Raw genomic sequence first — 72,089 nt, 5'->3', positions numbered from 1 at the left:
CTCTGCTGGTTTGCTCGCCGTCTGCTCTCGACACAGCTCTTCGGTTGGAGCCATCACAGTTGGCAGAGACAGATTCACACAATTTACCTGGGCTTTAAACTCCTCCATCTCCTCCTCCGTTAGTCTTCCGCGGCTCGCCAGGTACAGACCGTAGAGATGTCCAGAAATCTCACAGAGAGCAGAGTCTTCTTCACTTGTTGACTCTGTTTGTGCCATAGTAAACAGGATTGTGAGTTCTCTGTCTGCTTACTGGTTACAGACAAGCTGATCTGGCTCACCGTGATCCAGGCAGCATTCCAAAAAAGTGAGGTTAGAGGGTACGTTGAGTTTGTTCAACCTGACAGCCTCCCACACCAAGAGCAAGGCTAATAAATAGCATGAAACTGCAAATAAATATGGGATACTTTAAAAAAAAAAAAAAAAAGAATTTCAGAGATATTTTGGTAATTTCTTTAAAAATGTTCTGAGTTCGTGGGGATTTTGAAGGAAAATTTTTAATGTAACTGTTGTTGATGCTTTGCCTTATCCAGTCCTGGTTGTTGTTTTAAAGCAGATCAGTTCCTGCTGATCCCATATAAGACAGAAACGATATGATATGATAGGTCAACGCCGTAGCTTCACCATGAAGAGCTATGCCACCACGACCACCTCTTACATGTGCATTACTGAGTTCTCTACAACAGGGTTCTCACCCTTTTCAACCCACAACCCCCGAAATAATGGTGCCAGAGACCGGGGACCCCCAAAATAAAGGTGCCAGAGACCGGGGACCCCCAAAACAAAGGTGCCAGAGACCGGGGACCCCAAAACAAAGGTGGCAGAGACCGGGGACCCCATAAATAAAGGTGCCAGAGACCGGGGACCCCCAAAATAAAGGTGCCAGAGACCGGGGACCCCCAAAATAAAGGTGCCAGAGACCGGGGACCCCCAAAACAAAGGTGGCAGAGACCGGGGACCCCATAAATAAAGGTGCCAGAGACCGGGGACCCCCAAAACAAAGGTGCCAGAGACTGGGGACCCCATAAATAAAGGTGCCAGAGACCGGGGACCCCCAAAACAGAGTGTCAGAGACTGGGACCCCAAAACAAAGGTGTAAGAGACCAGGGACCCCAAAACAAAGGTGCCAGAGACCTGGGACCCCAAAATAAAGCAGAGACTGACTCCCAAAAGACAGGTGTGTCAGAGACCGGGGGACCCCAAAACAAAAGGTGCATTACTGAGTTCTCTACAACAGGGTTCTCACCCAAAACAGAGTGAGAGACCGGGACCCCAAAAATAAAGGTGCCAGAGACAGGGGACCCCCAAAACAAAGGTGCCAGAAACGAGGGACCCCAAAAATAAAAGGGGCTGGAGACCGGGGACTCCCAAATAAAGGTGCCAGAGACCGGGGACCCCCAAAATAAAGGTGCCAGAGACCGGGGACCCCCAAAACAAAGGTGGCAGAGACCGGGGACCCCATAAATAAAGGTGCCAGAGACCGGGGACCCCCAAAACAAAGGTGGCAGAGACCGGGGACCCCATAAATAAAGGTGCCAGAGACCGGGGACCCCCAAAACAAAGGTGCCAGAGACTGGGGACCCCATAAATAAAGGTGCCAGAGACCGGGGACCCCCAAAACAGAGGTGTAAGAGACCCGGGACCCCCAAAACAAAGGTGCAAGAGACCAGGGACCCCCAAAACAAAGGTGCCAGAGACCGGGGACCCCCAAAATAAAGGTACCAGAGACTGGGGACTCCCAAAACAGAGGTGTCAGAGACCGGGGACCCCAAAAACAAAAGTGCCAGAGACCGGGGACCCCCAAAACAGAGGTGTCAGAGACCGGAGCCCCCCAAAACAGAGGTGTCAGACTGGGGACCCCTCCAAAATAAAGGTGTCAGAGACCAGGGACCCCCAAAATAAAGGTGCCAGTGACTGAAGACCCCCAAAATAAAGGTTTCAGAGACTGAGGACCCCCAAAATAAAGGTGCCAGAGACCGGAGACCCCCAAAACAAAGGTGCCAGGGACCGGGGACCCCCAAAATAAAGGTGCCAGAGACTGAGGAACCCCAAAATAAAGGTGTCAGAGACTGAGAACCCCCAAAATAAAGGTGCAAGAGACCGGGGACCCCAAAACAAAGGTGTCAGAGACTGAGGACCCCCAAAATAAAAGTGTCAGAGACCGGGGACCCCCGAAACAAAGGTGCCAGAGACCAGGGACCCCCAAAATAAAGGTGCCAGAGACCGGGGACCCCGAAATAAAGGTACCAGAGACCCGGGACCCCCAAAACAAAAGTGCCAGAGACCTGGCACCCCCAAAATAAAGGTGCCAGACACCGGGGACCCCCAAAATAAAGGTGTCAGAGACTGAGAACCCCCAAAATAAAGGTGCAAGAGACCGGGGACCCCAAAACAAAGGTGTCAGAGACTGAGGACCCCCAAAATAAAAGTGTCAGAGACCGGGGACCCCCGAAACAAAGGTGCCAGAGACCAGGGACCCCCAAAATAAAGGTGCCAGAGACCGGGGACCCCGAAATAAAGGTACCAGAGACCCGGGACCCCCAAAACAAAAGTGCCAGAGACCTGGCACCCCCAAAATAAAGGTGCCAGACACCGGGGACCCCCAAAATAAAGGTCCCAGAGACCAGGGACCCCGAAAAATAAAGGTGCTAGAGACTGGGGACCCCCAAAATAAAGGTGCCGGAGACCGGGGACCCCATAAATAAAGGTGCCAGAGACCGGGGACCCCCAAAACAGGGGTGTAAGAGACCTGGGACCCCATAAATAAAGGTGCCAGACACCGGGGACCCCATAAATAAAGGTGCCAGAGACCAGGCACCCCCAAAATAAAGGTGCCAGAGACCAGGGACCCCCAAAATAAAGGTGTCAGAGACCGGGGACCCCCAAAACAAAGGTGCCAGAGACCGGGGACCCCCAAAATAAAGGTACCAGAGACTGGGGACTCCAAAAACAGAGGTGTCAGAGACCAGGGACCCCAAAAATAAAGGTGCCAGAGACCGGGGACCCCAAAATAAAGGTGTCAGAGACTGAGAACCCCCAAAACAAAGGTGCCAGAGACCGGAGACCCCCAAAATAAAGGTACCAGAGACCGGGGACTCCAAAAACAGAGGTGTCAGAGACCGGGGACCCCAAAAATAAAGGTGCCAGAGACCGGGGACCCCAAAATAAAGGTGTCAGAGACTGAGGACCCCCAAAACAAAGGTGCAAGAGACCAGGGACCCCCAAAATAAAGGTGTTAGAGACCGGGGACCCCCAAAACAAAGGTGCAAGAGACCAGGGACCCCCAAAATAAAGGTGCCAGAGACCGGGGACCCCGAAATAAAGGTTTCAGAGACTGAGGACCCCCAAAACAGAGGTGTAAGAGACCGGGGACCCCCAAAACAAAGGTGCAAGAGAGCAGGGACCCCCAAAACAAAGGTGCCAGAGACTGGGGATCCCCAAAATAAAGGTACCAGAGATCAGGGACTCCAAAAACAGAGGTGTCAGAGACCGGGGACCCCCAAAACCAAAAGTGCCAAGGACTGGGGAACCCCAAAACAGAGGTGTCAGAGACCGGGGACCCCCAAAACAAAATTGCCAGAGACCGGGGACCCCCAAAACAGAGGTGTCAGAGACCGGAGCCCTCCAAAACAGAGGTGTCAGACTGGGGACACCCCCAAATTAAAGGTGCCAGAGACTGAAGACCCCCAAAATAAAGGTTTAAGAGACTGAGGACCCCCAAAATAAAGGTGCCAGAGACCAGAGACCCCCAAAATAAAGGTGCCAGAGACTGGGGACCCCCAAAATAAAGGTGCCAGAGACCGGGGACCCCAAAATAAAGGTGTCAGAGACTGAGGACCCCCAAAATAAAAGTGTCAGAGACCGGAGACCCCCAAAACAAAGGTACAAGAGACCGGGGACCCCCAAAACAAAGGTGTCAGAGACTGGGGACCCCCAAAATAAAGGTGCCAGAGACCAGGGATCCCACTGTACCTGAAGGTGGATGAACACAGCAACTTATATTCAAGAATAATGCAGACCGCCAATAAAAGGGGATAAATGGAAGAACTCTCTGGTACCCAGCCAAACTGGGGGCTCATGGAGGTCAGCAAAACCATGGTCTATTTTAAAGTTAAGATGTAATATCTATATTTTATATTTCAAATTGTTTAAAAAGGGCAAAAAAAATGGTGAAGAAGGTGGTGAAATTGGATTTTAAAATTGCAGAAATGGTATCAGTGGCAGAAATTAGACAAAAATGGCCAAAAAAAGGGGCAAAAATGGCTTTAAATCGGCACAAAAGTGTTAACTGAGAAAGCAAAAATAGGCAGATACTTGCAGAAATAGGTTTAACTAGAAAAACTTGGCATATCAGATAGTGAAATGGGGTTGAAATGGGAAAAACTGGGCATAAAAAGTGGTTAAAAGGGGTTAATAATGACAATAATGGGTCAACAGAGGCAACATTAAGCTTAAGTGGTGAAAATTGGTTTAGAAGTGGCAGAAAGAAGTTGTGGAAAGAGTTTAAAACTGACAAAAATAGGTGTTAAATGGCAAAAATTTGTTAAAATTGCGGGGGGGGGATAAAAGGAGTCAAAATTTGGACAAATTGGTGTAAAATGGCAACAGTGTGACTTAAAAATATTCTTAGTTCTTTAGGGAATCTGGAGACCCCCCTCTCAGTGTGTGGCAAACCCCAAGGGGGTCCTGACCCCAAGGTTGGGAACCAGTGCTATATAAAGCATCCAAACACAAGTCAGTGGTGGGATTTCTGTGCCAGTTCCTGGTCCTGCCACCACATTGCTTGTGTTCATGAAACAAGATCAGCTGGAGGTGAGCATACTGTAGTACAGCTTCACCTCCTCCACCCCAGCCTCCTGCTTTATAGACTAAAGCTCCACCTCCTCCACCCCAGCCTCCTCCTTCATAGACTAAAGCTTCACCTCCTCCACCCCAGCCTCCTGCTTTATAGACTAAAGCTCCACCTCCTCCACCCCAGCCTCCTCCTTCATAGACTAAAGCTTCACCTCCTCCACCCCAGCCTCCTCCTTTATAGACTAAAGCTTCACCTCCTCCACCCCAGCCTCCTGCTTTATAGACTAAAGCTACACCTCCTCCACCCCAGCCTCCTCCTTCATAGACTAAAGCTTCACCTCCTCCACCCCAGCCTCCTCCTTTATAGACTAAAGCTCCACCTCCTCCATCCCAGCCTCCTCCTTTATAGACTAATCCTTCAGGAGAGTGGGGAGGGGAAGGGATGCTGAGTACAGGAGCAGCAGCTGGCATGCTATCCAGGGCCTCATCCACCTCACCCAATACTGGGTACCCAGAACCTTGTGGGCTGGTTTAGGGGCCAGGAGGATACCTGGAGAGATGGGGCATGGGCCTGGAGGACGGCCATCGGTAGACCAGAGCAGCCAGAACCAAGGCTGATGTGGCCTAGTACATCCCTAAGCCATACCTGCCCTGACCTAATCTGAAGTGAAGGCTTTCGTTATAGCTGACGTGAGGCAGCACTGTAAAACACACTGGGTTAAAAATGCTCATTGGTTAAAATCAGAGGTCAATGTTATATCTGACAGTTAGCATGGTCGCTAAGCTCTGCTAGTTAAGCTGAAGCGTACCTCTATGTGGAAACCTAACACTGACAACTGAAGCCTAGGGTTTAGAGTGGACAGAGCTGAGGACACTATGCTGCAGGTCCTTAGTGTGAAACCAGCCTTAGACTTCAGTAGTTTAAGTCTTTAAACCAGAGTTACTCAACCCTGCTCAACCAAAGAGCCAAACTGTTGAAAAATACCTTTACAAGAGCCACAATCTAAGTGGTGAAAAGCGGCAAAAATAGCTTTAAGTAACAATAAAATAAGTTAAAGGTGGCAAAAATGGTCCAAAAGTGAAAAAAAAAATAAGAGATAAGTGACTAAAATTGGCAAAAAGCAGTCAAGAGTGGCAAAAACTAGGAAAAAAATTTTATTTAATGGCAAAAAGTGGTGAAAAATGGTGAAAAGGGCAAAAACAAGTCAAGTGGCAAAAATGGGGGGGAAAGTGGTATTTAATGTCAAAAATAGCTTAATTGGGTGAAAAGTGGCAAAAATTGTGTAAAAGGGCAAAAATGGGAAAAATGTGTGAAAAATTAAATAAATGGGACAATTAAGGTTTTTTTATTTTTTATTTAACCTTTATCTAACCAGGAGAACCCCACTGAGATTAAAAACCTCTTTTTCAAGGGAGTCCTGGCCAAGAGGCAGCAAAGTTCAACATACAGTTACAACGTACAGACACAATTAAAACATTACAACATAATGAGGAATCACAGATTATGAAAAACACGTGCACATTACTGAGGCACTCTCCAATGCTTTCAGCTTAGCTTTAAAAGCATGTAAGGTTAAGATCTCAGATCATTTCCAGTCTCTCTGAAACATGTTCCAAGCAAAAGGAGCTGAGTAAACAAAGGCTTCTTTCCCAGTTCTGTGCGGGCGTAAGGAACAGAGAGCAACAGCTGATCATTTGGTCACAAAGAGTAAGAGTCAACTCTTCTCTGAGAGATTAAAGTGCAAATGTAGGGAGGCAGTAATCCAAGCATGGCCTTGTAAATAAAGGTTTACCAATGCTCCTGCCTGAGTGGACAGAGAAGGCCATCCCACCTGGGAGTAAAGTTCACAGTGATGCATCATGGCTCTGCAGTTGGTCATAAACCTCAGAGGAGCATGATAAACAGTGTCCACCATTTGAAGACATGAAGAAGAAGCATTCATATAAAAGAGATCTCCATAATCTAGCGCTGATAAAAATGTGGCAGTGACAAGGCGCTTTTTTACTTCAAAAGAAAAACACAACTAATTACGGAAGAAAAACCCCAATTTAAGTTTTAGTTTCTTCACAAGTTTTTCTATGTGTGGTTTAAAATTGATGGAGTCATCAATCAAGACAGCAAGGTATTTATATTCATGAACCAGCTCTAGGACATTTCCCTCAAGTGTGGACGCTGCTGGGATAGTTTGAGGCACCTTCTTAAAGTTTGAAAACAACATTAGCTTAGTCTTGTCTGCGTTAAGGACTAGTTTTGACTGAAGAAGTGAATGCTGAACCGCAACAAAAGCTTTCTGCAGTGATTCAATGGCCTGACCAAGAGATGATCCATAGCAGTAAATAACTGTGTCAAATTAGCATCAGAGACATTTTGACCCAAGTCATTGATGTACATAATAAATAGGAGGGGCCCCAGTACAGAGCCCTGTGGCACCCCCTTGTGGACAACAACAAATTTAGAATAAAGACCCCCATATTTAATGCATTGAGTCCTGTTATTTAAAGAATTTGAGAACCACGCAACTGCATTTTCTGACAGTCCTAGGCAAAGTAGTCTGATTTTTAAAACAGCATGGTCGACAGTGTCAAAAGCTTTTGACAAATCAATGAAAAGTGAAGCACAGTACTGTTTCTTATCAAGAGCCACAATAATATCATTTATCACCTTCATGGTAGCGGTAATAGTCCTGTGCTTTTTTCTGAAGCCTGATTGAAATTTAGAGAGGATGTTATTAGAGTGTAGAAATGCTTTCAACTGATCACAAACAAGAGATTCCAGGATTTTGGATAAAACACATAGATTTGATATTGGCCTGTAATCGGTTAGAACAGCTGGATCTCCTCCTTTTAGTAAAGGGAGAACAAACGCTGATTTCCAAACTGATGGAGTTTCTTTGTTCTTGATTGAGGAATTAAAGAGAATTGAAAGTGGCTCTGCTACAAAATCCGCTGCCAACTTCAAAAAGTAAGGCTCTATCAAATCTGGTCCAGGGGGTTTTCTGTGATCTAAAGTTTGTAGAGCTTTATGCACTTCCTGGACAGTGAAAGGTACAAAATTAAAAGGGTCTCCAGAAAACACTGGAGGGTCTGAGCAGGGATTCACAAAGGAAGTTCCTGCAGAAGCAAACAAAGAACCAGATGATATAAAATACTCGTTGAAACAATTCAAGACTTCAGTTCTGTCATAAACTGGGACTGAATCTTTGAGAACAAATGTGGGAAGTGCCTGAGGGCTTTTATTCACGGACAGAGACTTTATCACTTTCCAGACTTCCTGTGGATCATTGAGGTTCTCAGTGGGGACAGATAATATTCTGATCTGGCCTTTTTGATGAAGGAAGTGCATTTATTTCTAAGTCGTTTGAAAACAGACCAATCACTGTTAGAGTCAGTTTTTCTTGCCTTGTACCATGCCATATTACGCTCATATATATGTAAAGGGATTTTCTCGTCCCTTCACTCTGTATCTCCTTAAAGGAGCGTGTTTATCTACAATTTGCATAAAACTTTCCTTAAAAAATGTCCAAGCTAGCTCTACATCTGGCAGCAGAACTGTGTTCTCCCATTTAACCATAGAAAAATCATGATGAAAAGCTTGTTGGTTAAAATGTTTCAGATTCCTCTTACAAACAATGCTGGTTTACATTTTGGAATCTTAGTGTTTCTACAAGCAGCAACAACACAATGATCACTAAAGTCATCACAGAAGACACCCAGAGAAGAGAAGTGATGAGGCACATGTGTTAAAATCAAATCAATCAAAGTGGATTTATCTGGTCTTTTAGGATTAGGCCTGGTGTGTAGGTTGACTAACTAGGTGAGATTAATAGAGTCGCAAAACCTTTTGAATTCATCAGAAGATGCATTTAGCCAGTCCCAGTTCAGATCCCCAGCCATAAGTAGTTCAGTATAATTTAACTTAGCCAGAAGATGCTTTAATGAATGCAGCGTCTCCTTTGAAGCAGATGGAGGCCTGTAACATCCAACAATAGCAATACACAGGGACTTTACAATTTCCACATTCAAGGCCAAAAGTTCCATTTGTTGACAGATCGCTTGAGACAGAACAATTGAGGCATTTTTTTTCCTTCTTTATTCACCAATAAGTGCATACAAACAAATATATGTGAACAGACAGATAAACGGGTGGCAAGTTGTAGTGTTGATTTACAAAATTATATACATATGATGAAAATAAATAAGAGACAAATTGATGTAGACAAAAAGAAGGAAAAAGAAGGGAAAAAATCAAGGAGGAAAAGAAAGAGGACAGAAAGCAGGCAAACAGAATAATAATAATAATAATGACAATAAAAAAAATTTAAAAAAGCTAAGAGCAGAAAGACAAAGGAAGAGGGGAAAAAAGGCAAAACAGTGTAGCAACCAAGTGATCTTGCATGAGACAGAGTGGCATTTTGGCAGGTATTTCATGATGTGTTTGTTATGGTCAGTTTCCTTTTAGGTTCAGAAAGATTTCCATTTTCAAATTCTTTTTATTAATTATTTATTTATTTTTATTTATTTATTTATTTAATTATTTTATTTATTTATTTATTTATTTTCCCTTCTCCTCCACGTGATCAAGCCTTTGTATCCTTATGCTGTGGCATTAACTCACCGGTATTGAGATGGCAGTGAGAACTGTGGAGTTTATATTGTCAAATTCTTGTAATTGATTCTTATGAGCTGCTGACTGTTGTTCCATTGATATATAATATCCATTGTGTTATTGTGATGTTTTTTCTGTTCTTCCAGTTGAGCAGTATTGGTTTCTTGGCGATGGTTAGAGCTACAAGAAGGTGTACTGTGATTTGTTTTGAGTTAGTGTTTATTTCTTCTAAGTTTCCAAGTATGCAAACGGAGGGTGACAGTGGGATGTTGTGGCCAAGGAATTGGGATAGGCTGGTGGTTGTTTCCAAAAGCTGTGAATTAATGGGCAGAGCCAGAGTGCGTGGAGGTGGTCGTCGGTGGTGTTGAGTGAGTGCAAATGTCTGTCAGTGAGTCCCATGATGTGCATCTTGTGCTGTGTGAGGTGTGTTCTATGGATGATTTTGTGCTGTATTAGCTGAATTTTTGTGTTGCTGGACATGGAGAATATGTTGGTGCAGACTGTGTTCCAACATTGACTGTTAGTGTGGATGTTGAGGTCTCTTTCCCTTTTGTTTATTGGTATGTGATGTGGGTCGTTGTTGGAGGATGTGACTTTATATAGTTTTGAGAGTATTTTTTTCTTTGACTGTGTTATTTTATCGATGCTGTATAATAGTGGTGGATGTTCTAGGTGGATGTTTGTGATATTTACTTTCGTTTTGATTGACTCTTTGAGTTGGATATATTGGAGGAAGTATTTGTTGTCAATGTTATATCAGTGAGCTGCTGGAATGTTAGCAAGGTGCTGTTGTAGAAGACGTGGTGGAGGTGCGTGATTCCTTTTTCTTTCCATTGAGTTCCTGTTAGGGCTGATTTGTTGGCAGTGAGGTCGGGGTTGTTCCATATGGGTGTTTGGCTTGTGGGTGAGTATGATGTGTTTCTTATTTTGTTGATCTTCCACCAAGCTGTCAGAGTTGTTGATTGCTGGGTTTTTGAAACAGTTGTGTTTTTTGATTGTGGTACTGATAAACGGAGGGTCTCTGAAATGTCTTGGCAGTCTGTCTGTTCTACATCCAGCCAGGGGTGATGGTGATGGGTTGAGTGGATCCCTTTGGTGAGGTATTGTAACTGATTGGTTAGGTAGTAATGATGGAAATTAGGTGCTTCTAGGCCTCCTTGTAGTTTTGACTGTTGTAGTGTGATTAGTTTTATCCTGGGTTTTTTGTTTTTCCCATAGAATGATGTTACTGTTGTGTCCAGTGTGTTAAACCATTTTGATGTGGGTTGGATGGGGATCATTGTGAATAAATCATTAAGTTTTGGCAGTATCATCATTTTTATTGTGGCAATGCGTCCTATAATTGAAATCGGTAGTGTCATCCATCGGTTTAAGTCGTCCTGTATTGTTGTTAAAAGTGGGCTGACTCTGACAGCTTGGTGGAGAACTGCATGCCTGAGTATGTGATATTGCCAGTAGTGGGTGGTGATTGGGGGATGTATCTACATTTATTGTGAGGGTGGTGGATTTGTTCCAGTTTATCATGTAGTCTGAGATGTTGGAGTATGCAGTGATGGTTTTAATAAGTTCTTTGATTGAGTTATTGGGAGTTTGTATGAACAGGAGAATGTCGTCTGCATATAAACTGATTTTGTGAGTTATGTTTTTAGTGTGGATACCAGTGATATTGTTATTTTGACGGATTGCTGCGGCTAGTGGTTCAATGAAAAGTGTGAATAGTGATGGTGATAGTGGACATCCTTGTCTAGTGCCTCTGTGAAGTGTGGTGAGATGAGGTTGTTTGTAATAACTGCTGCTTTTGGTTGGTTGTAGAGTGTTTTTATCCATTGAATAAATGATTGTCTGAAACCAAATTTTTCCAGTGTTTTTATGAGAAATGTCCTGTTAACCTTATCAAATGCTTTTTCTGCATCTAGTGAGAGAATGACTGTTTTATGTTGGTTTTGGTGAGAAGAGTGAATGAGATTGAATAGACGGCGTGTTGTTTGATGAATGTCCTGTTGAGAGATGGAATGACTGATTGGATTGGAGTTGTTAGTGCTTTGCTGATTATTTTGATATCGGTGTTAATGAGTGAAATGGGCCTGTAAGTTGAGCAGTGAGTTGGGTCTTTATTTGGTTTGAGTGATACTGAAATTAGTGCTGTGTTCATGTGGTATGGAATTGAGTGATTGTTCTTAATTTCATCTGCCATTCTAGCAAAAAGTGGTGATATTGTGTTCCAGAAATGTTTATAAAATTCAGTAGGGTATCCGTCAAGTCCAGGGGCGTTATTGTTTGTCATGGTCTGCAGTGCTTTTTGGTATTCTGTGGGAGTAAGTGGAGCGTCTAGGATGCCTGACTGTTCTTTTGTTAATGATGGTAGTGTGATATTATTTAGAAAACTGTCTATTTCTTTTGGATCCTTTCCTTTACTGTTGCTTTATAAGTCGTGGTAATATCGTCTGAATGTGTTTTACTTATGCTTTGTGGCTCATTGCTGATGTTTCCTGTTGAGTCTGTAATAGTTGTGATAAGCGATTTTTCTTTGTTGCGTTTGAGTTGTTGGCTAGATATTTTCCAGATTTGTCATTGTGTTCAAAATGTTTATATCGGAGTCTGTGTAGCATGAATTGTGTCTTTTTATGAATAATGTTGTCAATTTTATTTTTTGTGTTTCTAATTTCTGTAAGTATATGTTCTGTGGGATTAGTTGCATATGAGTTATGTAGTTGTTTAATTTTTTCCTCCAAATTTTGTTCTATTTCTAGTTCTTTCTTCTTTTTAAATGTTGAGTACGACATCATTTTTCCTCTTAGTACTGCTTTGGCTGTCTCCCAGATGAGAGTTGATGAAGTGTTTATTTGTTTCCATGAATAGTGTCCGTTGTTTCTTGAAATATGAATCAAATTCGCTGTCTTGTAGTAGTGATGTGTTGAATGGCCATCTTGAGCTGGTTTTTGTTTCAGTTGTATTGTGCAGTGTGAAGCTGATGGGAGCGTGGTCAGATATGATGATTGGATGAATGGTGGGGTTGGAGATCTCTGCCATTGAAGAGTTGTTTGTAAGAAAATAGTCAATTCGTGAAAAGGAGTTATGGACTGAGGAAAAGTAGGTGAACTCTCGGGATGAGGGGTTTTGTAGCCTCCAACTATCGCCAAGACCAATACCTGTCATTTATTGTTTGATGACTTGTGTTGAATGCCAGGTTTTGGTGTGGTGTGTGTTTGTTGAGCTGTCTATTGTTGGGTTGCTGACTGTGTTGAGGTCTCCACCTATGATTATGGTTGATGTTGAGAAGTCCTGTAGTGATTTAAAGAAGCTGTGGTAGATGCTGGATCATCTGTGTTTGGACCATAAATACTTGTGCTTGTAATGCTGATGTTATTAATTGTTCCATTGATAATGATGTATCGTCCTTCTGAGGCAGTTATGGTGTGCTTGTGAATGAGTGCTGTATCTTTGTGAATGAGAACAGAAACACCTCTTTTTTTGGAGCTGTATGTAGAGAAAAATATTTGATTAAAATGTTGTGTTTTTAGTTTATTGTGTTCATTGTCTGATAATTTGGTTTCTTGTAATAAACATGTATCTGCCTTTAATTCTTTTAGATGATTCATGATTTTAGTTCTTTTTGCCGGTGAGTTAATGCCACGCACATTCCAGCTGACAAATTTTAATGTTGTGGACATTCGGTTAGTTTAAGGGAAAGATATATTGTGGAACTGCCAGGTTTTGTTACACTGTATAATCTTCCAGGTAGTGAAGGTGTGATGTTGAGGAGGAGGAGGGAAAACAAACAAATGGGACAAACAATGAAAGAAGTAAACCAGAGGAGACAAACAAAAATATGTAAAAAGGACATTATTCACAAAATTTAAGCCTAATGGCAGGTAAGTTCAGAGACAGCTGGGTATAAACTAGGTGTTCTCTTTGAGTGTTAAATTATATTGAGAGGAATGTTTATGGTAAAATAAAACAGGATAGTAAAGATACTCCCAAACTGATAATAATGATAATAATAATAATGAAAAGAGGGAAGACAGACCAAATTAAGAATGAAACAAAACTAATAATAATAAGAAGAATGAAAATAATAATAATAATGAGAGGACTACCCCACCCCCCTAAGCCTGCAGTCTCAGGTGGTACACCTAAGCTGTTGGTAAACCCCTCACCCCATGTCCCACCCCTACCCACTGCTCCACGCACACTTACGCACAAGCACACATACATCTACGAACGTTCGTATACTCACACACGCACACAGGCAGCCACACATACACACACTGACCAGAAGTGCCAAAGGAGCCTTGTTGGACAGGCAGACACTCCGAGATTCACACATTGACAAAGGGTATTATAGAGCCATGTTAGACGAACACACAGATGGAGACTCACATACACACGCACATACAGACACAAACGGGCCAAAAGTATTATAAAGCCATGTTAGACAGGCAAACACACATACGAAGACATACGGACGTGAGCAGGTAAGAGAGAGAGAGAGGTAGAACGAGAGAGAGAGAGAGAATTGAGGCATTAAATCTTGATTTAACGTAAATAGCTACACCTCCTCCTTTTTTTGGCCTGTACGATAAACATTGTACCCAAGTATGTTAATTTCTTCATTAGTAATCGATTTAGTCAGCCAAGTTTCAGAAATTATAACAACATCTGCACCTGTTGATTTAACCCAAATTCTGACCAAGTCCATCTTTGAGAGTAGGCTGCACACATTAAGATGAACATATTTTAAACCAGACAACGATTTAAAATCAGAGGGAGTTTGGACACATTTCAGCTCAGGGCCAGGGTTTGGTTGCACATTGCCAGACAAAAGTAGAAGTAAGACAATCAACAATCTCTGTTCCACATTAGATTTTGATTCAATTCTTTGATATATTGAAGCATGACAGAGCTCTCCATCGAGAGAACAAGTGAGATAATTATACAAAACAAAAAACCACTGAAGTTTAAGTAAGTCTCTGGGTAGAGCTGGCAACAAGTTTATATCGCAGTCCAACTGAATTGGTGGCTGCTCTGGATATGGGACAGCTGTAGAGCAAGTTCCTCTGTAGCAAACGCTCTTCAAATTGAGGTGATTGTCACAAGCACTCCCCCTATGTGTCCAGGAACAACTGCTTCCCCGAACCAAAAGGGCTAATAAGCAAATAAAAGTAGTGAATGATGCCATTCTCCACAACTTTTAGCTTTTATCAGCAGTGAACAGTACTGACCTCAGAGTGGGAAAAACCCTGGTAGACTGCACAAGCTTGGGCCAGATAGCTCCAGAAGGGTACAGCAGGCTCAGACCAGTTAGCTCCAGGAGAGATAGCAGGCTCAGACCAGTTAGCTCCAGGAGTGATAGCAGGCTCAGACCAGTTAGCTCCAGGAGTGATAGCAGGCTCAGACCAGTTAGCTCCAGGAGAGATAGCAGGCTCAGACCAGTTAGCTCAGGAGAGATAGCAGGCTCAGACCAGTTAGCTCCAGGAGAGATAGCAGGCTCAGACCAGTTAGCTCCAGGAGAGATAGCAGGCTCAGACCAGTTAGCTCAGGAGAGATAGCAGGCTCAGACCAGTTAGCTCCAGGAGTGATAGCAGGCTCAGACCAGTTAGCTCCAGGAGTGATAGCAGGCTCAGACCAGTTAGCTCAGGAGAGATAGCAGGCTCAGACCAGTTAGCTCCAGGAGAGATAGCAGGCTCAGACCAGTTAGCTCCAGGAGTGATAGCAGGCTCAGACCAGTTAGCTCCAGGAGTGATAGCAGGCTCAGACCAGTTAGCTCAGGAGAGATAGCAGGCTCAGACCAGTTAGCTCCAGGAGAATGTAGTCCTCAATTTCCAAGAACTACCACAATCCTCATAAGTTTGTAAAATATTCCATCAACAGAATTGACTGTTTCAAAAGGATAAAAAATTCTATAAAATAGATTAAAAACAGCAAATCACAGACAAACATTTAACAGACAAAGGACTGCTGCCATCTTGGTTTAGAGGCGTGTTTGACAATTAAAGCCTTCTATGGAAGTCTGGGAAACAAACTGATTAATGTCGAGGTCAAAATCCCCTTTCTTAAGGTTTTCTTGGGGAAAAATGTTTTAAATTTAGACATTAAGAGCCACATGTTGAGTATCACTGGTCTAAACGTTTTATTTTACGCCCTGGATCTGAGACAAAAAGAAGGAAGTCGACTGTTTTGTTCCTCTGAGTAGAGTTTGATCAGTTTTAATCTGATTTATTGTTCATGACTTTTTGAGAGAAACATTTTAAAAACATGTCATTCAGATCTTCTCCAGGTGGGTAGAAACAGGAACAGGTCTGGACTATGTCAGCCTGGCTCAGCCTAAAGACATGAAGCAGAGGGAAAGTGTTGGCCTAGTACCAGCCACAGATTCAGTTAACTTTTTTAACTCAGTGTTACTCAACCATGAGCCACAATCTAAGTGGCAAGAAGGGTTAAAGCGGCAATAAAATTTAAGGTGGTGAAATGGTCAAAAAGCAGCAAAGAAGTGGCAAAAAAGGGTGAAAGTTGTCAAAAATAGGGAGAAAAAGTGGCAAAAATTGATTAAAAAAGAAGTTACAGGTGGCAAAAATGGCCAAAAACAGTAAAATGTGGCAAAAAAAATGAGTAACTAAAATTTGCAAGAAGGGGCAACATATGGCAAAAAGGGGGAAAATGACAATAGCAAAAAGGAAGATAAACGAGGCAAAAACTGGGGAAAAATGGCATTCAGTGAAAAAAGGCAACTTAAATGGGTGAGAAGGGGCAAAACATTAACCTTGAAAGCAGATGGATACGCCCGTTCCCTTGTTTCTCACTGGTGAATCCATCTTGCAAAGCTCCCATCTGAACTGTTCGGGCCCGGTTAGAAAGTGACAGGACCAATCAGCGACGAGGGGCGGTACTTTCAGATGTGGCAGAGTCGTGACGTAAACAACCAGCAACAAGAGGCCGGTGCAGTTATTGAGGAAGAGATTAGCGTGGATGCTGCTAAAGCGCCAGTTTGATCAGAACTTGACGACATTTCTTGGTTAAAGGAAGAACAAAGAACAGCAGTGAGTTGTTTTCTTTTCAAAAACGACAAAAGTCGAGTACTGACATGTCTGCAGTCGCCATGGTTACCGTTATGGAGTCCTCTGTGGAGTTGAACTAATAAAATAATAAGAAAAGAACTGCCCAACTTTAAATTGAAATAATGAAGAAACCCCGTTACCACTCACTCATTCCCCCTTAGAGTGATAGTTGGAGACCCCTCAATATATCTGTCGCAGTAAGAAGGCAATCTGATGTAAGATTTCAGAATAAAAGCCTTCTCAAATATGCCATATTCAATGTGCAACTGCCCAACTTTCAAAATGAAATCATTCAGAAAATAACTGCACGTGTTCTGTTGCTCTGATTGGCACGTAAAGATGAGACAGAATTTTCCTCCAATCACCCTCCGCGTTTTTGTCAAATCCTCTGCCCTTTCCCAAACACTTAGTAAGGTTTTCAAGATGGATGTGTGAAACGAATCCATCTGACGTGTCAGGTTAGCAAAACATGGAAAAAAGTGGAAAGATATTACAAATTGCAAAAAGCAAGACAAAAAAGGAAAAAAAAAAGGTGAAAAGGGGCAAAAGAAGTGGGAAACTTGGGCTAACTAAGCTGTAAAAATAGATTAAAAGTGGCAACAAAAAAGGGGAAAATTGCAAATAATGGAACTATACAAACAAAAAATAAAGGTTGACAGTTTAAGCCAACTGTACAAGAGTGGGAAACAAACTGATTCATGTGACCCTCAACAGTTTCTCAGCAGCTCTGCTTCCGGAAATCAAACTCTCCTTTCACATCCTGAAAGATTTCACTACATCCTCATTACTACACCTTTAACCCATGACCCAAACCCAGCAGGTATCTGAACACTCACCTTTAACCCATGAACCAACCCAGCAGGTATCTGAACACTCACCTTTGACCCATGACCCAACCCAGCAGGTATCTGAACACTCACCTTTAACCCATGACCCAACCCAGCAGGTATCTGAACACTCACCTTTGACCCATGAACCAACCCAGCAGGTATCTGAACACTCACCTTTAACCCATGAACCAACCCAGCAGGTATCTGAACACTCACCTTTAACCCATGAACCAAACCCAGCAGGTATCTGAACACTCACCTTTAACCCATGAACCAAACCCAGCAGGTATCTGAACACTCACCTTTGACCCATGACCCAACCCAGCAGGTATCTGAACACTCACCTTTAACCCATGAACCAACCCAGCAGGTATCTCAACACTCACCTTTGACCCATGACCCAACCCAGCAGGTATCTCAACACTCACCTTTGACCCATGACCCAACCCAGCAGGTATCTGAACACTCACCTTTAACCCATGACCCAACCCAGCAGGTATCTGAACACTCACCTTTAACCCATGACCCAACCCAGCAGGTATCTGAACACTCACCTTTAACCCATGAACCAAACCCAGCAGGTATCTGAACACTCACCTTTGACCCATGACCCAACCCAGCAGGTATCTGAACACTCACCTTTAACCCATGAACCAACCCAGCAGGTATCTGAACACTCACCTTTAACCCATGAACCAAACCCAGCAGGTATCTGAACACTCACCTTTAACCCATGAACCAACCCAGCAGGTATCTGAACACTCACCTTTAACCCATGAACCAACCCAGCAGGTATCTGAACACTCACCTTTAACCCATGACCCAACCCAGCAGGTATCTGAACACTCACCTTTAACCCATGAACCAACCCAGCAGGTATCTGAACACTCACCTTTAACCCATGAACCAACCCAGCAGGTATCTGAACACTCACCTTTAACCCATGACCCAACCCAGCAGGTATCTGAACACTCACCTTTAACCCATGACCCAACCCAGCAGGTATCTGAACACTCACCTTTAACCCATGAACCAACCCAGCAGGTATCTGAACACTCACCTTTAACCCATGAACCAAACCCAGCAGGTATCTGAACACTCACCTTTGACCCATGAACCAAACCCAGCAGGTATCTGAACACTCACCTTTGACCCATGAACCAACCCAGCAGGTATCTGAACACTCACCTTTGACCCATGAACCAACCCAGCAGGTATCTGAACACTCACCTTTGACCCATGAACCAACCCAGCAGGTATCTGAACACTCACCTTTAACCCATGAACCAAACCCAGCAGGTATCTGAACACTCACCTTTGACCCATGACCCAACCCAGCAGGTATCTGAACACTCACCTTTAACCCATGAACCAACCCAGCAGGTATCTGAACACTCACCTTTAACCCATGAACCAAACCCAGCAGGTATCTGAACACTCACCTTTAACCCATGAACCAACCCAGCAGGTATCTGAACACTCACCTTTAACCCATGAACCAACCCAGCAGGTATCTGAACACTCACCTTTAACCCATGACCCAACCCAGCAGGTATCTGAACACTCACCTTTAACCCATGAACCAAACCCAGCAGGTATCTGAACACTCACCTTTGACCCATGAACCAACCCAGCAGGTATCTGAACACTCACCTTTGACCCATGAACCAACCCAGCAGGTATCTGAACACTCACCTTTGACCCATGAACCAACCCAGCAGGTATCTGAACACTCCTCACCTAGAACCTTTGATTCTTCATCAAAAACAGAGAATAAAGGGACAAGACTGCTGACAGGTTTCACTACCAGGATTCAGTTATGTGTTGTTCTGTTTGGTCAACAGTCTCCATTCACAGGTGTGGCAGTTATGTCACAGGAGACTCAACCAATCAGAGATGTCGCTGTAACTGGTCTCGAAGACGGTGAGTCTAACTTTGATATTCTGACTTTAGAGCTCCTAATCAGGGATGGATAAATGAAGGGGGTTCCTCACTGCTGAGATCGAATAAACAGATGGGACAGAAATGTCATCAAGGTGGCCCCCACCAGGCTCCGCCTCAACTACAGCGGGTAGAAACAGAAAGATGATGGGGAAAGAATATTGATTTTAAGTTTTCAGTATTTAGATTTTCATTATTACAAATCAAGATCTTCATTCTTTAGTATCTAGTTCTTCATTTTTTATACAGTTCAAACCAGAAGTTTACATACACTATATAAAAAGGCACATAAACTTTTTTTTCTCACCGTCTAACTTTAAATCAGATTAAACTTTTCCTGTTTTTGGTCAATTAGGATTACCAAAATTATTTCTATTTGCTAAATGCCAGAATAATGAGAGAGATCATTTTTTAGACATTTTTTTATTATTTTCTTGAGAGTCAGAAGTTTACATACATTTCATAAGTATTTGGTAGCATTGCCTTTAAACTGTATGACTTGGGTCAAACGTTTTGGATATGCTTCCACAAGCTTCTCACAATAGTTTGCAGGAATTTTGGCCCATTCCTCCTGGCAGATCTGGTGTAACTGAGCCAAGTTTGTAGGCCGCCTTGCTCACACATGCCTTTTCAGCTCTGCCCATAAATTTTCAATGGGATTGAGATCAGGGCTTTGTGATGGCCACTCCAAAACATTGACTTTGTTATCCTTAAGCCACTTTGTAACCAGTTTGGCAGTATGCTTAGGGTCATTGTCCATTTGGAAAACCCATTTGCGCCCAAGCTTTAACTTCCTGGCTGATGTCTTGAGATGTTGCTTCAGTATTTCCACATAATGTTCTTTCCTCATGATGCCATCTATTTTGTGAAGTGCACCAGTCCCTCCTGCAGCAAAACAACCCCACAACATGATGCTGCCACCCCCATGTTTCACAGTTGGGATGGTGTTCTCAGGCTTGCAAGCTTCCTCCTTTTTTCTCCAAATGTAACGATGGTCATTATGGCCAAAAAGTTCAATTTTAGTTTGGTCAGACCACAGAACATGTCTCCAAAAATTAAGGTCTTTGTCCCTGTATGCATTTGCAAACTGTAATCTGGCTTTTTTCTGTTTCTTTTGGAGTAATGGCTTCTTCCTGGGAGAGTGGCCTTTCAGCCCATGTGGGTACAGGACTCGTTTGACTGTTGATAATGACACACTCTTACCAGCTTAGGCCAGCATCTTCACAAGGTCTTTAGCTTTTGTTCTTGGGTTGAGATGTGTACAAAAGGCTCCCTGTGTGTGTGTGATGTCACAGCCCCTCCCTTCCTGTGTTTATCCCTGCTGTACTCAGAGCAGATGCAACTGTGAGAGGAGCAGAGTTAGATGTTGTTTCCCATCACTCCCTGATTCTGTGGCTGAAACACTCATTCGTGCTTTCATAACCTCCCGTCTGGACTACTGTAATGGAGTCCTGTCTGGAGTTCCCAGCAAAACCCTGGACAGGCTCCAGTACGTCCAAAACTCTGCAGCTAGAGTTCTCACCCGCACTAGACCCTGGCAACACATCACTCCGACCCTCATCCACCTCCACTGGCTCCCTATCAAGACCCGTATCAACTACAAAGTCCTCCTCCTCACATACAAATCTCTCCATGCTCTGGCTCCCCAGTACCTTTCTGATCTCCTCCATCCATACACACCATCCCGCAACCTTTGATCTTCAGACACCGGCCTACTTTCCATGCCCAAAACCAAACTCCGAACCTATGGAGACAGAGCCTTCAGTGCTGCAGCTCCCACCCTCTGGAACACTCTTCCTGCAGACATTCGTAGCGCTCCATCTCTGGACGTTTTCAAAAAACGTCTCAAGCACCACCTGTTCACCACAGCCTACAGTCTTCACTAAACCACCCCTTAGACTCATCCTACCCCTCACATAGTTAGTCCATGTCTATGTGTTCCTGTAAAGCGTCCTTGGGTTTCTTGAAAGGCGCTATATAAATTCAAGATATTATTATTATTATTATTAACTGTGAAGTGGAATAAAAGGGGTGAAATCAAGAAGGAAACTGCTCAAGAGTGTTCTTACCGACACACCCTTATCAACACCCATCACCTTAAAAGCAGCACTACAGTCCTTGCCTGGTCCTCACCAACAAGATGCACTTTTCGGACCAAAGCACGTTCATCTCTGGGACACAGAACCCGTCTCCTTCCTGAGCGGTATGATGGCTGGACATTCCCATGGTGTTTATACTTGCGTATAATTGTTTGAACAGATGAACGTGGCACCTTCAGGCATCTGGAAATTGCACCCAAGGATGAACCAGACTTGTGCAAGTCCACAATTCTCTTCCTGATATCTTGGCTGATTTCTTTTGATTTTCCCATGATGTTACACAAAGAAGCAGTGTGTTTCAGGTGTGCCTTAAAATACATCCACAGGTGTGCCTCTAATTAACTCAAATGTTGTCAATAAACCTATCAGAGGCTTCCAAAGACATGACATCATCATCTGGGCTTTCCCAAATTGTTTAAAGGCATAGTAATCTTAGTGTATGTAAACTTCTGACTTTGAAGAAAGTCATAAAAAGTGTCTAAAAAAATCCTTTTCTCATTATTCTGCCATTTAGCAAATAGAAATAATTTTGGTCATCCTAATTGACCAAAAACAGGAAAAGTTTAATCTGATTTAATGTTAGACGGTGAGAAAAAAAATCTCTGTGCCTTTTTATATAGTGTATGTAAACTTCTGGTTTCAACTGTATGTAGATTTGGTTTTCCAGGTAGGGAGTGAGTCTTCGCCCCAAGTGAAGGAGTTTAGGTATCTAGGGGTCTGGTTCACAAGTGAGGGTCAAAGGGAGCGTGAGATTGACAGGCAGACTGACGCAGCATCGGCAGTACTGCAGGCGTTGTGGTGAAGAAGGAGCTGAGCTGAGAGGCAGAGCTGGATCTACCTCCCAACCCTGGTCAGGAACTCTGGGTAATGACCGAAAGAATGAGATCACGGATACAAGCGGCCAAAATGAGCTTCCTCTGGAGGCCATCTGGGCTCAGCCTTAGAGATAGGTGTTGTGTCTGCCACTAGGTGGCGTAGTTATCACAGAAACAGACAGGTGAAGAAGAGAATTATACTGAGACCTTGAAAGAGAACTGCTAATGTTGTTGGCAATAACAATAAAGCCGGTGGAACTAAGCTACTGCCTCCGCCACTTCTTCTATTCACCCCCACAAAATACAACAATATTGTGAGGAGTTCAGACACCTGGAGGGAGCTGGGGGTAGAGCTGCTGCTCTTTGCATCAAAAGGAGCCAGCTGAGGTGTTCCGGGCACATCCGGCTGGCAGGAGACCTTGGGAAGACCCAGAACTCGCTAGAGGGATTACGTATCCTGTCTGGTCTGGGAACGCTTCGGGATCCCCCAGCAGGAGTTGGAAAGTGCCGCTGAGGAAAGGGACGTCTGGTGGACTTGCTTAGCCTGTTACACCCGTGACCCAGCTCCGAATAAGCCACTCAAGATGGATGGATGGTTTTTAATAGCTAGATTTTCATTTATAATATCTCAATTTTCATTATTTTTATTCAGACGTTCAAATTTCAAAATTTTCCAATTTTCAGTCATTTAAATTTCAATTTTTCAAAATCCAGATTTCTGTTCATTAAATATCTAGATTTTCATTTCTCAGAATCATGATTTTCACCTTTTTTTAAAATGTAGATTTTAATTTTTCAAAATCCGAATTCTAAATTTTCATTTTTTTCTTTTAGATTTCCATTTTAAAAAATTCACATTCTTTAAAATTGTCAAATTTGAAATGTAGATTTTCATTTCTCAAAATAAATATCTAGACTTAATTTTTTTACATCCAGATTTTTTTGTTTCTAGATTTTAATTTAACTAAATGTACATGTTAATTTTTAAAAATCTGGATTTTCCACAAGTATGGCTAAGTGATAAACTGATTTATCCTGCAAGTCTAGCAAAGTACCTGGTTTGGTTTGGTTCACAGGTGGCAAACTCAAGGCCCGGGGGCCAAATCCGGCCCGTGGAATGATTATATCCGGCCTGCGAGATCAGATCATGTCTTTATTCTACCTGGCCCACCAGTCTGAGGTCTGCAGATTTACTCCAGTATAAAATGTAAACTTTAACTTGATTATTTAAAATCTCCTTGTTAAGCCATAAAAATCTGAAAAAGTAAAGAGAAAGATTTCATAAAAAGTCAAGAATGTGGGGGAAACATTAATTTGTGTTTTATTTCATATTTTCATTTTGTATCTCAAGATTATGACTAAAACTTGTGATTTTGACTTTTCATTTTATACTTTGACCTTTTCAGCTCACAATTTGGACTTTATATGTCACATTTTTATCTTTTAAATCCCCAATTTTAAACTTTAAGTCACATGACTGTTTTTTGACTGTTTCAACTCCTTACTTTGGCTTTTTAATCCCATATTGTGACTATCAAACACATGATTTCATTTTTTTTCCTATGTTAACATTTTAAATTCATAATTTTTACTTTTTATACCATATTTTGACCTTTTACGCTCCCAATTTTGAATTTAAGTCATAGTTTTAAACTTTTGAAGTCAGCATTTTGAATTCTAGCTCATATTTTAATATTTTCAACTCCTAATTTTGGCTTTTTAATCCAATATTTTGAACTACCAGACCCACAATTTAAAATTTTAAGTCATATTTTGACTTTTAAACTCATGATTCACAATTGATCTCATTTTAACCTTTCAAATGTATAATGTCAACTTCTTCCTCGTATATTTGCTCTTTAAAAACATTCTTTTTTCTGTTTTTAATATCGTGTTCTGATCTTTTGAACTAAAAAGTTGAAATTTTTATCTCAGATTTGAGCCTTTAAACTTAGTTTTTACTTTTTGAATTTCCAAATGATTTATCATCAGTGTTGTTTTTTCATATTTTATTACTTGTGAAAATGAGGCTGACAGTTCTGGTTAAATGTTGACCCTGTTAGGCCCTAAGGTTAGAACTAAATCCAGAATCCGGCCCCTCCTGTGATGAAGTTTGACACTCCTGTGCTAGAATAAATCCATTATCTCGGTGTGTTATTCCAGTTTGGATTAATTCAACCAACAAACCAGAAACCGCCTGAACTGGTGGAAAAACTGCAGTAAAAACACGTCCTAAACTTTGGGTACAGCTAGCTTTTATTCACGTCTCTGCTCATCGTCATGGTTACAAATTAATCATGCCCAACAGAACTTCAACTAGGAGAGATGGAACGGCAGGCGGGGCGGGGCTTCTGCTGTCAGCGCCGTCTCCTTAGAGCGAGAAGTCCACATCCAGAAGGGAGCGTCTGCCTGCGACGGTCCAAACCCTCTCCTGGCGAGGTGGACTCACACCGCCCTGTGTCGGCCTTGTTTTACAGGCGTCATGTCCGGGTGAGCCCGTCTGCCGCCGCCGTGTCTCTGCTGTATAATCGATGATGTGTTTAAAGAGGCAACAGCTGAGTAAATATTAGCTCACACTCTGTGTTAGGGAGCGAACTTTAAAAGTCAAGTGATTCTTCAGTCATTTCAATCAAATTTGGCAGAAATAAATCCATTAACGATCCCGCCTACTTCCTTCCCACAAGCGCTCTGGAACAAACGGACGTCAGAGAAACAAAGATAAAGCGACAGAAAAGAAAAGAAGATATGAATGGACCTGATGATTTCAGTCGAACTCCAACCATCACCGTCCGCTGAGAGCGCTTATTTTTAGCAAAGTGACCACAGACATGGCACAACGGGGCGACACGAAGAGAATGAGCAATCAGGAAGGAAAGAAAAAGAGAAAGACGGAGGACAGCTCGTTTGAAAAGTCCAAACATGGCGTTAAGTCCAGCCACCATGTCTGTCCGAGTCCCTCCGCAGCGTTCAATGCCACTGTAAAGTCAAACCGCCATCTTCATCGCAGGCGCCGGCCTCATTTGGTGAAGGCGGCCACCACGGCCCACAGCAGCTCGTTGGCGTTGGCCTTCATGCTCTCGCCCTCGGGCTCCAGCTCCAGCAGCAGTCTCACTCTCTTCATGGCGAGGTCGTACTGGTCGTCCAGCAGCGGGGCGAAGGCGTTCTCCAGCACGTCGGAGGAATGGGCTAAGAAGATGAGCGCCAGCAGACGCTTGTCTATCCGGTGGGGGTCGTTCACCCACTTGTCCAGCACGGCCTCCTGGACCTTCTTGATGAGCCGCTGCTTGATGTTGTTGTTGGTCAGAGGATGCGTGGTCATGTCGAAGAGCAGGAAGTTCTGCTTCTCGGTGGTGAGGACGCCCTTTTCCACCAGGTTCTTCGCCAGACGCTCACGCACGTTCCTCAGCTGGTAGTGAAGCTTCAGAGGGTTCCACGTCTCTCCTGAAAACAAAACGACACAAGAGATGGTTAACGGCGCCGCTCAGAGGACACAGCAATCGCTATAGGTTGTTTACAGTCATGTGATCAGATGAAGCTGAAGGTCAGACTGAGGCAGAATGTGAAGAACAGCGGCTGAGTGCAGTACAGGTGATCTGTTAAAGCTCTGGGTCAGTGTGGCTCAACCAAAGAGCCAAATTATTAAGAAACACCTCTGAGAGAGCCAGGATCTAACCGGTGAAAAGTGGCGAAAACAGGTGAAAGGGGTAGGAAAAATAAGTTAAAGGTGGCATAGAAATGGTCCAAAAGTGGCAAAAACATGGCAAAAAAGTAACAATAGTCACTAAAATGGGCAAAAAGAAGTCAAGAGTGGCAAAACTGGGCAAAAAAGAAGAAACAAGTGGTATCTAATGGCAAAGACAGCTAAAATGGATGAAAACAGGGAAGGGAAAAGGGTAAACATGGGATAAAAGTTGCAAAAAAAAGTTGCAAAAATGGGCATAAAAAGAGGGATAAAGTGCTATTTATTGGTAAAAGGTAGCTTAAATGGGCAAAAAGCTGAAAAAAGAAATGGTGAAAAAGGGCAAAAAAGGGACAAAAGTGTCAAAAATTGTAAACAAGTGGCAAAAAGAAGTGGCTAAAATGGCCAAAAAAAAACAGGAGAAAGTGGTGTTTAATGGCAAAGTTAGCTTAAATGGGGGAAAAGTGGCAAAAAAAAGGTGAAAAAGGCAAAAAAGTTTCCCTTTTTAAGGTTTTCTGGGAGAATAATATTTAAATTTAGACATAAAGAGCCTTGATGAGCGTGACTGCTCTAGGTTAACGTAAAGTTAACGTACTCAGGGTGTGAATCTCTCCTTAAGATGATTCGACTCAAACCTCGATTCCCAGACTACAATTTGATTCACTGACGAGTCACTAAAATACAGAACGACTGGTTCAAATCAATCCGGTACAAACTGATTTTGGAAACAAGATAACATTTTGCTCTATAAAAAAGGAGGAAACAAGATCATTTCATAATAATCTAAACTTAACGTTAAGATCGGTTCACTGATCCATATGGGATTATCTTTACACCACTAAAACGTACCGCCCTCATTAAACACTGTGGAATTATTTAATATGGAAATTTATATCATGTGTAAATATTTAATAACATTCAAAACAAAATTACACTGATTTTGCAGTAACGGTCAGTTACTTAGAAGATCAGCAGACGGGACAGATGATCCTCCATCTCCTTTTTTCCTTCCTGTTTCTTTGAACAGAAAAGCCCCTATGACCCCCAACCCCTCCGTTTAGAGGAAATATGAGAAATAATAATCCACAACTTTTATTAGACAGGATCTCAGAATGTGAAGCAACGTTCTGTGTGTTTTTATACACATTAAGATCAGCCTTAGACTTTCACATTGACAGTTCCCCTGACATGAAGCTTGGAAAAAGTTAGATCCTAAAATAACCTACGAGCAGCGATTGACCCCCGTTAAATTCATCTAGATTTAACAAAGAACATTTTAAAAACTGTTCCTGATCTACCCACAGAAAGAAGAATAAAACCAGTGATAGTCAATGTGTGGCTCTTTTATGTCTTTATTTTAAATATTATTCCCCCAGAAAACCTTAAAAAGGGAAACTTTTTTTGCCCTTTTCCACCCATTGAAGCTACTCTTTGCCATTAAATACCCCTCGTTTCCTGTTATTTTTGCCACTCCTGACTGCTTTTTGCCCATTCAATTCACTTTTCACTCATTTTTTGCCACCTGTAACTCAATTTTTTTGTCACTTCTCACCCATTTTTGCTACTTTCTGACCCCTTTTCCACATTTTCTCCCCTTTTTCACCTCTTTTGACCCATTTTTTGCTGCTTTTTGACCATTTTTGCCACCTTTAACATATTTTTATTGCTACTTCAAGCTGTTTTAGATTGTGGCTCTTGCAAAGGTATTTTTCAACAATTTGTCTCTTTGGTTGAGTGACACTGAATTAAAGCATTCTTAAACTCCTGTGGATCTCATTACAATCTGCAGTGCACATTTAAAGGGATACTTCAACATTTTGGCAAATTCGCCCATTGCCATAATTCCTATAGTCTTAGTAATAGGTTCGTTACCTTCAGTTGTCGGTGCAAGCTATTTTTAGATCGGCGCTGCCGAGTTCGGACCTGCTGTGCCAAACCAATGTAAGCAGACGGTATTCCGGCTTTCCCTCATCAAACTCATCAAATACAAGATCCAACAACTCCAAAACGCTCTCGTGGACAAGTAACCTGCACATTCACCACCTTGGTCTTTCTTAGAGCCACACTGTTGAAAAATACCTCTGCTAGCAGCATCCAGGAGTGGGGGTACAAGTTTAAAATTCATTTCTATGTTTAAGATGTATTGTGAATGTAAATAAGCTTCCAAGGGTGAATGAACAGCATCAATAGAATCTTTATTAACCCTGAAGAGGACCATCAGCCCTTACAGCACTATCCACATCCCTGAAAACCCCAGAACTTCATCATACCAAGCTAAGGATAGAGAGGAGGATCTACAGATAAATTATAACCATGAACTGGTGGATTAATATGGTATTAAAAATTTCTGATTTATGGCTGAAGTTTCATAAACTAGCTAAACAACAGCTCCTTTTGAAGCTCTACTAATCTAATCTGTAGATTCAGTGGAAATGCTAAACTGGAGAGAGAGCCCTGCAGGTTTTTATTTCCCACTAAAGGCTCTCTGATGTTAAATTCACTCAGAAACAAACAGCCTCATTGTTGTCAGTGAACGTGCCGACACTGACACAGATTCCTGATGTAAAGCCAGCCTCATTAACGCTCAGATTCTACAGAAGCTGCTGAATGCTGGAGGGATGGTGGATCAGGGGTGTTCTTTAAATCTGACTTTAGTCAAAAAGGACGAGGACATTTGAGCCTGTGAGGGTGGTTAGAGCTCACCTTAATATCCATTCAGAGAGTTCAGATACCAAGCTGAATCACTAAATATATATGAATGAGTCCATTCTCATGCATTAATCATCAGAGCTGTCCTGGTCCTGAACTCTGTCCCTCCTCTGATTCCAACAGCCCAGCCCTACTGTGCCCTGGTACCCCCACATGCTGACCAGAATGAATGGACCAATCAGAAATGAGCAGCTGCAACGGTTTGACATTGGTGTCAGCCCATACTGGCCTCTTAGACCAGTGGTTCTCAACCTTGGGGTCAGGACCCCCATGGGGGTCTGAGACACAGAGGGGGTCTCCAGTTGCCCTTAAAAAAACTAAGAATATATTTTTTTAATGACACTTTTGCCACTTTACACAAACTTTGTCCAAAGTTTAACCCCTTTTCATCATTTTCCCCACCAATTTTAACACATATTTTTGTCAGTTTTAAACTCCTTCCACCACTTTTTTTCTGTTTTTGACACTTCTAAGCCAAATCTTGCCACTGTAGCTTAATGTTGCCTCTGTTGACCCATTAATGCTACTATTAACCCCTTTAAACCACTTTTTACACCCATTTTAAACCCATTTGACCATTGGATATGCACATTTTTGCTGGTATAATCAATTTCTGCCAATATCTGCCTATTTTTTCATTCTCAGTTAACCCTTTTTTGCCAATTCATATGAATTTTTCATACCATTTCACCAAATTTCCATCCATTTTTGCAAATTTAGAGCAATCCCATCTACATTTTAACTCATTTTTACCACTATTTCTGCCCATTTTTACAATGTTAACCCATTTTTACCTTTCTTGCCATTTTAATCTAATTTTTTGCCACTACTAACCCATATCTGCTACTTTAAAATCCAATTTCACCACCTTTTCCACCTTTTTTCTATTATTAACCCCTTTTAAGTCATTTTTAAACCATTTTAATCCTTTTTTTAACAAAAGGGATTCACATTTTTAAGAGGGCTTTTTACTACACAAATGATTTAAAAAGAGATTTGTTTCTTTGAGAAGAGTGGTTATTTTTCAGGTCAAATATAAATTGTGGTTATCACAGCTTAACTTTACAACGGACCATGGATTTGCTGACCTCCATGGGCCCCCAGTTTGGCTGGGCGCCAGAAACCCCTCCCATTTATCCCCCGTATAGATGGCCTTGTCTCCACATGACTATTCTTAATTGTGCTCGGCTGTTTAACCACCTTCAGGTCCAGTGGGGTCCTCGGTCTCTGGAACCTTTATGCTGGGGGTCGTGGGCTTGGTTGAGAACCACTCTCTTAAAAAAACATCAGCATCTGTCAATGAATGCAACAGTGTTGTAAGCAGATGTTCTTCAGTGTGTTGTATTGGTTACAGTCATGGACAAAAGTATTGGCACCCCTGGAATTTTTCCAGAAAATACACCATTTCTCCCAAAAATTGTTACAGATGTTTTTGGTATACATGTGTTTATTTCCTTTATTTGCATTGGAACAACACAAAAAATTAGAAGAAAAAACAGGAGAAAAAAGCCAAAACTGACATAGTTTTACACAAAACTCAAGGAATGGACTGGATAAGAAGGTTGTCCCCCTTTTAAAACTGTGGATAAATCATTTTATTTCCAGCATGTGATGCTCATTTAAACTTACCTGTGGCAGTAACAGGTGCTGTAATCTCGAAATCACACCTGAAGCCAGTTAGAATGTCTAAAAGTTGACTCAACCTTTCTGTTGTGTGTCTGTGTGTGACACACCAAGCATGGAGGAGAGAAAGAAGAGCCCAGAACTGTCTGAGGACTTAAGAAGCAAAACTGTGGAAAAATATGAACAATCTCAAGGTTAGAGACCATCTCCAGAGATCCTGAAATTCCTTTGTCCACTGTGTGTAATATAATCAAGAAGTTTATAACCATGGAGCTGTGGCTAATCTCCCTGGACGTGGACAGAAAAGAAAAACAGACAAAAGAATGCAACGCAGGATAGTTGGAATGGTGGATAAACATCCTCAGTCAACTTCCACACAGATTCAGGCTGTCCTGCAGACTCAGGGTGCAAAAGTGTCAGCTGGGACCATACGTGGTCATCTGAATGAGATGAAGCGCTATGGCAGGAGACCCAGGAGAACCCCACTGCTGACAAAGAGACAGAAAAAAGCCAGACTGGAGTTTGCAAAAATGTACCTGAGTAAGCCTCAATCCTTCTGGGAGAACATTTAGTGGACAGATGAGACTAAGGTAGAGCTTTTTGGAAAAGCACGTCATTCTACTGTTTACAGAAAACAGAATGAGGCCTACAAAGAAAAGAACACAGTACCTACAGTCAAACATGGAGGAGCTTCAAGGATGTTTGGGGTTGTTTTGCTGCCTCTGGCACTGGGTGCCTTGACTGTCTGCAAGGAATCATGAAATCATGAAAAATGTAGGGCCTAGTGTCAGAAAGCTGGGTCTGGGTCAGAGGTCATGGGTGTTCCAGCAGGACAATGACCCCAAACATACCTCAGAAAGCACCAAGAAATGGTTGGAGACAAAGCTGGAGAGTTCTGAAGTGGCCAGCAATGAGTCCAGATCTAAATCCCATTGAACACCTATGGAGAGATCTCAGAACTGCTGTTGAAGAAGCACCCTTCAAATCTGAGAGACCTGGAGCAGTTTGCAAAAGAAGAGTGGTCCAAAATTCCAGCTGAGAGGTGTAAGAAGCTTGTTGATGGTTATAGGAAGTGATTGGTTTCAGTTATTTTTTCCCAAGGGTGTGCAACCAAACATTAAGTTGAGGGTGCCAACAATTTTGTCTGGCCCATTTTGGGGGTTTTGTGTAAAATTATGTCAAGGTTGGCTTTTTTCTTCAGATTTTTTTGTGTTGTTCCAATGCAGATAAATGAAATAAACATGTGTATACCAAAAACATTTCTAACTGCAACAATTTCTGGGAGAAATGTGACCAAAGCTGGTAAAAACTCCTGCAAGTCGTCCAAGGTCATTTTTGAGTTTTTTACACATCATGAAAGTGTAGATTCCAAGCTTTCAAATGGTGTATCACACACCTTAATCTGAGGATATTTCACAAAGATATGCTCATTTGAATGTTAACTTCTAGTTCCTGTTTGTTCTGAGAAAACCATGCTCAAAGTTTCAGGACTTCTCCTTCCTTCAGGCAGTCCGGGTGATGGGCATGAACAATAGAGCCACAATTACATAAAGTCCACCCAAACCAAGCTTCTGAATCGGACTGGTGACGCTCATCAAAATATTCCCGTAGGAAATCCACCTTCATCAAACTTTCACTGTCGAGTGATCCTGAAGTTTTCCCAAGTCTGTTGATAATTCTTGCTGCTTCTTCATCGTCTCTTCTACTTTTCTTGGCTGCAGGGTGCATCTTGAGGCTTGCTGATAAAGGTGATAACTAGAAACAGCTGTAGTTACATGCCGACGGGGGTTGGAGTTTGAGACATGCGGTGTTTGTTATTGTCGATCTCAATGGACGAAAATGGGAACAATGGCAGACTGAGTGGCCAATTATCACCCAGCAGTTTGCTGCCTTACCCAGCAGTTGAAAAGAGGGCATTTTTAAACATAAAATTAACGCTTTTAAATATCACATTTGCGTTACTTAACCAGCAGAACACAGCAGATCATGTCGGCTGACAGGGCGGTCTTTAACGTGTGCCACAACCAATCCAGTCCAGGTGAAGACATCCCAGACCATCTGAGAATGCAGTCTGAGCCGCAAGTTATCAGCCCGTTTTAAGACCACCCTGAGGGGGGGTGCGCGATAAGACCATCTCAGATCGTGAAGAAATAGAATGCATTTGTGATCTGCTAATGCTGTTTTATCGTGGAATCGGCTCTGTTTCTTCTTTTCGCTTTTTGCTCCCTCTCCCCCTCCCCTTCTGCCTCCCAATGCAGTGGAGACTAAGCCAAACTTATCATATCAACTTATATCATGTATTTCTTCAGCCTACATTTATATATGCTGCAGCACCTAATCTTGCCTTTCCTCCTCCTGTCTCCTTCATTGTGAGCAGCAGGCAGGTACGTGTGACACGTTTAGGTCACCGCTCATCACACCCTAATTCACCACTGTGAATTAATGTATGCGCGTGCATTTTTCCTTTTTTTTTTTTTTTTTAGATTTATTTTTGGGCATTTTTGTGCCTTTATTAGATAGAGGAGGACAGTGGATAGAGTCAGAAACAGGGTCAAGAGTGGGGGAGAGACATGTGGTAAAGCGCCTCAGGCTAGATTCAAACCCGGGCCGCCTGTGTACATGGGGAGCGCCTTTAACCACTAGGCCACCTGCTCCCCGCGCGTGCATTTTTCAAATAAAAATCAAGATTTCGTTAAAGAAAGCATACAGTCACTACTCTACAGCATAACCAAACCACGTGCCTCAAATATTGATCAAATACTTTGTCATATTTGTATTTTCTTTCTTTGGCAGTCTGAAAACAAGGCTGAAGTAAATATGATATTAAATTGCATGTGAACACTCTGCTTGTTTAAAGCTTCAGCTGTAGAGATTCTATTTAAAGTCCACATGCTTTAAAATGAAAATCAAAGTGTTAAAACCTTAAAGCCTGTTGTAGCATATTTGATGCATACTTGTATGATACCTCTATCTAATCAATATGATCATAAATTACTAAAAAAAACTTCTGAATACAATCTGATAAATGATAAAAATGCCCTCAGGTGGATTATCAGTTACCAAAAACACCTAAAGTATCAAATGAGATACAAAAAACATATATGTTACATTTTATGGAAATCAGGATTTTTTTGGATTTCAGTTCCAAGAAATGAGAATTTTCTGGCTATAATTTGTGTATTCAGGCTTTAAGGGTTAAAATGTTCCCAATAAACACTAAAGTAGATTTAAAAACACAGCAGAGGACACATAATAATTCTAAAGTGGTGCAGAAATGCAGAAATTGGTTCCAAAAAATAGATCAGAAAGCAGGAAAATAAATGTTTGGAACTTAAATATATTGTGGGATAAGACCTCCATATTCAGGGGGTATATTTCAATTTTATATGAATGTATTTAGATTTAATGCATTGGCCAATAGGTTTTTGCAGAAGAAAAAGAGAAAAACCTGACTTGTTGACACAGTATTTGAAAAACAAATATCCAGAGAAAAAGGTTGTTTTTTTGTCAATAACTTACAGATTTGTCTTAAAATTTAATGAAAAGGTCATGATAAAATCAAGATCGTGATCTGGCCATAAAGAAATCGTGATATGACTTCTTGTCCATATCGCCCACCCCTACCCTGAGGTGTGTCCTCACGAAGCTTTGAGGATTACCACTTGGTATCTGAATGACCAAAGCAGACGTTAATGGGAGGGTACAGACGGGTCTGGCTCCCTCCTGTGAGTCAGCAGGACGATGAAGACGATGAACTCACCGCTGAGCAGTTCGATCCAGCTCTGCACCGTCTCTGGAGGCTGCGTGTCTTTGATATGTTTCAGAGCTTCATCCAGGAGAACGTCACCTGTCGGAGCATCCGACTTACAGATCACCTAGAGGAAATCCACAACAAATACTCGGGGTTACATGAGGAAGATTCATCCGGCACATCGCTCTCTGACATCAACGCCACAAACAACCGACAGCTGGTTGGGACTCCTCAGCTCACTTTCATTGCATTGCTTTATTGCAGGCTGATTTTTCAAACCTGGAGTAATAACCTCCCAAAGCTGATGGACTGTCCAGATTTCATGTCAGTGGTCAGGAGGATCCATCTGCCAAAGCCTCTAGAGCAGTGATTCTCTATGTGGGGCTGTTCTGTGATGGTTTTTGACTCTTTTATGTCTAAATTTGAAACATCATTCCTGCAGAAAACCTTAAAAAAGGGAAACTTTGGGGAACCCTGACCCTAACCTCAGAAATGATTCACTGCATGTCACATTAATCAGTTTGTTTCCCACGCTTACACAGTAGGCTCTGACTGTCACCCTTATTTTTTGTTAGTATATTTCAATTGCCCTTATTGCAATGTTTTGCCCTTTTTTCCATTTTGGCCACTTTAATCAATTTTTACTGCTTTAGGCCACTTTTGCCACTTTTTTTTGCAACTTTTATCCCATTTTTGCCATTTTCACCAGGTTTTACCACTTTTATCCTGCTTATTGCTATTTTCCCCCCTTTCTTGCCATTTTTGCCCGTTTGAGATGCCTTTTACCATTAGATGCCACCGTTTCCCCTTTTTTGCCACCCTTTGCTGCTTTTTGCCAACTGATTCCATCTTTTTACTGCTTTAGCACGTTTTACTCATTTTTGACCACGTTGTTGCCCCTTTTTGGCCAATTTTATCACCCTTTACTCAATTTTTGTCACTTCTCATCAATTTTTCACACTTTTCTCTCAGTTTTTTTCATTTCATGTTTACATTTTACCCATTTTCGCCACTTCTCTCCCAGTTTTTGACCATTTTTGCCACCTGTAACAAATTCTTAGTGTCATTTTCACCCATTTTTGCCTCTTTTCCCCTCTTAGATTGTGGCTCCTGCTAAGGTACTTTTCAGTACCAGTCTGGCTTTTTGGCCGAGCAGGGTTGAGGATCACTGGTCTAGCTGGTACACTTGTTCCTGGTCAGAGAATAACCGGACCAATCAGCATCAGATAAGAAGAAAAAGGCAGTAGTGACAAAGGCTAAGCAATTCATTGAGATTAAGATTCAACTGCAATATTTCCTACTGCAACTTTCAAATCACAGACATGCAATTTTTCTAAATCAGTGTCTCATTTTTCAGTTAATATTTGATTGATAATTGAATAACAGATAAATGAAAAATGGCTCGTTTCTCATTTATCTGTTTTAAAACCAACTTAAATAATGAAAACGGCTCATTTTATCATTCTGAAACCAAATCATAAATATCATTTTTGATATTTATTTTGAATGGAACATGAAAATACATCACAGGCAGTCCAGTTGATTTCATTATTTCATTTGCATAACCTCCGTGCAGGTGTTGTGCTCAGAAAAGCACCCTGGGAATCACGTGCCCATCACTACGGAGATCACACTTCCTGTAATGATTTATGGAGCACAAACGCCGGCGCCGTCATCATCCTGATCTGATCCCTGCTGCTGTTTCTACCAGATGTGGGTCAAAGATTGTGTGCTTTTATACATTTTTTTAAACTAGATATTTACAGCTACATTAAAACTTTTCCCTACATTTGACTGTGTTAGGCTAAGTGCAGCACAATTAGAACCAACGACAATAACTAGAATAAACCGAGTAACTGGACACAGCAGTAATCAGATCAGGATGATGATGCAAACATACAACTGTCAACTTGTTTTCTAGAATAGTTAAAAAAAAATCCTACCTGCCCTATTCAATGTTTTTTAATCAAAATAAAGATGGAATAAAAATGGTGATTCCTTTTAATAAAACAATGTGAATACTGAATTTGCAATCTGAGTCTGAATAATCACAAAAAGAGTTCTTAATTTAACCGTTCAGCCCTAATATCACCATGTGGGATTTAGTTGAAGTGACTTCAAGCCTGAGACGCAGAGGTTCCGACCTTTTATTTTTCTGGAGGCCCCTGTAGCCGTATTTAAGAGTGCTTTCACATTAGGCCCGATTGATTTAAACCGCTCCGTGGTGCAGGACCCCCACCCCCTGCTTTCACACTGGCAGCATTGGTCCATGCCTGGGCCCACCTGTGTATGTACTCAGCCTGATACAGCAGGTGGCGCTATGCACGTGGCTCATTTCTAAACCAATCAGTTTTGGTTCATTTTCAAAACTTGAGAGCAGACGGAGACCTTGTCTGAGACTAACTATAAAAACTTAATCTGTCACAAAATCAGTAAAAATCCTCCAGTGTGCCACTGTTAGGTCTTAAAGCAGTGTTACTCCACCCTGCTCAACCAAAGAGACAAATGGTTGGAAAATACCTTTGAGACAGCCACAATCTGAGCGGTAAAAAGTGGCAAAAACAGCTCTAAGTAACAATAAAAATAAGTTAATGGTGGCAAAAATGGTCAAAAAGCAGCAAAAATGGGTAAAAAAAGGTGAAAATGGGGAGGAAAAAAATGAATAAAGGGTCAGAAAGAAGCAAAATGGGTGAGGAGTGACAAAACAATAAGTTACAGGTGGCAAAAATGGTCCAAAAGGGGAAAAACATGGCAAAAAAAATGGGCAAATATAGGAAACAAGTGATATTTGATGGCAAAGAGTAGCCTAAATGGGCAAAAGAGGCCAAAAAATTATGAAAAATTGCAAAAATGGGATAAAAATGGCAAAAAAAGTGGCAAAAATGGGCAAAAAATGGGGAACAAGTGGTATTCAATGGCAAAAGGTAGCTCAAATGAGCAAAACATTGTGAAAAAGGGCAAACATTTTCCCTTTTTTAAGGTTATCTGGGTGAATTAAATTTAAAATGAAGACATAAAAGAGCCAGATGTTGAGTATGACTGTAAGTCTGAAACATGTTAGCTTTTTAAATGGTTCTGCAATAGCTAATTAATCACTCGTTCTGTGTACAGACTGTTTTCCCAGAGCAGCCAGCATGTTTTGACTTTTTTTCTATCTATTTTGATTAAAACCAGCCCTCTCCCGGTCTCTACATTCAAATCAGAGATGTGTATCCCACCTTTCTGGCCAGCAGACCTTTCCTCCTCATGCCACAGGCCTCCAGCTGCAGACGTCCTCTCAGAGCGAGCTCAATCAGCATGCAGCCGCGCAGACCCGAGGAAATGCAGTCGTTCCAGAAGGAGGTGTAACCCTACAGCATGGAAGCACACACCACAGCCCTGGTTCATTAAAAACAGTCTGCATGAAAGTTCAGGATTTTATGACCACTGCGCTAACTGGACTAGGACTGAACAAAGGACAAGCAGAGACTGGTACAGCATAGTCCCCTGCTGCCGGATTGACAAGTTCTCAAAGTCAGGTGTGAGAACAGTACACACTATCATGGCTTCATTCATGATTTGGATTATTTAGATTGACACTGAGATGTCATGAGGAACAATCTGAAGCTACAGAACACGGTCCACGCTCTGAGAGGAACACAGTTAAAACCAGTATGTGCTGAAGCAGATTCACCTTCTGCATCCTTTCTGCCAAAACGTCACTGGTAAGAATGTAAGCTAAAATACACTTCCTGGGGGCTTTTCAGAGTAAAGGCATGATCAGTTCTTTCTATGATATGCTTTCAAACAATGCTTTTAGTCTGAAGGTGTTTCTAGGGCCGATGTTTCATTATTGAAGTCACTTTTCAAAGATGTCTGGCCTTTCTCCAGGTCTCTGTCAAATTTTCTTGATTCATAAATCACAAAGTCCATTCAGACACGCTGTTTAAATGATTTAAATGATCAGGTTCTTTTAAAGCCTCACTCTCTACGTCCCTCTCTGACTCTTGGAGTGCATGCAGTATTTGTTCCTTTATCTCCACAGCAACCTAACCCCTGGTAAGTGGAAGAAAATAGACGTTGGATGGATGGTTGGATGCTCCTTTATCCCAAGGGGTGTAACGACGAATTCGTCCTCTCTGAACAATTATAAAAGAAAAAATCAACCATTGTGACCTGCCGGTCTTTGTGGCAGTGATGCTGCTACGTGTTTGCTAACAGCAAACAGTAGTCGGCCTATCAGAAAACACTTCCATTTAACAGGCAAATCCTCAGACACAGGTTGTTTCTTTTCTCTTGTTAGAAAGTGGACATGAGCATTATTTAAACAAATGAAGACTTTTATTTAGGAAGTTTTTATCTGTTTTACAGTGGCTGTGTTCCTGCTCACCAGTGACTGGAAAGAAATGATTTTATCCGTATCAGAGAGATCTACAAAGCATTTCACCATGAAGTTCAGCTGGATTAAATGGATGATAAATAGTGCTACAGTCTGTTTTCATCACTTCATTTTAAAGGATTACTATTACCACAGTTATCATGATTATCCCTCCTGACTAGGGCTGGGCAAGTAATCGAAAGTTAGATAAAAATCACAATATTGCCTGCTGCAATTTTCAAATCGCAAAAGGTGCAATATTTCTTTGACCTAAAATTTGTGTTAAAATTGTGTTTTAAACTTATTTTTGCTGCAGAGATGTTATGCATGACATATGCAATCATTCAAGTGCCATTTTTTAGAATAGTCAACAAAAAATCCTGCCTTCCTAATTTTTGGTATTTTTTCTTATAATATCTAATCTATCCAATATGAGAATGACAAAACCCCTAAATGCAACAATTCATATCCATTTGGACATACGATTCAAAATCATCAGAAGGCAATATTTTTAAAGAATTGTTTTGCCCTAGTTTAGGATAAAAAGAAAGTTAAGGAATCATCGCGTATCAAATCGCAATATTGGGGAAAAAATCTGCAATTAGATTATTTTCCAAAATCGTCCAGCCCTACTCCTAACATCTGAGAACCTGCAAATCCAGGGACACAAGTTTTTGGACAATCTACGTGACTTTTAAATAACACATTTCAATAACATTTGCTCATTTCAAAGATTTAAACCATAAAATCATACAGTATTCTAATTTAAATCAGTCACAATGAAATGACATGTGAACAGGGTCAATGATCTGTTCATTTACTCAGATGGTCCCATCACCTAACATTTTAGAGAGACGCCAAAATATGAAATTAATACTCTTATTCAACTATGCTGAAATGCATTCAAACAAAGCAGGTTATGTAGAACGGCTTGTTTTAAGTCATGAAGGGATTATTTATTTTCAAAAGGAAATAACACATGGACCAACACGTGGCTCTTTTCTGATGATTTGTGGCTCTTTTATGTCTAAATCTAAAATATTACTCCCCCAGAAAGTCTAAAAAAGGGAAACTTTGACTTCAGAAATTAAAGCACTTATTGTCAAACTTGATTGTCAACATGTATTTTCTCTGTATATTTCCATTGCCCTTATTTGCAATTTTTGCCCCTTTTTCCCTTTTGTTTTTACGAGTTTTACTCATTTACAGCTTTTAGCCCATTTCCACCTCCTCTTTTAGTCACTTTTCACCAATTTTTGCCACTTTTACCCTTTTTTTAACCTGCTTTTGCAATGTTTTGCGTCTTTATTGAATTTTTTCACTCATTTTAAGCTGCCTTGTTCCATTAAATGCCACTTTTGTTTTTAGGCTTGCAACGATCTGATCGGCTATATCGGATCGATCAATATTTTACATTTTAAGCAATTTGTGTGATCGGCTGTAACGTTTTAATTTGCTGATCCGATCAATCATGTCATTGTCGTGTTGAAACTTTTTGCAGATGCTCCCGTTGCATTGTTTTATCCGTCTCATTTACTCTGAAGAAGTTCCATACACCCACATGTTTGTTTGAATCCGACAGCTAGTTTTATTTTTGAGCCCTGTCACTATGTGACGTGGCGAACAATAAAGTTTTTTCAATCTTGAATCACTGGCTGTCGGATTCAAACAAACATGTCGGTGTGTGGGACTTCCTCAAAGTGTCTGAGACACATAAAACTAAAGCTATGTGCAAACTGTGCAACACTACAGTACCTCGGGGGGAGCATCTGCAGAATGTTACAACTAGGGCTGTCAATAGATTAAAAATTTTAATCGCGATTAATCTCACAAATTCCATAGTTAACTTACGATTAATCGCAAATTAATCACACTTTTTTGTCTGTTCTAAATGTACCTTACAGTACTATTTCTCACGAGTTAAATACCCTTTTCAACATGAGTGGACAAAACGGTTTTGTTTATGCAAATGTTTGTTCAACAAACCAAAACAACAACAGATAAAGTCCAGAACATTCTCTAGTCTGAGCTCAAAGATACTGAACGCTGCAAAAATCTGCTGAGAGCATAACATGGTAAACTCAAGACCAACAGATGGAGATACTGACCTTAATGTAACATTACTGAATAATACCACAATGTAGAGTCAAACTTTAGACTTCTAGAAGTTACCTCCTCTGTTCTCAGCAGCTGAACACAGAACAACAGATCTCATCATCACACATGGACATAAAGAAGTCAAGTCTCTGCTGAGAGCTCAGCAGTAAGGCACAGACACATCTAATGGCGTTTCACTGTTCTGATGTGAGTAAGGTGGACACATCTGCCCTGCTCAAGACAAAAAGCAAGTCATTACTTAAAAATGTCTGCTATTATTTATCAGATTTTTACTTTCAAACTAAAAAATGTAGTCCAAATGTAAAATAAATGCTGACAGTCAGAAATGACTGTCATCAGTCCAGTAGATTTACTGGAATGATGTCAATAAACACACACGTGAAGCTGCTTTTCAAAACTCATGAACACACAAAGTCAAAGAAGTCTGAGTGAGAACTTTGAAGGTGTAGTAAGAGGACTGAACCATCTCTTCATTCTTCAGATCATAGAAGAGCTACAGATTTAATCTAAAACCATGTTTTCTTCCTAAATAAAGGAGAGCCACAGTCTAATAATGCTTTCAGCTTCTATTCTGATACTCTACAGAGCTCATTCACTAACCTCTGCTCTCCTGTCACACACCAGCCTCTGCTGCTCTGTCTCCTCCTCCTCATGATGCAGCTGTACATTCACCAGCATCAGACAATCTCCTACAGGGACTGCAGAGGCTTTGACACTTTTGCAGCATCTTGATTGACTGTTATTTAAATTTGGCGTTTATTTACAGTTCCAGTTGATCGTTTTAGTAAGTTTTGTTTTTTTCTGAATACTTTCACTTTCAAGCAGGAGCTGCGTGGGGATGAGAGCGGTGGGTAAACGGACCTTTAGGAGACGTGATCGGACCAATCAACAGTCAATAGCGCAGCTGTGGTGCCGGTTCATGGCAGATATAACAGCCTAAATAAATGAATAAATCATACTGGCCTAAAAGAGCGTCAGCACACCGGGAAATGCCCGGTATGCAGGATAGCGAGTCCATCCCTGCAGAGTTGTCTGAGTGTCTCCACTGTAAACAAATCCAGCATGGCGAGGGGGGCGGTGTGCATGGCTAGCGAGTGGTGCGAACTATATAAGACTCTACGAACTTCCTGTAACTCTGTTCATGTCCACAGTAGGAGAAAATAACTTCAGTCTCATCTGACATGATCTGAAAGCTGAACCTGTCATTCAAAAGTCTCTGTCCTTTATCCATTTCTGCTCGCTTGTACTGCATCACGATGGCACCGCTTCCTGGTCTGGCAAACTACGGGATGGGTCGAGGGTCATACAGAACGTGCATGCGTTAATCGTGCGACAAACAAATTAGCGCCGCTAAAAGTAATTTGAGTTAACGTGATATTAACATGTTAACTTTGACAGCCCTAGTTACAACACAACTTATTTAATCAGGCGCCTGGATAAGGAACACAAGGAGGAGCATGCCGAGTTCAAGAAACGGCGCGTGGAAAAAGAAAAACAGATACTGAAACAGATGCTAAAGCAGACTACTTTAGACAGTAAGGACATTACTGCCCTTTAATTGCAGGTGTATGACTGTTAACTTCATGGAGTAGTGTATGAATGTTCTGAGGCAGCATTACTAATACTACCCTTCATTTGCACTGGTGTGGCTTTTAATGTCATGGAGTTATTTTTACCTCTGCCAAGGAGGTCGTGTGATCGGCAGGGTTAGTTAGTTAGGTTGTTAGCAACATAACTCAAAAAGTTATGGATGGATTTTGATGAAATTTTCAGGAAATGTCAGAAATAGCATAAGGAAGAACTGATTAGATTTTGGGAGTGATCCGGATCTCCGTCTGGATCCAGGATTGTTTCTTAAGGATTCTGTACTATTGGGAGATAGGGCTAATGGCAGAGGTCTGCGCTCTCCGGGTGCTTTTCTAATATATATATGAATGTTTTGAGGGGCAACATTACTGCCTTTTATTTGCACTGGTGTGACTGTTAATTTCATGGAGTTAAAAAAAAAAAAAAAAAAAAAAAATATAAATATATATATATATATATATATATATATATATATACATATATATATATATATATATATATAAAAAACCCAACTTTATATGAATGTTTGAGGCAACATACCATACCCTTGCATCTCTGCCAGTTTGGGACATGGCAAAGATTGCTAAACATTGGCTAAAAATGCTTGAGAATACTTTTGTTGATACTCAGTAAACAGTACCTAAGTATATACAGTCAAAAAACAAGTTATTAAAATAGACATATTGCTCCCTCATGTGATCAGATCAGTGATCGGTTTATTTAAACTCACTAGTTGGTGATTGGTTTATCTAAACTCACTAATCATTGACCGGTTTATTTAAACGCACTAATCAGTGATCGGTTTATTTAAACTCACTAGTTGGTGATTGGTTTATCTAAACTCACTAATCATTGACCGGTTTATTTAAACGCACTAATCAGTGATTGGTTTATTTAAACGCACTAATCAGTGATTGGTTTATTTAAATGCACTAATCGGTGATCGGTTTATTTAAACGCACTAATCATTGACCGGTTTATTTAAACTCACTAATCGGTGATCGGTTTATTTAAACGCACTAATCAGTGATCGGTTTATTTAAACGCACTAATCGGTGATCGGTTTATTTAAACTCACTAATCGTTGACCAGTTTATTTAAACGCACTAATCAGTGATTGGTTTATTTAAACGCACTAATCGGTGACCGGTTTATTTAAACGCACTAATCGGTGATCGGTTTATTTAAACGCACTAATCGGTGATTGGTTTATTTAAACGCACTAATCGGTGATTGGCCCAAAAAATCCTGATTGTGTAAAGCCTACTTTTTTTTTTTTTTTTTTACATTTAATGACTGTTAACAGTTTTTTCCTGGCATTTGTGATGACTTTTGCCCATTCCAGTCACTTTTCACTATTTGCCACTTTTTTGTTGCTTTTTGACCATTTTGCCACCTGTAACTCATTTTAAATAACTTTCTCCTCATTTTTGCTACTTTCTGCAACTTCCTTTTTACCTTTTTCTCCCCATCTTTGCCACTTTTTACCCCGTTAGTGAAACTTCATGCCTATTTTGCCCCTTTTCACCTGTTCTTGCTACTTTCTGACCATTTTTGCCACCTTTAACCACTCAAACTGTGGCTCTTGCAAATGTATTTTTTCAACAATTTGGCTGTGTGAGGAGGGCTGGGTATGACTGGATTAGACACAAAATGCTGGGACTTCAGTCCTCCAGCTCTGCTTACAAGCTCGTAATAAGCTCCTGGATGGTTTTAGTTATTTTAGTATTAATGGTAATTTACGTGTTTATTCCGGTCTCTAAATCATTAAAATGGCCCTTCTAGCATAGCATACAACAAGTAAGAAAAACCTAACGGATTAGGCCTTTATGAATATCTCCTGACTTTAAGAGCAGGTTGAAGAACAGGATTCCTGTAAGCCTGTGTTATAGCTCCAGTTAGCTACAGATCATTAACCCATCCTGATTATTTTACGAGTTTTCTGAGTCCTGTCAGCTGAAATTCTCCTGTAATGATTAACGTAGGAAACACTCAGTGTCACAAGACGGAACATAAGATAAGTCCCTGACATTAACTGCCGATTAGATGCTAAAAATCTATGTATTTACTGGAGATAAAGGCCCTTTATTGTTGTTAGCCTGCTAGCCGTAAAGCTAACAGAGATGCTGTGTTTATAAAGCAAACAGAGCTAGCTAACGTTAGCTCAGGCTAGTCCAATGTTTATCTTTATTTACAGTTCTTCTTCGGGGGTTTTCTGATGTTACCTCTCGGTCCTTCAGTCCTAACAACAGCACTTCTTCCATCAGAGTCAGACGGGTTTCTTTGGAGTCTCCGCTGTCGTCGTCGTCCTGGTCCTCCCCCCGCCGGCTCTCGCTCTCCTCCTGGCCGCTCGGACGGTCCTTATCCGCGGCGAGGCGCGAGGCTTCAGTCCGCCGCTGCACCAGGCCCGAGGTCCGCTGGCTGAGGGAAGTCATGTCTGCCGGCGAGTCAGCTCAACAACGACCGAAACAACCCGCCTCAGACCGAACTGCCGGGGATGTGTTACCGTGATAGTGTTCGGAAACCATACAGCATTAACCGGAAGTGTTTATCCAGGTCAGCACGGAGGTGTGAGCGCACTGTCAGTCGAGTAAATGCCCTCTTTCCTCCGCTCTGTCCTCGGCATGTACCGCTGGATGAATCCGTCTAATATGGCGCCGTGTGGAGACTGTCATACCAAAGTTATCCAGCAGGTAGGAGCCGAGATAACCTGAGACGGATCTGAGGAACTGGGAGCCGGAGAGATGCCACATCAGCACATTTCATCAGCAGAGACGGCACAGAGGCATGAAGGGGCTCTCTGAGAGCTTTAATGAGGAACTTTAATGAGGACCAGAACCAGACTAAAGGTAAACCTGGACCAGAACCGCACTAAAGATGAACCTGGACCAGAACCACACTGAAGATGAACCTGGACCAGAACCAGACTAAAGGTAAACCTGGACCAGAACCAGTCTAAAGATAAACCTGGACCAGAACCACACTGAAGGTAAACCTGGACCAGAACCACACTGAAGATGAACCTGGACCAGAACCAGACTAAAGGTAAACCTGGACCAGAACCACACTAAAGATAAACCTGGACCAGAACCACACTGAAGATGAACCTGGACCAGAACCAGACTAAAGGTAAACCTGGACCAGAACCAGACTAAAGATAAACCTGGACCAGAGCCACACTGAAGGTAAACCTGGACCAGAACCACACTAAAGATAAACCTGGACCAGAACCACACTAAAGATAAACCTGGACCAGAACCAGACTAAAGATAAACCTGGACCAGAGCCACACTGAAGGTAAACCTGGACCAGAACCACACTAAAGATAAACCTGGACCAGAACCACACTAAAGATAAACCTGCACAAGAACCAGACTAAAGGTAAACCTGGACCAGAACCAGACTAAAGATGAACCTGGACCAGAGCCACACTGAAGGTAAACCTGGACCAGAACCACACTAAAGATAAACCTGGACCAGAACCACACTAAAGATGAACCTGGACCAGAACCACACTAAAGATGAACCTGGACCAGAACCACACTAAAGATAAACCTGGACCAGAACCACACTAAAGGTAAACCTGGACCAGAACCACACTAAAAATAAACCTGGACCAGAACCACACTAAAGATGAACCTGGACCAGAACCACACTAAAGATAAACCTGGACCAGAACCACACTAAAGATGAACCTGGACCAGAGCCACACTGAAGGTAAACCTGGACAAGAACCGCACTAAAGATAAACCTGGACCAGAACCACACCTAAGACAAACCTGGACCAGAACCACACTTAAAATAAACCTGGAACAGAACCACACTAAAGATGAACCTGGACCAGAACCACACTAAAGATAAACCTGGACCAGAACCACTCTAAAGGTAAACCTGGACCAGAACCACACTAAAGATAAACCTGGACCAGAACCACACTAAAGATAAACCTGGACCAGAACCAGTCTAAAGATAAACCTGGACCAGAACCACACTGAAGGTAAACCTGGACCAGAACCAGACTAAAGGAAAACCTGGACCAGAACCGCACTGAAGGAAAACCTGGACCAGAACCACACTAAAGATAAACCTGGACCAGAACCACACTAAAGATAAACCTGGACCAGAACCACACTGAAGGAAAACCTGGACCAGAACCACACTAAAGGTAAACCTGGACCAGAACCAGACTGATGTCAGTACTGTGATCCAGACTAAAGATAAACCTGGACCAGAACCACACTAAAGATGAACCTGGACCAGAACCACACTAAAGATAAATCTGGACCAGAACCACACTAAAGATGAACCTGGACCAGAACCACACTAAAGGTAAACCTGGACCAGAACCACACTAAAGGTAAACCTGGACCAGAACCACACCTAAAGGAAAATCTTGACCAGAAAAAGACTGATGTCAGTGTTCTGTTCCAGTCTATAGATAAACCTGGACCAGAACCACACTTAAAATAAACCTGGAACAGAACCACACTAACGGAAAACCTGGACCAGAGCCACACTTAAGGTAAACCTGGACCAGGACCACACTAAAAATAAACCTGGACCAGAACCAGACTAAAGGTAAACCTGGACCAGAACCACACTAAAGATAAACCTGGACCAGAACCAGACTAAAGATAAACCTGGACCAGAACCACACCTAAGACAAACCTGGACCAGAACCAGACTAAAGATAAACCTGGACCAGAACCACACTAAAGGAAAACCTGGACCACAACCAGACTAAAGATAAACCTGGACCAGAACCGCACTAAAGACAAACCTGGACCAGAACCAGACTAAAGATAAACCTGGACCAGAACCACACTAAAGGAAAACCTGGACCACAACCAGACTAAAGATAAACCTGGACCAGAACCACACTTAAAATAAACCTGGACCAGAGCCACACTAAAGGTAATCCTGGACCAGAGCCACACTAAAAATAAACCTGGACCAGAACCACACTAAAGGTAAACCTGGACCAGAACCACACTAAAGGTAAACCTGGACCAGAACCACACTAGAAGAAAACCTGGACCAGAACCAGACTAAAGGTAAACCTGGACCAGAACCACACTAAAGGAAAACCTGGACCAGAACCAGACTAAAGGTAAACCTGGACCAGAACCACACTAAAGGAAAACCTGGACCAGAACCAGACTTAAAATAAACCTGGACCAGAACCACACTAAAGGTAAACCTGGACCAGAACCACACTAAAGGACCAGAACCATACTAAAGATAAAGCTGGACCAGAACCACACCAAAGATAAACCTGGACCAGAACCACACTAAAGGTGAACCTAGACCAGAACCACACTAAAGATAAACCTGGACCAGAACCACACTTAAAATGAACCTGGACCAGAACAAGACTAAAGGTAAACCTGGACCAGAACCGCACTAAAGGTAAACCGGGACCAGAACAAGACTGATGTCAGTGTTCTGATCCAGTCTAAAGATAAACCTGGACCAGAACCACACTAAAAATAAACCTGGACCAGAACCACATTAAAGGTAAACCTGGACCAGAACCACACTAAAGGAAAACCTGGACCAGAACCACACTAAAGGTAAACCTGGACCACAACCACACTAAAGGTAAACCTGGACCAGAACCAGACTAAAGATAAACCTGGACCAGAACGAGACTGATGTCAGTGTTCTGATCCAGTCAAAAGATAAACCTGGACCAGAACCACACTAAAGGAAAACCTGGACCAGAACCACACTAAAGGTAAACCTGGACCAGAGCCACACTAAAAATAAACCTGGACCAGAACCACACTAAAGGTAAACCTGGACCAGAACCACACTAAAGGAAAACCTGGACCAGAACCAGACTAAAGGTAAACCTGGACCAGAACCAGACTAAAGATGAACCTGGACCAGAACCACACTAAAGGTAAACCTGGACCAGAACCACACTAAAGATAAACCTGGACCAGAACCAGACTAAAGGAAAACCTGGACCAGAACCACACTAAAGGTAAACCTGGACCAGAGCCACACTAAAGATAAACCTGGACCAGAACCATACTAAAGATGAACCTGGACCAGAACCACACTAAAGGAAAACCTGGACCAGAACAAGACTGATCTCAGTGTTCTGATCCAGTCTAAAGTTAAACCTGGACCAGAACCACACTTAAAATAAACCTGGACCAGAACCACACTAAAGGTAAACCTGGACCAGAACCACACTAAAGATAAACCTGGACCAGAACCACACTAAAGATAAACCTGGACCAGCACCACACTAAAGATGAACCTGGACCAGAACCAGACTGATGTCAGTACTGTGATCCAGACTAAAGATAAACCTGGACCAGAACCAGACCAAAGATAAACCTGGACCAGAACCACACTAAAGATAAACCTGGACCAGAACCGCACTTAAAATAAACCTGGACCAGAACCACACTAAAGAGAAACCTGGACCAGAACCACACTAAAGATAAACCTGGACCAGAACAAGACTGATGTCAGTGTTCTGATCCAGTCAAAAGATAAACCTGGACCAGAACCACATCAAAAATAAACCTGGACCACAACCACACTAGAGGAAAACCTGGACCAAAACCAGACTAAAGGTAAACCTTGACCAGAGCCACACTAAAGGAAAACCTGGACCAGAACCAGACTAAAGATAAACCTGGACCAGAACCACACCAAAGGAAAACCTGGACCAGAACCAGACTAAAGGTAAACCTGGACCAGAGCCACACTAAAGGTAAACCTGGACCAGAACAAGACTGATGTCAGTGTTCTGATCCAGTCTAAAGTTAAACCTGGACCAGAACCACACTTAAAATAAACCTGGACCAGAACCACACTTAAGGTAAACCTGGACCAGAACCACACTAAAGATAAACCTGGACCAGAACCACACTAAAGATAAACCTTGACCAGAACCACACTTAAGAAATACCTGGACCAGCACCACACTAAAGATGAACCTGGACCAGAACCAGACCGATGTTAGTACTGTGATCCAGACTAAAGATAAACCTGGACCAGAACCAGACCAAAGATAAACCTGGACCAGAACCACACTAAAGATAAACCTGGACCAGAACCACACTTAAAATAAACCTGGACCAGAACCACACTAAAGAGAAACCTGGACCAGAACTAGACTGATGTCAGTGTTCTGATCCAGTCAAAAGATAAACCTGGACCAGAACCACACTAAAGGTAAACCTGGACCACAACCACACTAAAGGAAAACCTGGACCAGAACCAGACTAAAGATAAACCTGGACCAGAACCACACTAAAGATAAACCTGGACCAGAACCACACTTAAAATGAACCTGGACCAGAACCAGACTAAAGGTAAACCTGGACCAGAACCGCACTAAAGATAAACCTGGACCAGAACAAGACTGATGTCAGTGTTCTGATCCAGTCTAAAGATAAACCTGGACCAGAACCACACTTAAAATGAACCTGGACCAGAACCAGACTAAAGGTAAACCTGGACCAGAACCGCACTAAAGGTAAACCTGGACCAGAACAAGACTGATGTCAGTGTTCTGATCCAGTCTAAAGATAAACCTGGACCAGAACCACACTAAAAATAAACCTGGACCAGAACCACATTAAAGGTAAACCTGGACCAGAACCACACTAAAGGAAAACCTGGACCAGAACCAGACTAAAGGTAAACCTGGACCAGAGCCACACTAAAGGAAAACCTGGACCAGAACCAGACTAAAGATAAACCTGGACCAGAACCAGACTAAAGATAAACCTGGACCAAAACCGCACTAAAGGTAAACCTGGACCAGAACAAGACTGATGTCAGTGTTCTGATCCAGTCTAAAGATAAACCTGGACCAGAACCACACTAAAGGTAATCCTGGACCAGAGCCACACTAAAAATAATCCTGGACCAGAACCACACTAAAGGAAAACCTGGACCAGAACCACACTAAAGGTAAACCTGGACCACAACCACACTAGAGGAAAACCTGGACCAAAACCAGACTAAAGGTAAACCTGGACCAGAGCCACACTAAAGGAAAACCTGGACCAGAGCCACACTAAAGATAAACCTGGACCAAAACCGCACTAAAGGTAAACCTGGACCAGAACAAGACTGATGTCAGTGTTCTGATCCAGTCTAAAGATAAACCTGGACCAGAACCACACTAAAGGTAATCCTGGACCAGAGCCACACTAAAGATAAACCTGGACCAAAACCGCACTAAAGGTAAACCTGGACCAGAACAAGACTGATGTCAGTGTTCTGATCCAGTCTAAAGATAAACCTGGACCAGAACCACACTAAAGGTAATCCTGGACCAGAGCCACACTAAAGATAAACCTGGACCAGAACCAGACTGATGTCAGTACTGTGATCCAGACTAAAGATAAACCTGGACCAGAACCAGACTGATGTCAGTACTGTGATCCAGACTAAAGATAAATCTGGACCAGAACCAGAAAAAAGATAATCCTGGACCAGAACCACACTACGGTCAGTTTTCTGATCCAGACTAAAGATAAACCTGGACCAGAACCAGAATAAAGATGAACCTGGACCAGAACCAGACTGACGATAGACCTGGAGCAGATCCAGAGTGATGATAAACCTAGACCAGATTCAGACTGATGTTAAACATAGACCAGATTCAGACTGATGATAAACCTGGAGCAGATCCAGACTGATGATAGACCTGGACCAGAACCAGACTGATGGTAGACCTGAACTAGAACCAGACTGATGATAGACCTGGAGCAGATCCAGACTGATGATAGACCTGGACCAGATCCAGACTGATGATAGACCTGTCCTGAGCTGCTGCTGGCAGAGGACCTTCATCATCAGGGACAGACTGTTGGTCTGTGTTCTCATGATGACAGAGAGAACGTCAGCTGAACTCCTTTCATGGAGATGCTTTTAAATGTTCTGTTCTCTCTATAGTAATGCTTCCAGCCCTCTGATGGAGGGCCTCACATTGGTCTTTGCCCTCTGGTGTAGGGCCTCACATTGGTCTTTGCCCTCTGGTGTAGGGCCTCTCATTGGTCTTTGCCCCCTGGTGGAGGGTCTCACATTGGTCTTTGCCCCCTGGTGGAGGGCCTCACATTGGTCTTGCCCCCTGTTGGAGGGCCTCACATTGGTCTTTGCCCCATGGTGGAGGGCCTCACATTGGTCTTGCCCCCTGGTGGAGGGCCTCACATTGGTCTTTGCCCCCTGGTGGAGGGCCTCTCATTGGTCTTTGCCCCCCTGGTGGGGGGCCTCACATTGGTCTTTGCCCCCTCGTGGAGGGCCTCACATTGGTCTTGCCCCCTGGTGGAGGGCCTCACATTGGTCTTTGCCCCCTGGTGGAGGGCCTAACATTGGTCTTGCCCCCTGGTGGAGGGCCTCACATTGGTCTTTGCCCCCTGGTGGAGGGCCTCTCATTGGTCTTTGCCCCCCTGTTGGAGGGCCTCTCATTCGTCTTTGCCCCTGGTGGAGGGCCTCTCATTCGTCTTTGCCCCCTGGTGGAGGGCCTCTCATTGGTCTTTTCCCCCCTGGTGGAGGGCCTCTCATTGGTCTTTCCCCCCCCCCCGTCGGAGGGCCTCACATTGGTCTTGCCCCCTGGTGGAGGGCCTCTCATTGGTCTTTGCCCCCTGGTGGAGGGCCTCTCATTGTCTTTCCCCGTTGGAGGGCCTCACATTGGTCTTGCCCCCTGGTGGAGGGCCTCACATTGGTCTTTGCCCCCTGGTGGAGGGCCTCTCATTGGTCTTTGCCCCCCTGGTGGAGGGCCTCTCATTGGTCTTTCCCCCCCCCGTTGGAGGGCCTCTCATTGGTCTTTCCCCCCCCGTTGGAGGGCCTCTCATTGGTCTTTCCCCCCTCGTGGAGGGCCTCTCATTGGTCTTTCCCCCCCGTTGGAGGGCCTCACCTTGGTCTTGCCCCCTGGGGGGGGGCCTCTCATTGGTCTTTGCCCCCCTGGTGGAGGGCCTCTCATTGGTCTTTCCCCCCCCGTTGGAGGGCATCACATTGGTCTTGCCCCCTGGTGGAGGGCCTCACATTGGTCTTTGCCCCTGGTGGAGGGCCTCTCATTGGTCTTTGCTCCCTGGTGGAGGGCCTCTCATTGGTCTTTCCCCCCCCGTTGGAGGGCCTCTCATTGGTCTTTCCCCCCCCATTGGAGGGCCTCTCATTGGTCTTTGCCCCCTGGTGGAGGGCCTCTCATTGGTCTTTCCCCCCCGTTGGAGGGCCTCTCATTGGTCTTTCCCCCCCCGTTGGAGGGCCTCTCATTGGTCTTCCCCCCCCCCCGTTGGAGGGCCTCTCATTGGTCTTTCCCCCCTCGTGGAGGGCCTCTCATTGGTCTTTCCCCCCCCGTTGGAGGGCCTCACATTGGTCTTGCCCCCTGGTGGAGGGCCTCTCATTGGTCTTTGCCCCCCTGGTGGAGGGCCTCTCATTGGTCTTTCCCCCCCCGTTGGAGGGCCTCACATTGGTCTTGCCCCCTGGTGGAGGGCCTCACATTGGTCTTTGCCCCCTGGTGGAGGGCCTCTCATTGGTCTTTGCTCCCTGGTGGAGGGCCTCTCATTCGTCTTTGCCCCTGGTGGAGGGCCTCTCATTGGTCTTTCCCCCCTCGTGGAGGGCCTCTCATTGGTCTTGCCCCCTGGTGGAGGGCCTCACATTGGTCTTTGCCCCCTGGTGGAGGGCCTCTCATTGGTCTTTGCACCCCTGTTGGAGGGCCTCTCATTCGTCTTTGCCCCTGGTGGAGGGCCTCTCATTCGTCTTTGCGCCCTGGTGGAGGGCCTCTCATTGGTCTTTTCCCCCCTGGTGGAGGGCCTCTCATTGGTCTTTGCCCCCCTGGTGGACGGCCTCTCATTGGTCTTTCCCCCCCCGTTGGAGGGCCTCTCATTGGTCTTTCCCCCCCCGTTGGAGGGCCTCTCATTGGTCTTTCCACCCTCGTGGAGGGCCTCTCATTGGTCTTTCCCCCCCGTTGGAGGGCCTCTCATTGGTCTTTCCCCCCCCGTTGGAGGGCCTCTCATTGGTCTTTCCCCCCACGTTGGAGGGCCTCTCATTGGTCTTTCCCCCCCGTTGGTTGGGCCTAAAATTGTTGTTTGCCCCCTGTTGGAGGGCCTCTCATTGGTCTTTCCCCCCCGTTGGAGGGCCTCTCATTGGTCTTTCCCCCCCCGTTGGAGGGCCTCACATTGGTCTTGCCCCCTGGTGGAGGGCCTCTCATTGGTCTTTGCCCCCCTGGTGGAGGGCCTCTCATTGGTCTTTCCCCCCCCGTTGGAGGGCCTCACATTGGTCTTGCCCCCTGGTGGAGGGCCTCACATTGGTCTTTGCCCCCTGGTGGAGGGCCTCTCATTGGTCTTTGCTCCCTGGTGGAGGGCCTCTCATTCGTCTTTGCCCCTGGTGGAGGGCCTCTCATTGGTCTTTGCCCCCCTGGTGGAGGGCCTCTCATTGGTCTTTCCCCCCCCGTTGGAGGGCCTCACATTGGTCTTGCCCCCTGGTGGAGGGCCTCACATTGGTCTTTGCCCCCTGGTGGAGGGCCTCTCATTGGTCTTTGCTCCCTGGTGGAGGGCCTCTCATTCGTCTTTGCCCCTGGTGGAGGGCCTCTCATTGGTCTTTCCCCCCTGGTGGAGGGCCTCTCATTGGTCTTTGCTCCCTGGTGGAGGGCCTCTCATTCGTCTTTGCCCCTGGTGGAGGGCCTCTCATTGGTCTTTCCCCCCTGGTGGAGGGCCTCTCATTGGTCTTTGCCCCCCTGGTAGAGGGCCTCTCATTGGTCTTTTCCCCCCTGGTGGAGGGCCTCTCATTGGTCTTTCCCCCCTGGTGGAGGGCCTCTCATTGGTCTTTGCTCCCTGGTGGAGGGCCTCTCATTCGTCTTTGCCCCTGGTGGAGGGCCTCTCATTGGTCTTTCACCCCACGTGGAGGGCCTCTCATTGGTCTTTCCACCCTCGTGGAGGGCCTCTCATTGGTCTTTGCTCCCTGGTGGAGGGCCTCTCATTGGTCTTTGCCCCCCTGGTGGAGGGCCTCTCATTGGTCTTTTCCCCTGGTGGAGGGCCTCTCATTGGTCTTTCCCCCCTGGTGGAGGGCCTCTCATTGGTCTTTGCTCCCTGGTGGAGGGCCTCTCATTGGTCTTTGCCCCTGGTGGAGGGCCTCTCATTGGTCTTTCCCCCCTGGTGGAGGGCCTCTCATTGGTCTTTCCCCCCTCGTGGAGGGCCTCTCATTGGTCTTTGCTCCCTGGTGGAGGGCCTCTCATTGGTCTTTGCCCCCCTGGTGGAGGGCCTCTCATTGGTCTTTCCCCCCCCGTTGGAGGGCCTCACATTGGTCTTGCCCTCTGGTGGAGGGCCTCACATTGGTCTTTGCCCCCTGGTGGAGGGCCTCTCATTGGTCTTTGCTCCCTGGTGGAGGGCCTCTCATTGGTCTTTGCCCCCCTGGTAGAGGGCCTCTCATTGGTCTTTTCCCCCCTGGTGGAGGGCCTCTCATTGGTCTTTCCCCCCTGGTGGAGGGCCTCTCATTGGTCTTTGCTCCCTGGTGGAGGGCCTCTCATTCGTCTTTGCCCCTGGTGGAGGGCCTCTCATTGGTCTTTCTCCCCTGGTGGAGGGCCTCTCATTGGTCTTTCCCCCCTCGTGGAGGGCCTCTCATTGGTCTTTGCTCCCTGGTGGAGGGCCTCTCATTGGTCTTTGCCCCCCTGGTGGAGGGCCTCTCATTGGTCTTTTCCCCCCTGGTGGACGGCCTCTCATTGGTCTTTCCCCCCTGGTGGAGGGCCTCTCATTGGTCTTTGCTCCCTGGTGGAGGGCCTCTCATTCGTCTTTGCCCCTGGTGGAGGGCCTCTCATTGGTCTTTCCCCCCTGGTGGAGGGCCTCTCATTGGTCTTTCTCGTGGAGGGCCGCACAGTGGTCTTTGGACCCCGGTGGAGGGCCTCTCATTGGTCTTTGCCCCCCTGGTGGAGGGCCTCTCATTGGTCTTTCCCCCCCCGTTGGAGGGCCTCACATTGGTCTTGCCCTCTGGTGGAGGGCCTCACATTGGTCTTTGCCCCCTGGTGGAGGGCCTCTCATTGGTCTTTGCTCCCTGGTGGAGGGCCTCTCATTCGTCTTTGCCCCTGGTGGAGGGCCTCTCATTGGTCTTTCCCCCCTGGTGGAGGGCCTCTCATTGGTCTTTGCTCCCTGGTGGAGGGCCTCTCATTCGTCTTTGCCCCTGGTGGAGGGCCTCTCATTGGTCTTTCCCCCCTGGTGGAGGGCCTCTCATTGGTCTTTCCCCCCTCGTGGAGGGCCTCTCATTGGTCTTTGCTCCCTGGTGGAGGGCCTCTCATTGGTCTTTGCCCCCCTGGTGGAGGGCCTCTCATTGGTCTTTTCCCCCCTGGTGGAGGGCCTCTCATTGGTCTTTCCCCCCTGGTGGAGGGCCTCTCATTGGTCTTTGCCCGGGCCCCCACCCCTATGGGGCCCCTGGGTGCAGCTCTTTAAACCGCTCACATGTTGATGATGTTTCTTTGTTCACTGTTGTTTACAGAGGAAGAGTCTGTTTTTGTCCTGTGGTGGCTGACCACAGTGTGAGTCTACTTTTGTCCACTAGGTGGCGTCTCCACTCAGTCATTGTACCACAGCATGTGAAGGACAAGTCCATCTGAGGATGATGGGATGAACGTGAACAGGATAGATGTGAGTTTGATTTAGTCTGCAGGGAGAGAGGAGAGGGGCTGCAGGAATAAACGTGCTGCCTGCATGAACCTTTGTCAGCTTTACTTAGAAACAGTTCTTGTTGGGTAAACATCCCCCAGTTAAATAAATGTTTGTTTGTGTATCTTTGCCTTCATCCTGTGAAAATACCGATTAGGTCAGTGAAACTCAACATGTGGCTCTTATGTGATTATTTAAATGTATTAATTTGAAATAACTGTTTTGCCCTTTTTCACCATTTTTGCCACTTTTCACCCATTTAAGCTACCATTTGTCATTAAACACCACTTTTACCCTATTTTTTTGCCCATTTTCAACATTTTTTCTCCTCATTTTCACCCCTTTAAGCTCCCATTTGTCATTAATGGAGTTGTGATAGAAAAGGTGTCAGAAATTCATTTTTGGGTGTACTAGTGGATGAAAATTCAACATGGAAACTACATACTGCTTATATTGGAAATAAGGTGTCAAAAATATTTCTGTTTTAAGAAAAGCAAAATGTGTATTAGATTATAAATCAGTGAGGATTTTGTATTGTTGGCTTATTTTGCCATATTTGAGTTACTGTATTGAAGTTTGGGGAAACACCTGCATTAGCAGCACAAAGCCATTGTTTTGTTCCAGAAAGCTCTAAGAATAATGTACAGTGTTGATTTCAGGGAACACAGGAGTTGTCTGCAAAGTCAGGTTTGTTGAAGTTTGAAGAGACGGTTGAATTAGGGACGTTATTGGTTTTGTTCAGAGCAGGAAGTGGACTGCAGAGGTTATTTGTTTTAGCTTCACAGGACAACAAGCACAGAAGAAAATTTAATTTCAAACACCAAATGATGAGGACTAACACAAACCAAATGTGTATTTCTGTTGCTGGTGTGAAAATGTGGAATTCACTGACAGTAGAAGAAAAGAGCTGTAAGAACGTGTGTCAGTTTAAGAGGATGTATGTAGAGAACAGGGGATTTTATAAAAGCATGTTGTTATGGATTTTTCAATTTTGTTGAATTTATTTGGACTCATGTACACAGGTTTATAATAATGTCAGCGGTTATTTGTTTCAAGAAAAGTGCAGGTATTAAAAGTTCGCTTCATCCTGCTCCTTTCCAATCACACTATTGGAATAAAGAAAGGAAACAAAATAAATACCACTTTTTACAACTTTTTACCCATTCTAGCCACTGCCATCCCAATTTTGCCCCTTTTCACCGTTTTTTTGCCACTTTTTGCCCCTCTAATCTACCTTTTGCCACTAAATACCACTTGTGTCCTCTTGTTTCACCTGTTTTGCCACTGCTTTCTGCCACTTTTATCCCATTTTTGCCCTTTCTTACCACTTTTCACCCATTTCATCTACCTTTTGCTATTACATACCACTTGTTTACACTCATTTTTGCTACTCTCTGATCCTTTTTCCCTTTCCTTCCCCTTTTCACCCATGTTTGTTGCTTTTTGACCCTTTTTGCCACCTCTAACTTATTGTTATGGCCACTTTAACCCGTTTTTGCCAGTCTCCCCTCTCAGATTGTGGCTCTTGTGAAGGTTTTTTCAACAGTTTGGCTCTTTGGTTGAGTAACACAGGTTTACGTTATGGGTCTGAACCCCCCAGTCCTGACAGCAGGTTTAAACCCAGTTATGTAACACACAGTTATTATTCACTATCAGACTAACCAGTCTTTCACTCTTCATCTTTAATCAGGATTTTTAGCAGATTTAGTGTGAAGCTTCTTTTGTCACTGATAATATTTGACTCATAATGTAATTTTCACTACAGTATGATGATAGTATAAGATTCTGGACCATACAGTCTGGTTTAACACAATCCTTATTTCAGTTAGTTTTTATTGTTATCTTTAAATCATTTTTGACATGATTATTCTTGTATTTTCACTTGTTTTTTGTTAAATTCTTGCTGTGAGCTGATATAAAAATGGACACACCCCTGATGGATAAAGTCATTTGTGTTGTCCTATCATATCCTGTTTAATTTTGTTTATGTTTTTATACTTTATTGTGTTAATTAGTAGTGTTAGTTACACAGAAGCACGTCTTATTCTCACAGATATACACTGACACATTTTCACATTTTCACCCTTGTTCACCCACACAGATAAATTTAAACACACATACACACATATACATACATATGTACTCATAATAATAATAAAATAAGATAATGAAGTCCACTTCTGTCCACAGATGAACAGAATTTTAAAGCTAACCCTGTTATGAATTCAGCAAACATTCAGATCTATGCAACCATCCTTCATGCATTTCCTTTCACTAAATACATTTCTCCACTGACCTGCATGAGAGAGAAAAAGAAGGTTTATTATTTCATTGTGTAGAGCACAGGTGTCAAACTCAAGGCCCGGGGGCCAAACCCGGCCGGTGGAACGATTACATCCGGCCGGCGAGATCATCTCATATTAGTTTTCTAACTGGCCCACCAGTCTGAGGTCTGCAGGTTTACTCCAGTTTAATCATGTAAACTTCAATTTGATTATTTAAGATGTCCTTGTTAAGCCATAAAAATCAGAATAGTTTGTGTTTTATTTCAGATTTTCAATTTTGCATCTTAAGATTATGACTCAAACTTATGATTTTGACTTTTTATTTCATACTTTGACCTTTTCAACTCTGAATTTGGTCTTTATATGTCACATTTTTTACTTTTAGATTCACAATTTTGAATTTTAAGTCACATTTTGACCTTTTCAGCTCCTGACTTTGGCTTTTTAATCCCATATTTTGACTTTTAAAAACATGATTTCATTTTTTTCTTGTATTTTGGCATTTTGAATAATAGTTTTTACTTCTTTTTTTTTTTTTTTATCATATTTTGACCTTTTACACTCCCAATTTTGAATTTAAGTCACATTTTAACTCTGTAAGTCCACATTTTGAATTCTAGCTCATATACTGACATTTTTGAATCCTTTTTTTTTTTTGGCTTTTTATCCCATATTTTGACCTATAAGACTCACAATTTAAAATTTTAAGTCATATTTTGTCTTTTAAACTCATGATTTCAAATGTAATCTTATATTTTGACCTTTCAAACTTATGGTTTCAACTTTCTCCTCATATATTTGCTCTTTTAAAACATTATATTTCTAATTTCAATATCGTGTTCTGATCTTTTGAAGCCTTTAAACTTTTCATTTGTACTTTTTTGAATTTCCAAATCAGTGCTGTTTTTTATTTTATATTTCATTCCTGGTGAAAATGAGGCTGACAGTTCTGGTTCAAAGCTGACCCTGTCAGGCTCTCAGGTTAGACCCAAATCTAGAATCCGGCCCTGCTGTGGTGTAAAGGGTTAATCATAGTTCATTTAAATGTATGCAGGTGTCATTTTATATCATTTTATTTTTACATAACTTGGTTACATTTTCCCCTTTGGTTTAAAGAGGGCCCATCTTTATTCAAACATTTCTTTCATTTTGATTTAGTAAGTTAATTTTTCCATCCTATATACGTCTCATATAACACATGAAGAGAGAATATCCTGTTTAATTTGAGGATTTTTGAATCTTTACCCATTCTATGACATATAATTGATCTTATTCTATTTATATTAATCTATTTCATCCTGTCACACACATTCAGATATCGTCTTTCACACAGCAACTTCCCAGAGTGAAAAAACTGGGAGTTAAAGAAAAAAGAGTGAAAGAGTTAGATTTTCAGAGTACATTCACACACTTAGACTCCAGCTAGTGTTCAGTGATGCTCCTGAGCAGTGTTGAAAAAAGTAGTTCATTCACACGGTGTTGAGAGCAGTGAATCAACTCTGTTCCTGAGTTCATTCCCAACAGCTTTGTTGCCACGCCCCTACTGCCACTTCAAAACTAGGGAGTAGAGTTTTCCCATCATGCATTGTGTGTTTAGATGTATTTTAGATGTCTTTAGATGTATTTATATGTGTTTAGATGTTGCCTGTTGTACAGTTACTATTGCTGTTTTTCATTTGCTCATGTTTCTGGTGAATTGTTGTTGATTTGATGTTAGATACATCTGCACCATGAGTGACGCTGTCCACTGAGTTAAACACTTCCCACACATGGCTAGGACTGGTCTGTTGAAAGGGATCACAAGTTGTCTGTCACTTTGTTCATCCTGATGAGAGCACAGCAGCTTGGCCACAATGACCAATGAAAATTGGTAGGATTTAGGGGCATGGTAGATTTCCACCTGGTGGTGTTTAAAGTTGTCTGAAATATAACCTCTGTACAAGAACATATATCTGTAAAATATTAACCACAAACACTGAGAATGAGTTCATGTAACCCAAGATGGGAGTCAATTTTACTCTTAGTGAGAGTAGTATTTTAACTCCCATAAGAGTTTATTTTAACTCCTGATAAGAGTTAAGAATCAACTCCCAGAAAAGAGTTACTTTAACTCGGCTTTAGAGTTTATTCGATGGTCTCACATGTACACTCAGATTGAGTTGATTTTAACTCACACAGAGTTTATTCCAGTGACCTGAATTTGCTGTGCAGTCTCTGTTTTTTGTATGTCTTTTTTTATTTTTTAATGTTTTTTTATTTAGTTATTAAACTTATCCTATTAACAAAGCTTTACGATATTAGATACATATATTTTTTTGAAGTTGTTAGATAATGTTTTTACTTTTTTTTTTTTGTACTCATTCGTATCTGTCTTTATTCTAATTCATTTTGGGTTATTTAACATTTTAGTTTTTTATACCTTGTGTATTTTTTCTTATGGATTTTGATAATTTTAGCATATTAACCTTATTTCTATTATGTTTCCTGATGAAGCCCATAAAAAGTACATTAGACATAAATTTATCAGAAACTTTCTTCATAATCAGGAAACAAATCATTCCTTCTTCATAATCAGGAATAAAATCATTCCTTCTTCATAATCAGGAATAAAATCATTCCTTCTTCATAATCAGGAATAAAATCATTCCCTCTTCATAATCAGGAATAAAATCATTCCTTCTTCATAATCAGGAATTACATCATTCCTTCTTCATTATCAGGAATAAAATCATTCCTTCTTCATAATCAGGAATGAAATCATTCCTTCTTCATTATCAGCAATAAAATCATTCCCTCTTCATAATCAAGAATAACATCATTCCTTCTTCATAATCAGGAATAAAATCATTCCTTCTTCATAATCAGGAATAAAATAATTCCTTCTTCATTATCAGGAATAACATAATTCCTTCTTAATTATCAGGAATAAAATCATTCCTTCTCCATAATCAGGAATAACAACTTTCCTTCTTCATAATCAGGTATAAAGTCATTCCTTCTTCATAATCAGGAATAACATCACTCCTTCTTCATTATCAGGAATAAAATCATTCCTTCTTCATAATCAGGAATAAAATCATTCCTTCTTCATAATCAGCAATAAAATCATTCCCTCTTCATAATCAAGAATAAAATCATTCCTTCTTCATAATCAGCAATAAAATCATTCCCTCTTCATAATAAGGAATAAAATAATTCCTTCCTCATAATCAGGAATAAAATCATTCCCTCTTCATAATCAAGAATAAAATAATTCCTTCTTCATTATCAGGAATAAAATCATTCCCTCTTCATAATCAGGAATAAAATAATTCCTTCTTCATTATCAGGAATAAAATCATTCCCTTTTCATAATCAGGAATAAAATCATTCCCTTTTCATAATCAGGAATAAAATGATTCCCTCTTCATTATCAGGAATAAAATAATTCCTTCTTTATCAGAAATAAAATCATTCCTTCTTCATAATCAGGAATAACATCACTCCTTCTTCATTATCAGGAATAAAATCATTCCTTCTTCATAATCAGGAATAAAATCATTCCCTCTTCATAATCAGGGATAAAATCATCCCTTCTTCATTATCAGGAATAACATCATTCCCTCTTCATAATCAGCAATAAAATCATTCCCTCTTCATAATCAAGAATAACATCATTCCTTCTTCATAATCAGGAATAAAATCATTCCTTCTTCATAATCAGAAACAACATCATTCCCTCTTCATAATCAGGGATAAAATCATCCCTTCTTCATTATCAGGAATAACATCATTCCCTCTTCATAATCAGGGATAAAATCATCCCTTCTTCATTATCAGGAACAACATCATTCCCTCTTCATAATCAGGAATAAAATAATTCCTTCTTCATTATCAGGAATAAAATCATTCCCTCTTCATAATCAGGAATAAAATCATTCCTTCTTCATAATCAGGAACAAAATCATTCCCTTTTCATAATCAGGAATAAAATGATTCCCTCTTCATTATCAGGAATAAAATAATTCCTTCTTTATCAGAAATAAAATCATTTCTTCTTCATAATCAGGAATAAGATCATTCCCTCTCCATAATCAGGAATAAAATCATTCCTTCTTCATTAATCAGGAATAAATCATTCCTACTTCATAATCAGGAATAAATCATTCCTTCTTCACAATCAGGAATAAAATCATTCCTTCTTCACAATCAGGAATAAAATCATTCCTTCTCCATAATCAGGAATAACAACTTTCCTTCTTCATAATCAGGTATAAAGTCATTCCTTCTTCATAATCAGGAATAACATCACTCCTTCTTCATTATCAGGAATAAAATCATTCCTTCTTCATAATCAGGAATAAAATCATTCCTTCTTCATAATCAGGAATAAAATAATTCCTTCTTCATAATCAAGAATAAAATCATTCCTTCTTCATAATCAGCAATAAAATCATTCCTCTTCATAATCAGGAATAAAATAATTCCTTCTTCATAATCAGGAATAAAATCATTCCTCTTCATAATCAGAATAAAATCATTCCTTCTTCATTATCAGGAATAAAATCATTCCCTCTTCATAATCAGGAATAAAATCATTCCTTCTTCATTATCAGAATAAAATCATTCCTTTTCATAATCAGGAATAAAATCATTCCCTTCTTCATAATCAGGAATAAAATGATTCCCTCTTCATTATCAGGAATAAAATAATTCCTTCTTTATCAGAAATAAAATCATTCCTTCTTCATAATCAGGAATAACATCACTCCTTCTTCATTATCAGGAATAAAATCATTCCTTCTTCATAATCAGGAATAAAATCATTCCCTCTTCATAATCGGGAATAAAATAATTCCTTCTTCATAATCAGGAATAAAATCATTCCTTCTTCATAATCAGGAATAAAATCATTCCTTCTTCATAATCAAGAATAACATCATTCCTTCTTCATAATCAGAATAAAATCATTCCTTCTTCATAATCAGAATAAACATCATTCCCTCTTCATAATCAGGATAAAATCATTCCTTCTTCATTATCAGGAATAACATCATTCCCTCTTCATAATCAGGGATAAAATCATCCCTTCTTCATTATCAGGAAGAACATCATTCCCTCTTCATAATCAGGAATAAAATCATTCCTTCTTCATAATCAGGAATAAAATCATTCCTTCTTCATAATCAGGAATAACATAATTCCTTCTTAATTATCAGGAATAAAATCATTCCTTCTTCCATAATCAGGAATAAAATCATTCCTTCTTCATAATCAGGTATAAAGTCATTCCTTCTTCATAATCAGGAATAAATCATTCCTTCTTCACTATCAGGAATAAAATCATTCCATCTTCACAATCAGGAATAAAATCATTACTTCTTCATAATCAGGAATAAAAACATTCCATCTTCATAATAAGGAATAAAATCATTCCTTCTTCATAATCAGGAATAAAATCATTCCTCTTCATAATCAAGGAATAAAATAATTCCTTCCTTCATAATCAGGAATAAAATCATTCCTCTTCATAATCAAGAATAAAATAATTCCTTCTTCATTATCAGGAATAAAATCATTCCCTCTTCATAATCAGGAATAAAATAATTCCTTCTTCATTATCAGGAATAAAATCATTCCCTTTTCATAATCAGGAATAAAATCATTCCCTTTTCATAATCAGGAATAAAATGATTCCCTCTTCATTATCAGGAATAAAATAATTCCTTCTTTATCAGAAATAAAATCATTCCTTCTTCATAATCAGGAATAACATCACTCCTTCTTCATTATCAGGAATAAAATCATTCCTTCTTCATAATCAGGAATAAAATAAGTCCTTCTTCATAATCAGGAATGAAATCATTCCTTCTTCATAATCAGCAATAAAATCATTCCCTCTTCATAATCAAGAATAACATCATTCCTTCTTCATAATCAGGAATAAAATCATTCCTTCTTCATAATCAGAAACAACATCATTCCCTCTTCATAATCAGGGATAAAATCATTCCTTCTTCATAATCAGAATAACATCATTCCCTCTTCATAATCAGGATAAAATCATCCCTTCTTCATTATCAGGAATAACATCATTCTCTCTTCATAATCAGGAATAAAATCATTCCTTCTTCATAATCAGGAAATAACATCATTCCTTCTTCATAATCAGGAATAAAATAATTCCTTCTTCATTATCAGAATAAAATCATTCCCTCTTCATAATCAGGAATAAAATCATTCCTTCTTCATAATCAGGAACAAAATCATTCCTTTTCATAATCAGGAATAAAATCATTCCCTTCTTCATTATCAGGAATAAAATAATTCCTTCTTTATCAGAAATAAAATCATTCTTCTTCATAATCAGGAATAAAATCATTCCCTCTCATAATCAGGAAATAAAATCATTCCTTCTTCATTATCAATTAAATCATTCCTTCTTCATAATCAGGAATAAAATCATTCCTTCTTCATTATCAGGAATAAAATCATTCCTTCTTAATTATCAGGAATAAAATCATTCCTTCTCCATAATCAGGAATAACAACTTTCCTTCTTCATAATCAGGAATAAAGTCATTCCCTTCTTCATTATCAGGAATAACGCCATTCCTTCTTCGTTATCAGGAATAAAATCATCCCCTCTTCATAATCAGGAATAAAATCATTCCTTCTTCATTATCAGGAATAAAATCATTCCCTCTTCAGAATCAGGAATAAAATCATTCATTCTACAAAATAAGGAAAAAAATAATTCCTTCTTCATAATCAGAATAACATCATTCCTTCTTCATAATCAAGAATAAAGTCATTCCTTCTTCATAATCAGGAATAACATCATTCCTTCTTCATTGTCAGGAATAAATAATTCCTTCTTCATTATCAGGAATAACATCATTCCCTCTTCATAATCAGGAATAAAATCATTCCTTCTTCATAATCAGGAACAACATCATTCCCTCTTCATAATCAGGAATAACATCATTCCCTCTTCATAATAAGGAATAAAATCATTCCTTCTTCACTCTCATGAATAACTCATTCCTTCTTCATAATCAGGAATAAATCATTCCTTCTTCATAATCAGGAATAAAATCATTCCTTTATCAGAAATAAAATCATTCCTTCTTCATTATCAGGAATAAAATCATTCCTTCGTCATTATCAGGAATAAAATCATTCCTTCTTCATTATCAGGAATAAAATAATTCCTTCTTCATAATCAGGAATAAAATCATTCCTTCTTCATAATCAGGAATAAAATCATTCCTTCTTCATAATCAGGAATAAAATCATTCCCTCTTCATAATCAGGAATAAAATCATTCCTTCTTCATAATCAGGAATTACATCATTCCTTCTTCATTATCAGGAATAAAATCATTCCTTCTTCATAATCAGGAATGAAATCATTCCTTCTTCATTATCAGCAATAAAATCATTCCCTCTTCATAATCAAGAATAACATCATTCCTTCTTCATAATCAGGAATAAAATCATTCCTTCTTCATAATCAGGAATAAAATAATTCCTTCTTCATTATCAGGAATAACATAATTCCTTCTTAATTATCAGGAATAAAATCATTCCTTCTCCATAATCAGGAATAACAACTTTCCTTCTTCATAATCAGGTATAAAGTCATTCCTTCTTCATAATCAGGAATAACATCACTCCTTCTTCATTATCAGGAATAAAATCATTCCTTCTTCATAATCAGGAATAAAATCATTCCTTCTTCATAATCAGCAATAAAATCATTCCCTCTTCATAATCAAGAATAAAATCATTCCTTCTTCATTATCAGGAATAACATAATTCCTTCTTAATTATCAGGAATAAAATCATTCCTTCTCCATAATCAGGAATAACAACTTTCCTTCTTCATAATCAGGTATAAAGTCATTCCTTCTTCATAATCAGGAATAACATCACTCCTTCTTCATTATCAGGAATAAAATCATTCCTTCTTCATAATCAGGAATAAAATCATTCCTTCTTCATAATCAGCAATAAAATCATTCCCTCTTCATAATCAAGAATAAAATCATTCCTTCTTCATAATCAGCAATAAAATCATTCCCTCTTCATAATAAGGAATAAAATAATTCCTTCCTCATAATCAGGAATAAAATCATTCCCTCTTCATAATCAAGAATAAAATAATTCCTTCTTCATTATCAGGAATAAAATCATTCCCTCTTCATAATCAGGAATAAAATAATTCCTTCTTCATTATCAGGAATAAAATCATTCCCTTTTCATAATCAGGAATAAAATCATTCCCTTTTCATAATCAGCAATAAAATCATTCCCTCTTCATAATCAAGAATAAAATCATTCCTTCTTCATAATCAGCAATAAAATCATTCCCTCTTCATAATAAGGAATAAAATAATTCCTTCTTCATTATCAGGAATAAAATCATTCCCTTTTCATAATCAGGAATAAAATCATTCCCTTTTCATAATCAGGAATAAAATGATTCCCTCTTCATTATCAGGAATAAAATAATTCCTTCTTTATCAGAAATAAAATCATTCCTTCTTCATAATCAGGAATAACATCACTCCTTCTTCATTATCAGGAATAAAATCATTCCTTCTTCATAATCAGGAATAAAATCATTCCCTCTTCATAATCGGGAATAAAATAATTCCTTCTTCATAATCAGGAATGAAATCATTCCTTCTTCATAATCAGCAATAAAATCATTCCCTCTTCATAATCAAGAATAACATCATTCCTTCTTCATAATCAGGAATAAAATCATTCCTTCTTCATAATCAGAAAAAACATCCCTCTCTTCATAATCAGGGATAAAATCATCCCTTCTTCATTATCAGGAATAACATCATTCCCTCTTCATAATCAGGGATAAAATCATCCCTTCTTCATTATCAGGAACAACATCATTCCCTCTTCATAATCAGGAATAAAATAATTCCTTCTTCATTATCAGGAATAAAATCATTCCCTCTTCATAATCAGGAATAAAATCATTCCTTCTTCATAATCAGGAACAAAATCATTCCCTTTTCATAATCAGGAATAAAATGATTCCCTCTTCATTATCAGGAATAAAATAATTCCTTCTTTATCAGAAATAAAATCATTTCTTCTTCATAATCAGGAATAAGATCATTCCCTCTCCATAATCAGGAAATAAAATCATTCCTTCTTCATTATCAAGAATTAAATCATTCCTTCTTCATAATCAGGAATAAATCATTCCTTCTTCACAATCAGGAATAAAATCATTCCTTCTTCACAATCAGGAATAAAATCATTCCTTCTCCATAATCAGGAATAACAACTTTCCTTCTTCATAATCAGGTATAAAGTCATTCCTTCTTCATAATCAGGAATAACATCACTCCTTCTTCATTATCAGGAATAAAATCATTCCTTCTTCATAATCAGGAATAAAATCATTCCTTCTTCATAATCAGCAATAAAATCATTCCCTCTTCATAATCAAGAATAAAATCATTCCTTCTTCATAATCAGCAATAAAATCATTCCCTCTTCATAATAAGGAATAAAATAATTCCTTCCTCATAATCAGGAATAAAATCATTCCCTCTTCATAATCAAGAATAAAATAATTCCTTCTTCATTATCAGGAATAAAATCATTCCCTCTTCATAATCAGGAATAAAATAATTCCTTCTTCATTATCAGGAATAAAATCATTCCCTTTTCATAATCAGGAATAAAATCATTCCCTGTTCATAATCAGGAATAAAATGATTCCGTCTTCATTATCAGGAATAAAATCAGTCCCTCTTCATTATCAGGAATAAAATCATTCCTTCTTCATAATCAGGAATAAAATCATTCCCTCTTCATAATCGGGAATAAAATAATTCCTTCTTCATAATCAGGAATGAAATCATTCCTTCTTCATAATCAGCAATAAAATCATTCCCTCTTCATAATCAAGAATAACATCATTCCTTCTTCATAATCAGGAATAAAATCATTCCTTCTTCATAATCAGAAACAACATCATTCCCTCTTCATAATCAGGGATAAAATCATCCCTTCTTCATTATCAGGAATAACATCATTCCCTCTTCATAATCAGGGATAAAATCATCCCTTCTTCATTATCAGGAATAACATCATTCCCTCTTCATAATCAGGAATAAAATCATTCCTTCTTCATAATCAGGAATAAAATAATTCCTTCTTCATTATCAGGAATAACATAATTCCTTCTTAATTATCAGGAATAAAATCATTCCTTCTCCATAATCAGGAATAACAACTTTCCTTCTTCATAATCAGGTATAAAGTCATTCCTTCTTCATAATCAGGAATAACATCACTCCTTCTTCATTATCAGGAATAAAATCATTCCTTCTTCATAATCAGGAATAAAATCATTCCTTCTTCATAATCAGCAATAAAATCATTCCCTCTTCATAATCAAGAATAAAATCATTCCTTCTTCATAATCAGCAATAAAATCATTCCCTCTTCATAATAAGGAATAAAATAATTCCTTCCTCATAATCAGGAATAAAATCATTCCCTCTTCATAATCAAGAATAAAATAATTCCTTCTTCATTATCAGGAATAAAATCATTCCCTCTTCATAATCAGGAATAAAATAATTCCTTCTTCATTATCAGGAATAAAATCATTCCCTTTTCATAATCAGGAATAAAATCATTCCCTTTTCATAATCAGGAATAAAATGATTCCCTCTTCATTATCAGGAATAAAATAATTCCTTCTTTATCAGAAATAAAATCATTCCTTCTTCATAATCAGGAATAACATCACTCCTTCTTCATTATCAGGAATAAAATCATTCCTTCTTCATAATCAGGAATAAAATCATTCCCTCTTCATAATCGGGAATAAAATAATTCCTTCTTCATAATCAGGAATGAAATCATTCCTTCTTCATAATCAGCAATAAAATCATTCCCTCTTCATAATCAAGAATAACATCATTCCTTCTTCATAATCAGGAATAAAATCATTCCTTCTTCATAATCAGAAACAACATCATTCCCTCTTCATAATCAGGGATAAAATCATCCCTTCTTCATTATCAGGAATAACATCATTCCCTCTTCATAATCAGGGATAAAATCATCCCTTCTTCATTATCAGGAATAACATCATTCCCTCTTCATAATCAGGAATAAAATCATTCCTTCTTCATAATCAGGAACAACATCATCCCCTCTTCATAATCAGGAATAAAATAATTCCTTCTTCATTATCAGGAATAAAATCATTCCCTCTTCATAATCAGGAATAAAATCATTCCTTCTTCATAATCAGGAACAAAATCATTCCCTTTTCATAATCAGGAATAAAATGATTCCCTCTTCATTATCAGGAATAAAATAATTCCTTCTTTATCAGAAATAAAATCATTTCTTCTTCATAATCAGGAATAAGATCATTCCCTCTCCATAATCAGGAAATAAAATCATTCCTTCTTCATTATCAAGAATTAAATCATTCCTTCTTCATTATCAGGAATAAAATCATTCCTTCTTAATTATCAGGAATAAAATCATTCCATCTTAATTATCAGGAATAAAATCATTCCTTCTCCATAATCAGGAATAACAACTTTCCTTCTTCATAATCAGGTATAAAGTCATTCCCTCTTCATTATCAGGAATAACGTCATTCCTTCTTCGTTATCAGGAATAAAATCATCCCCTCTTCATAATCAGGAATAAAATCATTCCTTCTTCATTATCAGGAATAAAATCATTCCCTCTTCATAATCAGGAATAAAATCATTCCTTCTTCATAATCAGGAATAAAATAATTCCTTCTTCATAATCAGGAATAACATCATTCCTTCTTCATAATCAAGAATAAAGTCATTCCTTCTTCATAATCAGGAATAACATCATTCCTTCTTCATTGTCAGGAATAAATAATTCCTTCTTCATTATCAGGAATAACATCATTCCCTCTTCATAATCAGGAATAAAATCATTCCTTCTTCATAATCAGGAACAACATCATTCCCTCTTCATAATCAGGAATAACATCATTCCCTCTTCATAATAAGGAATAAAATCATTCCTTCTTCACTCTCATGAATAACTCATTCCTTCTTCATAATCAGGAATAAATCATTCCTTCTTCATAATCAGGAATAAAATCATTCCTTTATCAGAAATAAAATCATTCCTTCTTCATTATCAGGAATAAAATCATTCCTTCGTCATTATCAGGAATAAAATCATTCCTTCTTCATTATCAGGAATAAAATAATTCCTTCTTCATAATCAGGAATAAAATCATTCCTTCTTCATAATCAGGAATAAAATCATTCCTTCTTCATAATCAGGAATAAAATCATTCCATCTTCATAATCAGGAATAAAAACATTCCTTCTTCATAATCAGGAATAAAATCATTCCTTCTTCATTATCAGGAATAACATCAGTCCTTCTTCATTATCAGGAATTAAATCATTCCTTCTTCATAATCAAGAATAAAATAATTCCCTCTCCATAATCAAGAAATAAACATCATTCCTTCTTCATAATCAAGAATAAATCATTCCTTCTTCATAATCAGGAATAAATCATTCCTTCTTCACAATCAGGAATAAAATCATTCCTTCTTCACAATCAGGAATAAAATCATTCCTTCTCCATAATCAGGAATAACAACTTTCCTTCTTCATAATCAGGTATAAAGTCATTCCTTCTTCATAATCAGGAATAACATCACTCCTTCTTCATTATCAGGAATAAAATCATTCCTTCTTCATAATCAGGAATAAAATCATTCCTTCTTCATAATCAGCAATAAAATCATTCCCTCTTCATAATCAAGAATAAAATCATTCCTTCTTCATTATCAGGAATAACATAATTCCTTCTTAATTATCAGGAATAAAATCATTCCTTCTCCATAATCAGGAATAAAAACTTTCCCTCTTCATAATCAAGAATAAAGTCAATTCCTTCTTCATAATCAGGAATAACATTCCTTCTTCATTATCAGGAATAAAATCATTCCTTCTTCATAATCAGGAATAAAATCATTCCTTCTTCATAATCAGGAATAAAATCATTCCCTCTTCATAATCAGAATAAAATCATTCCTTCTTCATAATCAGGAATAAAATCATTCCTCTTCATATCAGGAATAAAATAATTCCTTCTCATAATCAGGAATAAAATCATTCCTCTTCATAATCAGGAATAAAATAATTCCTTCTTCATTATCAGGAATAAAATCATTCCTCTTCATAATCAGGAATAAAATCATTCCCTCTTCATAATCAGAATAAAATCATTCCTTCTTCATAATCAGCAATAAAATCATTCCTTCTTCATAATCAAGGAATAAAATAATTCCTTCTTCATAATCAGGAATAAAATCATTCCTTCTTCATGATCAGGAATAAAATCATTCCTTCTTCACTATCAGGAATAAAATCATTCCTCTTCATTATCAGGAATAAAATAATTCCTTCTTTATCAGAAATAAAATCATTCCTTCTTCATAATCAGGAATAACATCACTCCTTCTTCATTATCAGGAATAAAATCATTCCTTCTTCCTTACCAGGAATAAATCATTCCTTCTTCATAATCAAGAATAAAATCATTCCTTCTTCACTCTCAGGAATAAATCATTCCTTCTTCATAATCAGGAATAAATCATTCCTTCTTCATAATCAGGAATAAAACCATTCCTTTATCAGAAATAAAATCATTCCTTCTTCATTATCAAGAATTAAATCATTCCTTCTTCATTATCAGGAATAAAATCATTCCTTCTTAATTATCAGGAATAAAATCATTCCTCTTCATAATCAGATAAAATCATTCCTTCTTCATAATCAGGAATAAAATCATTCCCTCTTCATAATCAGGAATAAAATAATTCCTTCTTCATAATCAGGAATAAAATCATTCCCTCTTCATAATCAGGAATAAAATCATTCCTTCTCATAATCAAGAATAAAATCATTCCTCTTCATAATCAGGAATAAAATCATTCCCTCTTCATTATCAGGAATAAAATAATTCCTTCTTCATTATCAGGAATAAAATCATTCCCTTCTTCATAATCAGGAATAAGATCATTCCCTCTCATAATCAGGAATAAAATCATTCCTTCTTCATTATCAGAATAAATCATTCCTTCTTCATTATCAGGAATAAAATCATTCCTTCTTCATTATCAGGAATAAAATCATTCCATCTTCATTATCAGGAATAAAATCATTC

General features: G+C 40.6%; 1 protein-coding gene across 1 annotated transcript; it reads right to left on the bottom strand.

Annotated features, from left to right (window-relative positions):
- Positions 1 to 24,375: 24,375 nt before the first annotated feature.
- golph3a (golgi phosphoprotein 3a) lies at positions 24,376 to 44,641 on the bottom strand. The gene is made up of 4 exons (XM_041788531.1): positions 44,187 to 44,641; positions 37,118 to 37,249; positions 33,909 to 34,023; positions 24,376 to 25,578 (listed from the first exon to the last, which is right to left on the bottom strand). The coding sequence occupies exons 1-4, from the start codon at positions 44,394 to 44,396 to the stop codon at positions 25,154 to 25,156; spliced, it is 882 nt and encodes a 293-aa protein (XP_041644465.1). The 5' UTR covers positions 44,397 to 44,641; the 3' UTR covers positions 24,376 to 25,153.
- Between the last annotated feature and the right edge of the window lie 27,448 nt (positions 44,642 to 72,089).

This window comes from Cheilinus undulatus, linkage group 5, assembly GCF_018320785.1.
Source record: "Cheilinus undulatus linkage group 5, ASM1832078v1, whole genome shotgun sequence".
NCBI classification, from domain to species: Eukaryota; Metazoa; Chordata; class Actinopteri; order Labriformes; family Labridae; genus Cheilinus; species Cheilinus undulatus.
Note: the sequence above shows the minus strand (reverse complement) of the source record. Positions and strands in the feature narration are given on the sequence as shown.

Excerpts from the sequence above, each read along its gene's own strand:
- golph3a (XM_041788531.1), bottom strand. The coding sequence starts at position 44,396 with ATGACTTCCCTCAGCCAGCGGACCTCGGGCCTGGTGCAGCGGCGGACT. Across the intron at positions 37,250-44,186 it reads TAGGACTGAAGGACCGAGAG|GGTTACACCTCCTTCTGGAA; the intron begins GTAACATCAGAA and ends TCCATGCTGTAG. Across the intron at positions 34,024-37,117 it reads AAGGTCTGCTGGCCAGAAAG|GTGATCTGTAAGTCGGATGC; the intron begins GTGGGATACACA and ends GATTTCCTCTAG.